At 36.7% G+C, this 72,089-nt stretch overlaps 2 protein-coding genes across 2 annotated transcripts in view; both read left to right on the top strand.

The window, feature by feature from the left end:
• LOC140338024 (mitogen-activated protein kinase 14) overlaps window positions 1-10,457 on the top strand; it is a 26,387-nt gene extending 15,930 nt beyond the window's left edge. Inside the window, exons 8-10 of the mRNA XM_072422024.1 lie at window positions 2,948-3,026; window positions 4,055-4,228; window positions 6,649-10,457. Of these exons, the coding sequence (XP_072278125.1) occupies window positions 2,948-3,026; window positions 4,055-4,228; window positions 6,649-6,716 (321 nt within the window). The 3' untranslated portion in view covers window positions 6,717-10,457. The remainder of the gene's footprint in view (window positions 1-2,947; window positions 3,027-4,054; window positions 4,229-6,648) is intronic.
• A 15,521-nt stretch (window positions 10,458-25,978) lies between these two features.
• On the top strand, window positions 25,979-61,465 carry LOC140338010 (myosin-binding protein H-like). The gene is made up of 11 exons (XM_072421965.1): window positions 25,979-26,306; window positions 39,500-39,634; window positions 41,912-42,079; window positions 52,495-52,583; window positions 53,510-53,705; window positions 54,213-54,352; window positions 58,458-58,617; window positions 59,106-59,242; window positions 59,873-60,059; window positions 60,517-60,548; window positions 61,299-61,465. Exons 1-10 carry the CDS (start codon window positions 26,018-26,020, stop codon window positions 60,525-60,527), a joined length of 1,512 nt encoding a protein of 503 aa, XP_072278066.1. The 5' UTR covers window positions 25,979-26,017; the 3' UTR covers window positions 60,528-60,548; window positions 61,299-61,465.
• Window positions 61,466-72,089: the final 10,624 nt, after the last annotated feature.

The following is a 72,089-nucleotide window of genomic DNA, read 5'->3' as shown; positions in this document are numbered from 1 at the left end:
ATTTTTAGCAGGTCTTTGGAATCTGGAAGCCCCCTTTAATAAGGAGACTCCCAGATCTCCACCGCCCCACCCTGGGGAATGAGTACAGGGGTACATAAATCCTCTTACTCATTCCCTGAAAGGGTTAAAATATAAGTAAAAAATAGGACAAGGCTTTAATTTAAAATTATTTTATTAATGTGTGTTTGTGTAATTTAACTTTTTACAGGTTATCCCAATGACAGGAGTATTTCCAGGGTTGCAATGAACCTGGAAATGCTCCTGACAGTGAGGGATTGCAGGGCACTAGGGGTTAAATGAGGACAAGCCGCTCCATTCACCCCTAGTGCTCTGGCTGAGGTTTTATATCTCTCAGCCATTCAGCACTAGAGATAAATGGGGAGACTTGTGCCCATTCATCCCTAGTGCTCTGTGATTGGCTGAGAAATAGGAAATCCTGATGACAGCTCAAGCATCATCAGGGTTCCCCTTTCCTCAGCTAATCACAGAGCAGTAGATGTATGAATGGAGATAGTATCTCCATTCAACCTCTATTGCCCTCGTATTGCCTCCAGGATCAGGGGAGCAGAGCTGTCAGCATAGTAAAGCTCCGCTGATTGCTCTGCTCCCTGAGGAAAGGGAAACCCTGATGACAGCAAAGGCATCATCAGGATTTCTCAGCAACTCAGGGAGCAGAGCAAAATTTAAAAAAAAAAATTTTTTTTTTTTTTCCTCCCGAATTTTTGCTGTCGAATGCAGCAAAATTCGGTTCAGGTCTACCCGAATTCGAACAGCCATATTCAAGTCGAATATAGGGACAACCCGAATTCAAACATCAACACTAGTAACGACTAATTTAAACAATGGTATACATTATTTCTCTCTAAAGGTATGTGAGAATCATAACGATGTTCAATTGACATTGTAGAACTGTGATATAGTAATACTTAATAATGATTTTTAATCAATATTTTGGAAATAATAAATGGGGTCAAAACTTAGATTCCTTGTTAGAGAAAGCTTATGTACTTTTAAGGACATATGTGAGAGGCAGGAGCTTGAGATGACTTTTATGGAGGGGAAATCCCAATCATACAAGTAAAATATATGGGCACTTCATCCATTGAAAGCGAACTATTTTCCACTATATCATTATAATCTCACATTAATCAACTGTGCATCAATATTGACGATTATGATTTACTTATGATATACACTTATCCTACTACAGGCCATCCCATTGGATGAACTCCCCATATACTTTACTTGAATGATTGAGATTTCCCCTCCATAAAAATTGACTCAAGCCTCTTACGCATGTCTTTAAAAGTACATAAGCTTTCTCTACCAAGGAATCTGTAAGTTTTTACCCCATTTATTATTTCCAAAATATTGATATAAAATATTAATAAGTATTACTATATCACAGTTCTACAATGTCAATTGAACATCATTATGATTCTCACATACCGTTGGAGAGAAATAATGTATACCATTGTTTGAATTATTCGTTACCATTATTTTGATTCAGTCTTGCTATTGCCCATTTTTATATACGAAAGAAGTTATTTCATTGTTTATTATTTCTGTATGTACTTTATGCTTTGTACTCTTGCCATGTATTTATGCACCTAGATACTGTTAAATTAATATGTGTAACTTTGCTATACTTTCAATACGCCTGAAGAAACCCAAGGGAAGCAAAACAAGTCGGGTCATCGACATACGTATGCGACACAATTTATTTTTGTTATACGATATATATTCCGGTTAGAAGTCTCATGTCTAGTGCCCCCTATAGGGCCAAGTTACAGATTGACTGATATATTGTCCAGTCATTCGGTTTAAAAAACATTGACATTATTGTTTGTATCACTTGAAATAATTTTTAATATATCTTCACGTTTGCTTCAAAAACCCTCCTCTCTTGTGTTTCTTTAATATTTATTACCCAGGGTTAGCAAACAAGCCCATAGTAGTGCTAATACGTATACCTTTATCCCACTGAAAAGAACCTTCTCATTGTTATATAGTGAGTAGGCCATTCAAATTTGGTTTTGTCTTGGATAGAATAATCCACTGTAGTTCTAATTCAGAAACATGGACTATAGCAAATCTGCCCTAAAGGCAAGTTTTTTTTTTTTTTTTTTTTTTTTTTAAAGCTTGGAACACATGTTTACACTACCACTGCATACCACAGAACTGCTACATTCCTACTAAATATGCCCCTAACTGTTTAGAAATCGCATACACCTAAAATTCCCATTGGCATTGCAGTCACCCACCCAGCGAAGACTGTGAATATATGTACACACGTCAGAGAGTAGTTGCCCAAGATAAACAGTCCTGTTTGTTTTAGGAAAAAATCACTCCTCCTATAGACTAGCACAGCATGATGCCGCTCACTCATTCTCCCAACTTGATTGAGCAGTACGACTTTGTGTGAACAGCACTCATTCGTCCGTCTGTTCTTACATTGGGGTGGGAGAAGACAAGCTAGTGGCACTCTGCTAGCAGTCCAGTCCTCCTTAGAAGTGCTCAATGGTCATTTCCAATCAAATATTCATTAGTAGATTGATTAGCCACAACGGGGGACATGCAAATAGCAGAGCACAACTGTTCTTCTTAAGGCGAGAATTATCTGAAATGTGTACATAGCTTAATTTAAACCCCTGCTCATGACTCGGTTATGCAAAATTTAAGGTTATAAAAAACAAAAAAGTTTACTTTGATGATACTTTCTAAACTATAATCTGGTTTTTACAATCATCTATTAATCCACTTACAATGCATGCTTTCTTGCTGTGGTTGCAATACTTTTGTAATGGCTTTTCACAAAAATGTACTGAAGCGGAGGCAAAAGAAGCAAAGTATCAGAACTTTCTAAGTTTTTAAACTAATTGTATGTGTATATCTTCACCCGTGGTGCAATCTTTAATTGATCCTTTTCTCTATCTGCCATTGGTAGGCACGGAACTATATCCAGTCACTGTCATACATGCCGAAAATGAATTTTGAAGATGTCTTCCTTGGAGCCAACCCTCAAGGTTTTTAAACCCATTTATTAGCTTTTATGTCCTTTATTACCAACTGAAATGTGCTTTGCTTTTTGAGTAATTGTTACCTTTTCTGATATATTTGTTAAACAGACAAGCAATTGACGTTCTAGCTATAATGTGAGATTTATTAGCAGTGCACAATTTATCTATTTAATGACCCTTTTTGTGCTCTGTGGCTAACAAAGTTACCTACCTGCTGATATAACAGAGAGGAACAGAGGAAGTTGCTAATAGAGAAGTAATACAGGGAAGCTACTTTGCTAAATCAGAAAATGTTGCTTACCTGACTGCAATGTGGTAGATGTGTGCAACAGAAAAAATGACTGAAATTTACTACATGCAATACGGTAAACAAAAATATATTTTTACTTTTTATATATTTTATTTTTTTTCTTGAACTCCGCTTTAGCAACACTTTAATCACTTAATCACTTTAACCTCCTCAAATTCTGTGAGGTGTTATTTCAGATTCTAGACTTAGTGTTAGACTTGTTATTGTTACTAAGAGCTAATGGTTCTTCCACAAAAAGTTACTAAAACCATAGAAAATGAATATGTAAATGGCACAGAAAAAAAATCATATCTCCTTTTTTTAAATATCTGTTTTATTTAAAAAAATAAAAAACATACCTAAAACCTCCTTTCCTTGACACAGAATAATGTATTTTCAAATCATGGGCAGAGCAATTATTTTGAACACTGAGCTGTGCATGTGTGGCAAAAGATGTAGGCAACATTACTCTTTTTCTTGTCTGCAAAAAGAAACAAGGTCACCTACACTAGACTGGTGTGGTGGCTGATGAGGTAACCGTATTCATGCACTGTCATAAGGTTTAAGTGGTTATTTTTATGTGACTTTTTATTGTCAATTGCTTATTTCAATTTTTTTTCTTTTAAAGTGACGAATGGTATTGATTTTGCCTTTTTTTTTATTCTATATCTAATAATGCTTTTGACTACGAGGAATGACAGATTTTTCTTTTTCTTCCCATTTTCTTCCAATCCTGTTACCTCAGCTGTAGACCTTTTGGAGAAGATGCTTGTTTTAGATACAGACAAGAGGATTACTGCAGCAGAAGCTTTAGCTCATCCATATTTTGCTCAGTACCACGACCCAGATGATGAACCTATAGCTGAGCCATATGACCAAAGCTTTGAAAGTCGGGAGCTTGACATAGAAGAATGGAAGAGTAAGTTTACAAAATAACTTTTTAAATCTGTAGCCTTTCTTAGGAATTTTAGGAATACAGTCTGCAATGTATTTCAAAGACTGCCCAGATTTGACATCCCTCTGCAGCAAATTTGTGAGTAGATCTGTTTAGGAGAGCTGTAAAATAAGGTTTAGAGTGCAGATGAATACAAACAGTGACACAGGAGGAGAGGACCCTGCCCCGAAGAGCTTACAATCTAGGAGGTGGGGGAAGTAACTCACAATAGGAACAGTACAGTCATGAAGAATGCTTGAAATCCAACATGTTGATCTGATCCGTAAAGATTTCGTAGCCATACTGGATGCATCTGCCAAGCTAAAAATGGGATTGTTTTTAATTATTTATGTCCTTGGACATAGACCATATTTTTAAATGAAGCAGAAGAAGAAATAGGTGGACCTGACTTTCCAAAAAGAACTTTCTAATTCAGTAAATGCTGTTTGCTGATTACAGTGTGTATGAACAGGTCTACTCATAAAAAAGTTAGTTGCTAACATCTCTATTAAGTATCCGCAACTTGGGTGAGAATAGTGAGACTTAGCTTTGAGTTTGAATAGCATTGCCATTGAGCATAGCTTTATTATAACAGGCTTCACATTTATTTTGATATTATAATGGGTTTTTGTATGTGTATTATTTATTTATTTTTTGTGTCCAGCTTTTCATTTTTTGAAGTGAATCTTAGAAGTCTAATAATTCAGCTGTCAAAACACTGCAGTGCCTTGGCAGGGAAACTGATCTAGTGTGACAGTGGATTCACTTCAGTGCATGTCATTTCTGTGGAATAATCTATGGATAACACTTAATGCTAGAGAAAAAGAAGAAAATGGGAAAAGAAACGGCATATCAAGCATTACTAGAAATATTTTCCTGGTTTATGCTTTATTAGTAAATTAAATAGCACTTGGTTACTCTTGCATTTTATCTTTCAAGGTGTAAGCCATAGATGTGGACAGTGATCTATTACAAGTACAAACTTTTGACCAGTAGTTGGTATTTTTAAGACCGTAAGGCTTACTTTATAGCAAAACATTTTTTTTCTAGCACAGCTTATTTAGTCTGTCTGGGGATCATTTCCTGCTTGGAGCACTCTGTGATCAGTCATCATTTGCATCATGATCCCATGCAGACATATTGGGGTTCTTTAACAAAATAAGCCTCTTAACAGATAAGATGCAATAGATAAGACACAGGCAAAGGTCATCATCTTTAATAAAATTATTATATTCCAGTATATAGCATGTACATGGTGACCTGAACTTATGGGCTCACATATGGCAAACAATTATCTTTATATATTTTGGTGCCTAGAAAAAGAATCTATCTCGGAATTTTGCCATACCGTAGTGGCAGTCCTAGCAGGTAGATCAGGATTGGCAAACTGCTCCTGGACAACATACGTGATCCTGTGTGGTGTGGTGTATGTATGTAAGGTAGATTAAATGATGTTCATATCATTTAATCTACTTCATATAATTTAATCATATGTCTTGATGACACATGATTCAGTTTTTCTTGTAGTTGCCCTTGTATATCAGAATATATCTTTCTCTTGAGTTTGCAAAATTCTATCAATGGAAACACCTGCTCTGGTGAGAATTGTCTAAAAGCATTTACCCTCAAATTGAGGCTTTTTTTCTTGCCTAAGTTTGTTCCGCAGGAAGTAAAGAAAAAACTCCCTGATAGGGCACAGACAGCTGGAAAAAAAAACACCAACAAGCACACAAGATTAATTTTCTTTTGATTTTGTTTTTTTTTTTGTTTTTTTATTAAACTTTTGACACTATCAATAGGGCTGTAAGTGGAAAGACTTGCACTGTGAGTCAGCAATCAATAGTTATATCAGGTAGCCTTCATCAATCATGCAGCTGTATCTCAAGAAACAAAGAAAACATTTTTTTTTTAAAGCAATAATTTTTTAACATTTTAACACCTAATGTTATCTTATGCAGCAGATCATTTTAGAATTTATTTTTTTGTGTCAACATAAACAGCTTTCTTTCCACAATCATTAGATCAATGTTTCCTGCATGATGTCCTGTGTTGTGGCATTGTTGCTCCACCTTCATACATTCACATGCTCTTCCCAATATTAAATAGAAGTCTTGGAGTGTACCTGATAATATGAGCACTGTCTTAGCTATAGTGCTTACATGCAGGCAGAAGGCTTCTTTCAGAAATCATAGACTCTTGGCTTGCAGATTTCACTATAGCATATGATGGCATCATGTCTGATCAATCTTGTGAGTCTTGGGGTGGGGTATTGAATTGCTTCTGCTTTATTTTCTGAAGTTGAGAGGTGTCAGTCTACTAGTGGGTGCCATAAAAACGGCCCAAAAAGAAGTTCCTGATGATTAGTAATTCTACACTTATCCGTACCCTTTTGTTTTCACATCCAGGTTTAACCTATGATGAAGTACTTTGCTTTGTTCCTCCGCCACTGGACCCTGATGAAATGGAGTCTTGAAAAAAAGCTGTTCCAAAGGTGTTTTTGCCGCTGTGAAGACGTTGGTGGAGGGGGTCTGTTTTCCACCTCCAGCTGTCATAAAAGTGCCTATCAGACTGTGGATCTGAGTGACTTGCATACATACATCTCTATATATCTTTTTTCTTTACTGGGGAGAGTTATTTATATGGAATCTTAACTGTTGTTGCATGTTCCCCTACCCCTCCAGCTGCCTCTTACCTTTCACAAGTATAATACTCCATCTCCTGCAGTATGACCTGTGCCACAGACTATTTTGGAAATACCTGTTAAACAGTTTTGTTCAGTGCTCCTTATGTCTTAATATTTGTGATTTGAAAGAGGGATAAAATGAACCAGATATAGGATATATACCAGATGCGTGTATTTGTGAGCAATGGTTTATTAGTTGTTAAGACTTGGATGTTTCACTAGAAGAAATTTATTTTTGAAATGTTTGGGAAATAACATTGTTTCGTCAGTGCTTAATTTGTAAATACAAAGCCATTTTAACAAAACTCCTCTCTTTTGAAATGTTTGGCCTACAAAAAATTGTAATGGAATATACAGTTCTATAAATAATAATGTTCTTTGTAAGGTAGTAATTGACAAATTGATGCAGTATTTGGGAGTCAATCAGTCAGGTCTATGAATTGCCCACTGCCTTTACCAGGCCAGAGATTGGACAACAACACTAATGTTAAGTGCCACCTTCTGTGTTTTTTGTTTTTCCCCACATCGGCTGCTTGCAAACAGGGCAAAGCAATTCTTGTGTACTCAGTTGTGACACTATTAGGCTGTTTTATTAGGTAAATTGGCAACATTCTTGGGTACTCGGCTGTGACAGTATTAGGCTATTTTATATGCAGTCCTAAAAATACAATGCTACAGTAACCAGTAGCAATCAGATGTAACCTTTTTATTAGTAATAGGAACAGGAGAAATGACAGCCAACTGTCTGCTATGAGATACTCTTGTGCACATAGCTTAGCAGCATCTTAGTAACAAAATGTTTTTAGTTTGATGTTTCCACAGTATTCTGTCCTTTACTGGAGCTAACCTGAACTTTTGTGTCTAAAGTGGTTTTAAATCCTCAAAAACTCTAGGCTTCTGAAAAAGTCAGTGGATACAGGGAAATAAAATGTAAAATACATTATGCTCCAGATTCAAATATAATTTTTTTGTAAAACTTAAAAGACTATATCATTGAAAGTTTATAGATATATTTATGTTTACTATATAATAGTACTGTTAAATGGTATTATTCATATAAAGTTGTTTACTGTTTCATTCTTTTGAAGTTATCTCTATATGATAGAATTTTTTTTTTGTGTGTTTATCAGTTACACCCTATTTCTTCATGAAACTTCTATATGCTGGTTTAATATACCAAATGCTAAAGTCAGTTGCAAAATTGGCAGTTATTAGCTGTCATTTTCCTTTTCAATTGCAGCCAAATATTTTTATTCAATTCATAAACATGGCAGTAGTTTAATAAATAAATAAATAAAAAAAAAGTAATAAGTGCCTGTGGGAAGCATTTTTAACCCAATTTTGTGTTGTAGGCCTCTATCCTTGCTATACATAAAGGACCACTAACCCCTTGAGCTTAATTTACTTGAGCTCTTCTGTGACATTTCTCCAGGATATGTATGCTGCTGGGGATTGGCACCCCCCAAGCATCTGCAAGCATTCTTGGTGCATACCATTTTTTGGTGCACATGCTAATGGTTACTGGTCTGCAGACCAAACTTTGTGTCCTGGGGCTCCAAACCTTTTTTTGTTTATCAGCCAAATGATGAAAAAGAAGAACTGCTACTCTCCAAAACCCAAGCAGCTCTCTTTTCTCCTCTCCACAGTCTGCTATGTATGAACACATCCAAGCCCCTTAGGCTGGTGGTACACCAAGGATATAGTTATTTTTAAGGCTTTAATTGGTGTTTGTCCATGTTTTGACACTATTGAAAGAGAGCAGTTAAGCGAAGCTCCAGGTTTGTATTTGTCATCTGGATTATCCATTTATTCTGTGTAAGCCTAACTATGCTGTTGCTTTAAAGTGTTCCCATGTGTATTATCCTTAATCTTATATGTGTATGTAAAAATAAGAACATGCTGAATATGTTTAACCAAATTGCAAGGCAAGCGGTTTTTAAATATGAAAGAGAACTATGCCAGGGTTTTTTTTTTTTTTCTTTTCAGGACCAGACAAAGATGACCTTCACATGGCTGTATACTTACTAGATAATTAAACCATTAAATAAAAAGCACTAAAATGTGTTAGGATCAGAGCTGCAAAGCTCAGCTCCTCACATTTATTTTGCTTAGTAAGTTTTAGTAGCATTGTTTTGTTGTAAAGTGTGTGAGAACAGCAAATATGGAGGTCTGATGTTGTGTAGTCTTAACATAGATGTTGAACACTAAAAGCTACTATGTGCTTCTAGAGGTAACCCCCAAATGACCCTTTTTTAAAGGTCTTCTATAATATATTCAAGCAAATGGGTTACTGTGGCTTTACAGACCTAACAGCTGGCTTGTTCACCAACATTCATGCTCACTCTGTAAGTTCTTTCTGGATCACTTTATTACAAGGTGGAACTCTAGAGATTATGGGTTCTAAACATTAATACATTTGACTGTAATTATATCCTGGTACAACACCAATGGTGTTATAGGAAATTCAGATAAAACATGAATTGTTACTTAAACGCAACATGCAGTATTTATATCTGTGTGAAATCATTATAATGTCAAACATGGGTATATATCTATATAATTAGCTACCAAGTATTCCATAAAAGATTAAAGCTGAAAAACATATAATATGCAGTACCGTACAAAATTAATAACCCACAGTAGACTTTTCATCACGTTTGTAACCTGTGCTTAAATACTTGCAGCCAAGACTTGCATTTTTTTTTTAAAAATAGTTCAGAGAGCAATTAATTGTTTTCTGCTTCATCAATATGGACTTAAGTAAAGACAAAAAATCATGATAAACATTTTATTTCCAGGGTGAGACCATTAAATTTAGAAAAGGCCAAGAGGTTAAATACTTGTATGTAAGGCACTGTACACGTTCAAAATGAGTGTTTAGAAATTTTTTGTGAATTCTTAAAGCAATTCTACATGACTTAAGTGTTTAAAACTATTGTTCCTGTCATTCTAATTACATTGATGACGTTTTTCTATGCATTGTATTATTTTTGGTATCATTGGGTGAATCTATGGCATCGTTTATCAGTATGAAGATATTTAGCAAATGTAAATTCATATATCTAGCATTAAATTTGTGTATGATTCTACAGATGTTTGTCAATATTTCCTAAATCATTTTTAGTGAAAGGGGCATTTTGTATTTTAATTTTAACTTGGTAATCTGTATGGTACTGATGCTTTGCCTTTGAAAGAAAGTTTTGTCTTGCTGAACTGATGTTTTCCTTCATTGTTTCCTAAATAACAAGCGACATACCTGTGTGTTTTGCATGGGCAAGGTAAAGACATGTCAGAGCAAAACTGCAGGTATGCCATTTGTGTGCAGATACCATCATTTTCACAAATCTTGGGTGTCCTTGTTGTAAAGTGGGATTAAGATGTTTACATTGAACAGAACTGCTGCACTTATACAGAAGAAACATGGAGCTACACAAATGTTCACATACATTTTGCTATTTTCTTGGTTTCCTCTGTGATGGATTTGCCATACATAAGCACTGGTCAAATAAATCTTATTTTTAAAATCTGGAATTTGTTATTGTGTATTTACATATACATTTTTTTCAAACCTTCTTTATATACCCAAAAAGTTTCCTTACTTCATTTTTCTTTGAAAAGAAAAACATATTGATAACCGGGGGAATATTGATTCTTCAGTTCTTACATACAGTAGGCGGTGCTATTTCCATAGTTAGACTAGTTGCCTCTAAATGCTACACATTTTCTGGCTAGGGTTATATTCCCTGTAAATGTACATGTATTTCGAGGGATGCCAGGCTCAAATTAATGATTCAAAATTTAGCTTGAAGAAAATATATTAAATAGGAGAACTAAAATGTATATAGTAGAATTACATTTTTTTTTTTAATGGCCATGTGAGATTTGCAGTTTTGTTTGGTCTAAGCAATGCAGCTTTAGGTTAATAAGTTTAACCGGTTTTTGAGACTTCATTAGGTAGCTGTTTTTTCTACCTATAGAGCATAAGGTATTTTATAAAGAATGTCAGTAGTATTGAATGGCAATATTACACGTGAGTGAGCGAGTGAGGACTATGCAGTTGTATGTATAGCTGTAACTATAACTATATAATGGTATGAAATGACCAACTTTTTAAAGAGAGGGAAAAAACCAAGGCTGGTGCACTGGTTGAGGAAAACCATGGAGTGGGAGGGGATTCCACCTAAAGAAGAACACTACTTTAAAACCCACTGTCAGATTATATGTGTATTATTTTATATTTAAACCTGGTTGTAAAATTAAGTCTTGAAGACTATTTCCGTTCCTGGCTATTACAGTGACCCACAGAATTCTTTGTCAATATACAATCTTATATGTACTATTTTTGTTACATAGCATGTAGCCTGATTACATCCCCTGAGTCTTGGAAAATTCTTTTCACCGGAACAAGTTTAGGGCAAAGAAATTTATAATGCCTCCTTCCTTGCAAAATGTTGCTGCCTTCTTACATAGTTACATAGTATGTTAGGTTGAAAAAAAGACACAATTTGCTTCAACAGGGAAAAAAAATACCTTCCTGATTCCCTGAGGCAATCGGATGTTCCCTGGATCAACAGTCACTGTTATTTTTACTTTAAATCCTTACTGCCCATTTATGTGGGTATAAAGCATCCAGCTTTTTCCTAAAGCAATCTATAGTGGTTGTTGAAACTACTTCCCGAGGGAGCTGATTCCACATTTTCACAGACCTTACAGTGAAGAATCCCTTCCTTATCCAGAGCTTAAACTTCTTCAGACGAAAAGAGTGCCTTCTTGTTCTGTGTAATGATCTCAAAGTGAAAAATTGGGAAGCCAGTTCTCTATATGTTTATATATTTATACAGGGTGATCATATTCCCCCTTAAACGTCTCTTTTTCAAGGGAGAATAGATTCAGTTCAACTAATCTCTCCTCATAGCTGAGCTCCTCCATTCCTTTTATTAGTATGGGCAGCATGGTGGTACAGTGGTTTGCACTCTTGCCTTTGCAGCACTACTAAGTCCCAGGTTCAAATACTGGCCAGGGCACTTTCTGCATGGAGTTTGCAGGTTCTCCCCGTGTCTGTGTGGGTTTCCTCTGGGTACTCCGGTTTCCACCCACATCCTAAAAATATGCAGTTAGGTTATTTGCCCCCCTTCCCCCCCCAAAAAAAAGACCTTTTGCTGCATTATTGGCATATGACTATGGTAGGGACATTAGATTGTGAGCCCCTTTGAGGGACAGTTAGTGTCATGATTAGGGACTTTGTATAGCGCTGCGTAATATGATGGTGCTATATAAATACTGTGTAATAATATTAATAGTTTAGTTGCCCCTCTCTGCACTCTCCAATTCCACAATGTCCTTTTTGTGAACTGGTGCCCAAACCTGGCCTGCATAATCCAGATGTGGTCTGACCAATGCTTTGTACAGGGGCAGGCATATGTCTCCATCTCTGCAGTCTATTCCTCTTTTAATACAAGAAAGTACTTTACTAGCTTTGGATATTGCAGCTTGACATTGCATGCTGTTAAGTCTGATCTACCAGAACCCCCAGATCCTTTTCCATTTCTGATTTCCCAAATGTATTCCCCCTAGACAGTATGAAGCATGGCCCCCAAGTCCATAACTTTACATTTTGCTATATTAAATGCCATTTGCCACTTGGCTGCCAATCAAACATCCATGTCTGCTTGTAGATTATAGACATCCTGTATGGACCTAATTCCATTACATGGCGTCCCAACATTGAACCCTAGGGTACACCGCTAATACCCTTAGACCATTCAGAGTATGAATCATTTATTACAACTCTCTGGATGCGATCTTTAAGCCAGTTCTCTAAACCTATTGACCCTAACTTGCATATTACCCGTCTGCGGGGTACGGTGTCAAATGCTTTAGCGAAGTCCAAGTATCGCTATGAGCTGTTATTCCACTGTCTACCTGTTAACTTCGTCAAAAAAAGGGAGTAGATTTGTTTGACAACTTTGGTCTTTCTTGAAGCCATGCTGACTATCACTTATAATATTATTTTCCAGCAGAAACTTCTCTAAGTGGTTCATTATCAAACTCTCTAGGACCTTTCCAACTTTGGACGTTAAACTAACCAGTCTGTAGTTACCTGGTAACGACTTTGCCAAGATGGGAACCACATTGGTGTTATGCCAATTCATCGGTACCATGCAAGTTACTAAATAGTCACTAAAAATCAGAAATATTGGCTTTGAAATAACCATGCTCAGCTCTATGAGGACATGTGGATATAATCCATCAGGTCCTGGTGCTTTGTCAACCTTAATTTTGCCCAACTGTTTCTCAATCATATCAATTTTTAGTCAATGTAACTCATTTAAGGCAGTGACATTGCAATGGACTTGAGCACTGCCATTTTCCTTTGTGTACACAGAGCTAAAAAAAACTGTCTTGTCTTTATCCCCAGTTACCAACCCAGAGATATCCTTTAAGGGGCCTACATGCTCAGATCTGATCTCTTTGCTATGAATATGTTTTAAATAAATTCATCCTTCATTTTTATATTTTTGTAATGCCTTTTTCTTGTTCCTTATGGTTTTTTTAACATCAGCTGTCAGCCACATTTTAGCCTCCTAAACTTTTTACCCATTGGAATATATTTTTCAGTGTGCTTTCGTAAATATAATTTATTGTAAATAATTTTGAAACGTTCCCATTTCTGTTCTCTGTTCTTTGAGGACAATGTTGTCTCCCAGTCCAAGTCACAGGGAGTTGCCCTTAATAATGGAAAATTTGTTCTCTTAAAATGAAATGTTTTATCTTTCCTGTTTTTGCTTCCTGTTTACAACTTACATCCCTTCTAGCGGTATTCCCGAGTCTGACTCGGGGTGGATTTTACGTGCAAAAAATGGTATTTCCAAGTCAGACTCGGGGTACCTAAAAACAGAATAAAATCCCACTTACCTTGCTCCGTCGCTGTCCCCTGGCATCCTGCTGGTCCCCGCAGGTCCTGAGGACACGTCTGCCGCCTCCTGTCTCCAGCTGTGATATGCAGAGACGTCCTACAGTGTTTTCCCGGTGACGTCGGTGTGGCTGGGACTTAGGGGCAGGAAATCCAAATCATTTTGTGTTGGATTCAATACAATAAAGCTGTATTAAGTCCAATACTAAGATTTTTTTTTTTGAGCCACAGCCATTGAAAGATAGCATCCCCTACAGACAATATTTGAGGCTGCATAGGAACTGTTCCACTGACATGGAGTTCAAGAAGGAAGCAAAGGCTCTCCAACTCAGACTCATTGAAATAGGTTATTCTAAAAGGCTTCTTAAGAAATCATATTACAGAGCATTTAAAAGATCAAGAAATACTTAACACTCAGAAAGTGATACATCGCAACAAACATGGATTTACCTAAAACACACATTATTACTAAAATTAATCAGCAACATAAAGTAATCTGCAAATTTGCCAGAAACACTGGCACTTTCTAAGTACTGACAATCAGCTTAAGAAGTTCCTTAATGAACGATTCCAGATAATATACAGAAAGCCACCACCTTGTACACAGTCATTGCTCTACTACAAGAACTCACATGGCTGACACCAAAGGAACATTTAAATGCGGAAAGTGTTTCAAATCCACCTGGATCAAAAAATCACTATACATAACGCTCCCTAACGGAAAAACACGTCATTCCAATCATTACATTGTACTACAGAAAGTGTTTTTATGTTCATTCTATGCCAGTGCTGATCTTTTTTCAACCATCAGACAGAGACAAAAAAGAACATATGAACACATATACTCTATAACTTCTGGCAAAATTACAACACAGTTAGTTTTCATGTTTGCATGAAACATAAACATAACCACTGTGTTCTAAGCTTTTTTGCTTTAGAACAAGTCTCACCAAACCCTGGAGGCAAAAACACAGACACCAGACTTCTCTTACATAGTTACATGGTAGGTTAGGTTGAAAAAAAAAGTCCATCAAGTTCAACCACAAAGGAAATAAACATATCCCAGATATAAAAACCTATAAGACTTAGTTGGTCCAGAGGAAGGCAAAAAAACCATGGTACAATTTGCTTCAACAGGGGAAAAAAATTCCTTCCTGATTCCATGAGGCAATCGGATGTTCCCTGGATCAACAGTCAATGTTATTTTTACTTTAAAGCCTTAATACCCAGGTATATTCTGTGCTTCTGTGTATATTCTGGGGAAAAGCATCCCCCCTAGTAGTATTCCCGAGTGTGACTTGGGGTAAATTTTACCTGCAAAAATCGTTATTCCCAGGTCACACTCAGGGTAACTTTAACTCCCCTAGCGGTAATCATGAGTGTGACTCGGGGTGGGTTTTGCTTGCAAAAGTCACACTCTGGGTAAGTTTAGAAGCCCCCTTACCTTTGCCCCACGATCCAGCGGCGCTCTAATTTTTCCACTGTGATGCCGTGACGTTTCTGAATTAGGGGGCATTGCCAGGTGAGAAATTTAAAAGCAGATTACCGAGTAAATCGGTAATACCACCCGGGGTACCGGCCACGCTGCTGCTCGCATCAGCAGTTAGATGCGAAGCACAATGCAGGACTTCTGCATTGTGCATCACATCTAACTGCAGATGTGAGCAGCGGGAAATCACCTCTGGCACCACCCCCACAATTTACTATTGCTGCTCGCATCACCCAGAAGATCCCACCCCTGGTCCTCCTCCTCCTTTCCCTCTGTGTCCGTCCTTATGGACTAGCGGGGGACCCAGAGTCTTGCTCAACAGGACATCCAATTGCCCTTGTCACACGCCACGATGGTACATGGCGAGTGATTGGCATTTTCTCCCCTGTTAACCCACATTATTTTACTGTGGGTTGTTGAGCCGCCTAGATCCCCCTTTTGGGCCAGGTAAATTAGCGAGTGTTACTAGTATGGAATTGGAGGAATTGACTTCAGTTTGGACTGGCAGGTCTGAGCCTGCGATGGGAGAGAAGGCGGGTTCTGTCCTGAGACACAACCTGCCCACTTCCCTCATCCTGGGACCCGTAAAGGGGACATGGTCCGCGGCTCTGGGCCAGGGCCAAGGACCACCAAAATTTACCACCGATTGGAGACCACTGCTTTATCGGTTGCCACGTGTATTCTGCTGCTCGGTATCACTATTTTTTATCTTGTAAAATCTTATTGCATGGATATACTACTACCTGACTGGGATTTCTAGTCTCAGCCGTGGTTTATTGGCTAATACCCATATAACATTATGTTGACACTTGATTATTGATACTGATGGGTATTTTATACTCTTCGCCCCACCCCTACCATGCACTTTATATGAATGTTGATGATTACTCTCATTTGACTTTTGCTTAAAAGTAATCCCCATCCTAACCTTCAGACAAACAAATATGCATATATTTTTTCTAGAATAGTGCTGCAGTTCTTTTAGTCCTAACAATGTGCATCCACACTATGTGAGACTGCCAAGACCATCCAGTAAGTTTTCATTAAGTCTGAATTTTTAACTCATACAGTCTCCCTTTACCCTCACTGAATCAATTACTTATTATGATTTCATCACTTGCTAATATTTTGAGAGATTTATGTGTGATTTTTTTCCCCTCATCCCTCTACATATAATCTTTGGCTTAACATTGCTTTAACAGTTAGCCCTTTTATACTCCATTGTCTAAAAATGACAAATTCTATTGTGATACTCCATTGTCAATTGTGATTTTCCTTGCTCTTGGTTAATTGTTATTTACCCAATTTGTTTGTTTATATACAAACCTAAATGTATTCTTATATTTTGCTAAACGGTCTCTGCATGTCCCCTGATGAAGTGTTGATTGAGACGTTGATCATTCTTACCTTGTACTATCTAGTTAGGCAATCTTTGTCTAGTGATAAAGGCATGTCTCTGTGTTAATTCACATAGGGCAGCCTGATCCTAATTTTACTATTTGTTTGATGCACAATTTATGTATTGGTACACTTGAAACAGGATCGGGGCCAGAGAGCACAGCAGGTAGCAGGCCAAATAACATTGAGGGTCTGGCCAGGAAGGAAGGGAAGGGCAGAACCTTAAATAGGGAGCTCCTAGCTGTTTGCATAATGAGTTCTTTCTGGATGTGGCCACCTGCTGGTGGCCAGTGGAAGTTCATCGTAACCAGGTATGGAATAGAATGTGCAGCGTTCCCAAATAATTTGCATGTATGGAAATAAAAGCTATTATTGTATAGGGATTTTAAGCTTTCATTTTTTTAAACATGTTGCTGTTATTTTGAACACAACTGTGTGTTTTATTTATTTATATATGATGATCTATCATGTGATATATGATCACGCTAACAGGTCAAGGTATAATAAAATGGTAACAGAGCTGTTATTATGAATAGCGGCTTTATACCTGGCAGAAAGGCTTAACTGTCCCTGTTAACAGAGTCACACTGTCTCTAGTAACATGTGTTAACTGACTCATCTGGCTCTGGCAGCTGGCATCATTTTGGGTCTTGTAACATGAAACATTACATATAACACTATATCTGATAGTTTCTTTCATATACATTCTGTACCATGGCAGCTGTGTGGTTATGGTGAAATGGCTCTTTTAATTCATTAAATGTCAGGCAAACCCCAAATCACAAAGAGGGCAGGATATACTACAATATTTGACTAGGTGGAGGAAAGTTGTATTCACTTTAAACATCCAAATATTTGCAGGAGAATAAAAAAAATAAATAAAAATAAACGCTTTCCATTCCAGTAATTAGATATTTGAAGCGAACACGTCTGTGCTTTACTTCCCAGCACGTCACATAGCTTTATACTTTAGACTAGTAATTCAGCCCCCTAATGTACCTAAACAATAGCCAAGGTTTACATGTTCAATGGAAACATGTATTTGTAGAAGTTGCTGCCCTGTTTTCAAAGAAGATTCTGAATTTAAAGATCCACTAATGGCACTGTATTTTACGTATAACAGACACAGTTTACAATACATCATTAACAATTACTTTGACTAATGTCACTGTATGCTTTCTGATTATATACAATGTTTACAGGGCCTGTTCATCCCAGTGCAAATTTTTCAAGCAAATTTCCCCTAGACATTTAGAGGTATTTAAGGTAGGCCCCTACTAGAAGTATATTTTTCTTTTTGATTCTCTTTCATCGCTTTTATTACTATTACTTGTATTTATAAAGCCTACATATTAAACAGTGCTTTACAAAGTCAATAGTCACGTCACTAACTGTACTGAAGAGAGGCTCATAATGTTGTGGAGGCGCTGATTATACTGCCTTTAATATAACATAAAAAATAAAAGATATGGAGAATGGAACCGAGATGCAGAGAACTCACTATGAGACCTGAAGTGGTATAGACAAATTTTCCTTATGTATAACACCCATAATTTTTTTGTGAAAATAATTTTAAATGGGCCTAATTTAAGTCTTCTTGAATTTGCTATCCCAGAACTTTCAACTTTCTTAAATCTAAACCTGCTTCCTCTATCAATTATCTTAGTGAAGAAAGTTTTGTTTTCCCCTGGGAAAGATTGAGTCTGCTAATCCTTAAGGATTTATACTACTTAGAGAGGAACTCACATGAATTCTGGGGTTGTTGATTAATTTGCACAAGGCAAAATTGAGAGACCTGCACCTGTCATGTCTTGATGTAACCATTCAAATAAACAAGATATACATAGCGTAAAATTATACAGCACTCCTAACTGCAACACACTTAAGTGCATATCCATGTGGCATAGTTGAATGACAAGTTATTTGGCTGACATTTAGGATGCCATCAAGACTTGTGAGCCATAATATTAAAGTGAAAATAATTACACATGAACTAACAGGGATCTTCATGATTGTTAAATTCTACTCCTTTGTCATTTGCGGCTCAAGAAATGTGCATTGTGCTGTCTAGGTTAGTGAGAATCAAATTGCATCACTAGAGCACAGGTAAAAGGTGGATATAGGTAACATTTTCCACATCATAAACTATTCCTCCTATAAATTTGAATTGTTAACAGCAAGAAGAATATATTTATGATAACAGTAGCTGCGCAATATAATTTTTTATTTTATATACCATAAATTAACACATACATTAAAGTGCAAAGTCAATTTGGATCATAAAATTGAAGCAATACAACATATTTTTTTATTTTTAAATTTTTAGTAGAGTGGGCAAATTATAGCACCCTTGTTGGGTTTTTGTTATTTTGTTGAGGCAGATTCACTCTCACTTTCAGTTGTGGTGTCCTTTGTCACATATAGTGACCATAAATAAAAGTTTTTCACAGAAACAGGTGTAGAAGGGAGAACTCCAAATGTAGATACATGATCTTGTAACATATATCAAAAGTAGAATTGTATTATCCTGTCATTATATATGAAAAATCAGAAACATAGATATTGTGAGTTTGCCATGTGTAGCTAAGTAGTTTAAAGTAAATTACTCCCTCTTTGATTTATATCTGCCACAGTGATTACTGGCTGCCTATTTTATAGCTCAGCCTTATTACATGCTGTATGCTGAGGGTGATCCTGGAAATGTCAACAAATCCCTCTTTGTTATTTCTAAAATGTAAGGAAGGAGGACTGCTACTGATGTTGTTGCCTTGATTAACCTGAGGTTAAAAATGGAGTTTGTAGGTTCTCCCCGCATTCCAAAAACATGCAGTTAAATTAATTGACTTGACATTAGATTGTGAGTCTCTTTGAGGAACAGCTAAAGACACCACTATGGACATTGTAGAGAGCTGCGTAATATGTTGGCGCTATATAAATACTGTGTAACAATACATATATATACTTATTTATTTATACAGGTATAACCATATGATATGAATTGTTTCTATAGTAGTTTATACAATTATTTTAGTTTATAATTATATAAATATATGTAGTTGGGGGAGACCTATTTTCTTCTTTTGCCTTCTGCTGCTACTCTTTTATTATTAAAAATGTCGGTCTGTGCTGCATTACAGATGGTAGCCAACCCAGGAGAGAAATTCTGGTTCTTAGAAATAAATTCTGTATCATTTCAGTGTCATGAAAAGTAATCCTAAATGGCTTGTAACACAGTTCTGGTTTGACACCTTGTCTATTCCTTTTAATGCCTCTGCAGCCCCATCTTCCATGAGCCACACCAAGTAGACCCAATCTGTCACAAGTACTGGTGTTCAAAATGAAAAAGAAAATGATTATGTACACTTATGTTATTAGTTTGGTGATTTCTGCAGTCCGGTAGAAGGTCAAATGTTCCAACACAAAAAAATCATTTAAAAATGGCCTTACTAAAATCCTAGTCTACTCAGTTTGCTCAGTATTAAGTTGAGTACAAATTGCTTATACTAGAAGATCTGCCTTACAAACTTTTCCACCTTTTCCCTGTGGTTGATTACACACATGCCTTTTGTGACCCATCTCTTTAACTTAGTCGTTCAACACTTCCTAAACAAGCACCAAGAACAGGAGGTTTGTGGACGTTGACGTTTCCTGCTCCTTCCCCAACCTGACCTGTGGCAGAACTGAAGTGAAAAATGCAGCACGTTGTCCTTGCATAGAAACAGCAAGCCTTAAACAACTACCTGGAGGACTTTGAGACAGGGGCAGTCTTTAAAGCTGCGTACACACGTGCAATAATTATCGTTGGAAACAAATAATAACCGTCACTGGAAACGGAACGACTGTCCCAGCTGATCTGATTGGGCGACGATCATTCGCTATCTATTGTGTGTATGATCTTTCAGTGATCGTGGATGGTTCTGCAGTACACTTTCTCCTTGTCTACATGTCCATTCCTGCATCGTTCAAACGATCGTATCTAGCGTGTGTACATTATTGCTGGATTATATTTGAACGACCGTATCGTTACAGCATGCACAATACCATCGTTCAAAATAATCGTGCATAATCATTAGTCATTCGTTTTCTAACAATTATTGCACGTGTGTACGTGTGTACGTGAGCAGGTGACATTAATCTCTTTTTCATCTTGCAAAAACACTGAAGGCAGAGCTGTAAGGGGACTTCAAGATGTATGGGACTTAGCCATTGGCTGTCCACCATTAGGTAAGGAAAGGAACAGGCAGAAGTAAATGGAGAAGGATCAATCGGGCAAGCTGATCTATGTTCACTACAATGAGCATCTGAAATAGTCCTCAGAGCAAAATATGTAGTCACTGACAAGTGCAGCCGCCCGTTCGAAAAAAGAGCGGACTGGATCACTTTTAAAATACAAACCAGGGTTTCAAAAAGCTTTATAGATTAGATGCTAGATTATTGCCCAAAACAAAGGATGGTTATCATCTCATGTGAAAATCTAGTGTGTGTAAAGTGGTCTACCAAAGAGTGGCTGGAAACAACCACTGTAGTTTCCTATGGTTTATAGCACTTTATATTTTACTCTAACTGAAAAATGATCAAAAAGCATTGTTTGCCGTTACACAAATGTATTTATATCGAAACATTGCAAACAGGCAGTTCTTTTATTGGAGAAGGGACAGAGGATGTATCTTCTGTAATAAAATAAACATACCCAACTGATTTAAATTTTTTTAACTGAGCAGATAGAGGACTTCTTAAATGGTCTTCAGAGCAACAAATGTAGTTGTCCTTGACAAGTGCAGCTGCCGGTCCCAAGTATGGACCATTGTAAAAAAAAATGGGGATTATAAAAAAAAAAATACTAATTTACAACTAGATAAAAATACCTCTCCCTACTGTGCCAAATTTAAATTTTTGCATTAGCAATGTTTCCTAACATCTATGAGTTTCTATGCCATTTCAGTGACATTAGCAGTCCTTCAAAGAATCAACCAAAACCATAAACATAAGTGCCATTGACACTATCAATAATTGTGATAAAGTATATTAAAACAAAATTTCAGTGATGAGGATATGATTAGACATTCTCCTTTTTTTTCTATTTTTATTTCTCTGGGTTATAATTAGACATTATTGTAAAAAGGAAAACCTTTTTCCTGAGGCATGTCATTTGAATACTTCCAAGTAAACATTGCTGAATAGGTATTTACTAATGAGACAAGTAGAATTCCATATACCAGGCACATTAGGTACTAATTAGCCTTTTCATGTTGGAGAACTCTGCACATCAAGTATAGGAGTAATTGTTTGAAGAAACACTGTGACATCCAATTAACAAAGTATACAGTCAACCAATTTCCTCAAAATGACGTTTGTAATATGTACTACATCAGCCACAAGATCTGGCTTGAATTTCACAAACTAAAATGGCCCTGAATAAGCCCTGGTACCTACAAACGAATTTAGAAAAAATAGTATAATGTTGCAATAGTAACTAAATTCTAAAAAATCTGTTTAGATTAGTTAAGGTGTTATAGTGCAACTAGCCCAAAATTGGTAAATTCTTATAAAAGTGTTTTTAATGTATTGAAGCACTGGTGGTGGTAAAGTGGTGGAGAGAATATCTGTTTATTGGGACAGATGTGGTTGAACACAGCATTACAACTATTTTTCTCATCTCCTGATTCAGAAATCAGATGTAAATCCCAAAGTTGGAAAAGCAATAGATTACCAGACTATATTTTCCGATATTTCTGTATTAGAGTGGAAACCATGTGTTCACATAAAGAGGGGAAAGTTTTGTAGTCACGGGCTGGTGGTTAGCAGATGTAGGACCTCAGGCTGTTAACTGAAAACTTAAAGGCACAAGAGGCCCTTGTTCTGTGGATAGATGCCAAACTACAATATCTACACAACTACTTTGAATTTGTAAAGTTCAGTTCTAAAGGTAATACTTTAGATGGACTTTAAAGATAACTGATTTTTATAATTTACTGTAATTTGCACACTGCTTTGCCTTATCAAATAAGCCTACATATAGCAAACAAAAATTTATATTTTGAACACTCTTTGTTTAGTACCCAGACATTTGTTTTGAAAGAACATGCATGTGACATCACTTAGCAGACATCCAGTATTTCAAAAGGGTATCAAGCTGGCTCTCCTCTGGCTGGCTGCAGTGTCTATTGCAACAAAGATTCTTCTTTATCAGGTTGGTAGGGGTTTGTTGAGCAATATCAAGGAATTTTTCCACTTACAATGACCACCAATAAAAGGGAGCACTTAGACATTGGCTACTAATATACAATTATTACTGTCTATTTTCTATGACAATGATATTTGTTGTTATTAATATCAGTTCAAGATTGTTACTAAATATAATGTTGTATAAAGCAGAACGTGTGAAAATGGCCTAGTTGTCAAATATGGTAGATAAACCACATTATTCTTCAATATAAATTGTTTCATGACTTGTGATCTGTTTAATTAGCTATAGCAGGGGGAAGCGATCCCCAAGGCCCCAATAATATATCAACGGTTCCATTTTTAAAAACGGGTTGGAAAGGCTGCAGTAAGAGTGCGTCTGGACTCTAGAAAGTCTAGGGGCTTTATTGAGAAAACAGCAACTGGTTCATGTGGTTAGGCTCTAGCCTTCTTTCTCCCACCAGCTTTACTTCGTAATTGGCTCACTAATATGAATGTCAGCCTTACTAATTAATAGCAAGGTGCAGAAACTGGGAGTTAGTATCTGTTTGCTTATTAAAGCTCCCCACTTTCCAATGGTTCAGGGGTGCAAAATATTATTAGCCGCATACAGCCATCTGAAGATGCCAATTAGAGTGTGTTAGTGTCTTCTACATTTGTTGTTTAACAGAACAGATTTCATTTAAATGCTCCCTTTTATTTGGTGTGCAATATGACTGCCAGAAGATAAAGAACACCCACAATACCATGATCATGTGACCAAAGCGCCCTTGCCTGACTATTCCTCCTTATTGCCCAACACTACACAAGTGTTTTTTTGATATGTACTAACAATACATGGTGTATAGTGTCCACTGCAAGCTTTAAATTGAGATTCACTAATATTTATGTCCACATTGGATAGTGTGTATAAGATTTAGAAATACAAGTGCTTCTTTTTAAGTGTGAATAAAGATGAACAAACATACTTCAAAGGTATTAGGTAGATAAGGAGGAATTTACAGAGAAGTGCACTACTTGTTAATTCTCTGTAAATATGGAAGTTGTATGGAAACGCACACAACAAACAATACAAGGAGGAACAGGTAGAATTCAGTTCAACCAGCGCTAATCTATTCATTGCTATATATGATCCTTTGAAAGAACTCTTCATTTTTTACATTTAGGGACTGCACTTTACAGAGGGGCTGTGATGTAGCAGCGGGGTTTACACATATATTTGTAAATATATGCAACTGAAACCTCTGTTTTTAACATAAACAGGTAAAAGAGTGATTTATACAGCCTGGCTTGTACAGGTGCAGTGAAATACTGAATTCTGTGTCATATACATTAGTTACTTTGTGTTTGTGTATGTGTTCTCCACATACAGTGAATACAATAAATGTACACAACCCTGGTAAAATTCCAGGTTTTTGTGATTTAAAAAATGAGACCACAACAAATCATTTCAAAACTTTTCCCACCATTAATGTGACATATAACCAGTACAAAATTGAAAAACAACCAAATCTGTTTGGGGAAAAATATGAAAAACGTACAATTAGCTGGTGCAAATGTGCACACCCTCAAACTAATACTTTGTTGAAGCACCTTTATATTTAATTACAGTATTTCATTTTTTTGGGGTAGGAGTCTATTAGCATGGCAAATATTGACACAATATTTGAAAAATTATTACAATTATCTTGTGGAACCTTCTAGCTAGCTGCTTAACATCATCTAGAGAAAGAACTATGAAGAAATTCTCAACATAGTGTTGGTGACAATGTCACTGAATCCCATGCATTGTCAATGCATCCAGCTTAGTTTTTTTAGCTTTGGTGACAGCTTTTGAGATTATTTTTGAGCTGCAAACCAAGCTGCAGAGGGTGCACAGATAGGGACATTATACTGTGAGCCCATTGGAGAGAAAATGGAGTCACATATATGTCTTTACTCATTGCAATCAAATGTAAAACAATCAAATTGAAATATTTTTATTAAATGTATTTTACTTCTACTGTTTGCACATACAGGGTCATTTGTTTAAAAGTTGAGGCTTAGAAACAGATTTCTTTCATGCCTTTAGCCAGGGGTCACGGGATATATTGAAACAAATATGGCATTATATATATATATATCTTTCCGCTTGAAAATTTTTTTTTTAATTTCCTGCTGTGTCACCAAGGCAAAAAGTTGAAGGAAGTTTCTCCAACAGGACTGCAATAGAAAAAACAGATTGATCTGTTAGGAATAGGTGTGTACACTAAACAAGTATTCATGTTTGTGTCCTCTGTCACGTTTTAGTGATCTGTTCTGCCACATCAATACATTTGTGAAACCAATGAACACTGCTGATTTCTATTAAGAAGAGTGCAGTAGAGGGTGTCCTGCTAACCCCCGCCCCCGCCGTTCTTTAGAACAGAAATGCACTCTCTGTACATTACCAGTTCAGCCACACACTTTTCATCAACTATTATTGCTCTATAGGGCTTTACATTTGAAAAAATGTAGGCCACCAATAGATTTTAGGCTGTTGTAAATAATTGTGAAATACCAAAAAAGTAGTGCTAAAAAAACACAAAGTAAAAAAAAACAGTTGAAAAAAAACCCTTGAAAGTAAATTAAAATAATGTATCTTTACTGTTATATTTGCCATAAGGTGAATTATTCTGTTTTGCTTAGTTTACATATATATATAGCTACAGATACCCTTTAAGAAGGAAATTATGACCTCTAAGTAATTTTTAATTACTATCTCTTCTTATGTAGCTATATGGTTAAAATATATGTCCCATCCACAAATATTCCTGTACTATTAAATAACCATGCATCCACTTTATTTGCACGGGTTAATATTTATCTTCATTCGAACACCACAAAATGTAAAGCAACACATGTCAGACATTTGCACAGCAGATAAGAGGTAAGAGCTGTCCACTCTTAAAACTTGTCAGGTTTAGAGTACAGTTATTTTTGTCCCAAGAAGCTGAGTGCCCCAATGCTTTAAATATACAGAGGCAGTCCCTAAAAAACAGATGGTATAATGCCTGACAGGAGGCTATATAAATCAGAACGACAGAACAATTTTACTGCTTTAGTGAAGTAAAAGAACAGGGTGCAGCCATGCCAGCAAAGGCTCCGATTAAAAAAGCCCCAGCTAAGGCTGCAGCAGCTAAGGCACCTGAAGAACCAAAGCCAGCTGAACCAGTTGTGGAATCTAAACCCCCAGCTCCTGAAAACCCCCCAGCTACTGAGGCTTCAGCACCTGAAACCCCTGCATCAGAAACTGTAGCTCCTGAGGCCCCTGCGCCAGCTGCTGAAGCCCCCGCACCAGCTCCCGAAACCCCTGCACCAGAACCAGAGGCTAAACCAGTAGAGGAAAAAGCTCCAGAGCCACCAAAGCCAAAAGATGGTAGGAGACATACAAAAATAAATCATGAAAATCATTCAAGGGAAAAAAGTAACAAATGCTATAATTCTCAAGATGGAATTTTCATGGAATGTTCTGCTATTAGATATAATCTGTATACATACATATATATATATATATATATATATATATATATATATTAGGTCAGTATTGTATTTTTGGATAGTAGGCTCTATCAGTAAACGGGAGTTGTGATCACTGCCAGTAATATATTTTTATTATCGTGTAATATAAATTCACCTACTAACTGCTTTTAAACTACCGATCAATTTATTGTCAAACTAAAAAAAAACTGTCTATAGCAGTATTTGAGACGTGACAATGTTCGACACAAGAATGTAAAAATCATTACTTGCAGCATCCAAGCACACACCAGTGCTAAAAGATCATAATTAATGACACTATACATTGTGTTTTGCACTTCTATTGGGATGTTTGGTAATTTTAATCAAAGCTACCAATAATTTTTTGATTGTTTTTGCTGGTATCTCAATGATAACATATATTTAAAAGGTAAATTTAGTTGCAGTTTCTCAGGCTAATCTACAGAACAGATGTCTTGCTCCACATGTAATAGAATTAGTTTATAAATATCTACACTGATTTATTAAGACAGTACCGAGAGCTTTGATAATATGTAAAGTACAGTAAGTAGAGTTTACAGTAAGTAGTTACTAAAATTTGCACCAGATTGTAGTTGAATATTGCTTTATGTGCGGCTATGCAGCAAGTGTTCTTAGAATTTGCCCTGGCAATTAAAGTGACAGGTGGAGGGTGACCTTGCCATGGCATCAGTGGAACATTTTTTTGGAAAGAACAGAAGTTTACAAGTGAGGCCGTATTAAGTAGGAAGACCTTTGTACAGTTTGTATAAGAGAAACACATTGTATATTTGTATTAGGAGAAATGTTTTACCTTTCTGTGATGTAAAATCATATGGGTTTATTCAACATACTAAACTATGTAATGAATAAAAAGAAATACAAACCCTGTAACTACAAAACAAAATGCACAGGATAATATTATTATTGTAATATTTCCATAAAATGTTAGATGTCTTTGGAATAAATATAAATTAATATGATATATTTTTTAAAAAAGAAAAAAAGGGAAAAAGTTTTAACTTAAATGATCATATCAAACAACAATAATGAATATGTGTGCTATCATTCCGATATAAGTCATTTATTAAAGTTAATTTTATCACCGCATTTTATATAAAAAAAATGATTAATGCTTTTATATAATTAAAAATATGGTCTTTAGAATGTAGGTTTAGTTTTTAATTTTTTTTTGAATAAGTAATTTAAATTTTTGGGGGAGTATCCCTCCCCCTCTGTCTTTACTGCCACAGTGATCTCAGGCATGCACAGAAAGGGCTTTCCTGGAATGTAAAAAAAGTGCCAATCTGACAGATGTGCAGTGAAATGGCACTTTTTTTTACATTTGCAGTAGAATGCTCGAACTGTGCAGATGCAAGATTGGCTGACATAAAAATAAGGACGTAGATGGCAGTGCCTGGTGTGCAGACTGTGCTGGACCTACTGGACTCTGTTTGCGGTGCGTGGGATTGACGGCTTTACACCTATAAGTAGTATTTTTTTTTAAGCCCTCTACAGACATCAGATGATTGCTGCTGGGCAGATGAATGAATGAAAGCTCTACACACCACCATTCTGTTCTATGGAGAGGGGAGGTCTAGCTAGATGTTCTCCAAGAACAATATTCTAATGTGTGTACAAACCCGCAGACAGGAATGTAGCTGTCTAAAGCTACGTACACACGTCAGATTTTTATCGCCCGATAATCGGCATCGGCCAATTATCGGGCGAAAATCTGCCGTGTGTACAGTCGGTGTCGTCCATCGTCCGGACGACCGACCTGCCGGATCCACGGACGATGGACGACAGCCAATGAAAATGGTCGTAATGAAAGTGAAGGGGAGAGCGTGCAGCAGGGTGCCGCTCCGTCGCTCTCCCCCTCCCCTCTCCATAGAGCATGAACGGTGCTGTATGTACAGCACCGTTCATGCATCGTGCACTCCCTTGTCGTTGGAAAGGATCGTGAAAGATCCTTTCCAACGACAAAAATTGGCAGTGTGTACGCAGCTTAACTGTGTCTCTACCATAAGCCCAGGGTGGAGTACAATTGTCACCCCTAGGTTTCTGTCATTAGTTGGATCACAAACATCTCTCCCTCTTCTCATCTTTATAACATTGGAAGAATGGTGATAACAATGTTTGAGATTTTAAAGCATAATTAAACTTAAAAAATAAAAATATGGGTCAGGCAGTTTCTTTATTCCAGAAGGGACAGGCGATATTCTTTCTGCAATAACATAAACTTACCTGTCCCTTTTGCAATAAACAACCTGCCCTCCCACAATGTTGTATTTTTAAAGTATAGCTCCACTTTTATTCCGTGTAAGGAAGTAACAAAGGCACTGTATTTCATTCAGAATAAACCAATGCTGTAAATTTGGAAAACTGGAATCTGCTTTGTAAGCATGTGACAATTAATGACATCTATGGGATGCAAAACATAATTACTATATAACAAAGCATTGTTGCTGTCTCCAGAACTGAAGGACCACTGGTAAAAATATAATCCATATAATAAATTTTCCTTTACACCACCTGGCCAGCAAAATTGACAAAGGTTAGGACAAATTATAATACTGCCAGCAGTTCTTACAATGGTCACCTTTCTTTTCCTGTGATTGCATTATTTTTATTAACTGCTGACACAATTGTTCAAATATCCAGCTGGCACCGGTATACTGTATACTATAGTTTGTCCAAGTTGTTTCTTTTCCTGGTAGAATTTAATTTGTATATAAATGAATGTGATAATGAATATAAGTAAAAAACAATCCTAGTGAAATCAAAAAGAAATTCATACCCTTATTGCTGTCATACCTCATACAGTTATCAGAATATTTTCTTTGTGATAGTGGTCAAGAGTAAGCCCAATAACCACCAAGAACGAAATGGTAAGTACTGTCCTATGTAATAAAGTAGAAGTAAACCCTTGTTTTCCCAAAAATTGCAATCAGGCATGTCCCTTATTGCACAAGGTATGCCATCATCTTGTATTTTTGTCTTCCTGATTTCAATCTTTGATTCATCTGCCAGGGTAGGATGACATAACTCCAGCGCAAGTGTGAGCAAGTTCATTCACTCCCTGATGTTTTTTGACAGACTAAGCTAGCAATCACCCAGATAGGTATGTCTAATTGCAGAAGGGTTATCAACTGTCCCTTTCTGCATCCAAGATCTCCCAAATTTTCAGAGTGGAACTTTACTTCCACTTTAAGCCACATACCTGTGTCGTAGTTCCCTGTCAGTGCCAAGACCTGTCAGCTGGTATTCCCTTTCTGTACTCAGCCCATAACTATTCATTTTGGATTTGGCATAAAGTTACAACAAAGGGCAGTGGAAAGCTGGGCAAGGCTGCACAACAAATTCTGTGAAGCAAGGCAAAAGGTATTTGCTGGGTACAATCAGGGAGTGGAGAGGGGGAATATAAAGACAGCTTTACTAAAAACAAACTGATATTCTCTTGTATATTGTGCTACACCTATTTATTTATGTACAAATATTTTACTTTTAGTTATTTTACAAGTATGTGCTTTGCATACTGTTGCATATAATTGCACTGAGGGGAAATTTTTTTAATGATCATTAACCTTTTAATTATCACCATCATTACTTTTATTTGCTCTTAATTTGTGATTTGCAACATGCAAATAAATAATTATGCTCACGAGAAGCTGAAAAAACTCAACTTAGTAATAAACCTTGATCACTATTTTTTACTGTGTGTAAACAGTGACAAGTTGACTTGATCATTTAATCTTTTTTTGCTTAAAATATAAACAAAGAACTCAACAGCAACATATGAAAATAGCACAGCCCACTTGCAGTGGTATGAAAGAATGGCTGTGCATTGGTTGAACAGATGTTGCTGTATAATGAAATAATGATTTTTTTTTCAATATTTATCTTCAATGCTTTCATTTTTTAAAAATACCATTCTTCATTTTCAATTTTGTAGAAATCAAAAACAATAAATACAAATATTGGAAACAATGGCTTAAGAAGGGTTGTAGCTACTTAAAGGAAATAGGCAGCACCATTATTACAGAGTGGACAAATACATATAATTCACAGTATATGGCAGGGTATAGTACAGGATCAACTGAGTAAAACAGTGAGGAAAGTATTTGTTAGATTCAATGCTTTCATTTTTGCATCTTTTAAATACATAATGATCCAAATTGAAGGGTAATTTTATTTGCATTTTGTTGCTTATGGCCAATTGTTGCTCATGCATTGTCATGACTATCCATTTCTTGCCCATGTATTGTTACTATTGCTTATTTATGCATGTATTGTCACATTTGCCCAGGTATTGTAAGAAATACCTGTTGTTGGTGTATTGTCAGGTCTGCCAATTTGTTGCCTATTAAATATTATGATTGTCAGTAGTTACTAACATACTACAACAATTATTAGTGTGCAATGGTTTCCAGTATGTTTCCAGTATTTTTTTTTTTTTAAACTTAACTGCAACAAAGGCTTTTTGTTAAGGAATGGATAGAGTAGGTTAGAATTTTCGCCAATTTGTTTTTCTGGTGCCCCTATTTGGGAGATTTCGCCTTATTGCCTATTTTTGTGACACCCAAGACATTATGGATAATATGTCCTCACCTTTATTTATCCCCAGAGTTTGCAACGTGTACTCTTCCTATACAATAATAAATATTCATTTTTGACTGAACTTGACATTTAAATACACTACACAAGTTGTCCATATGAAAGACATGAAATATAGCTTCTATACTGATTCATCGTTCCCTTAAATGCCAATATCCTAGATCAAGTTGAAAGCTACACATTTGTCCTTTATGCAAGGAATGGACTGACTAGTAAGTGAAAATCAAGCAACCCACTAACTGATTTTGTTGCTATTTAAACATTGTGCCAGTATGCAAAATTTATCTTATCAACACAGGCTATTTTAACACATGGTAGATAAACAAATTCCAGTATGCACTAGTACTATGGCTAAGCCCTAGTAATCTATTAGATAAAGTATACCATGAATTCTCCACACATATACTGTATACTTTTTATTCTTAGAGATATACTGTTCTTACTATAAATAGTTTACATATATTTTTTCCCCTAAATCTTAATGACAGAGTTAGCGGTGGTCTGCAGTAGAAGAGAGTACAAATGCAGGGGTAGCTAAGAAATGATGTCTGCAGGGTTCCCAGGAAAAACCCACAGTCCATGATTTACAATTTCAGGGACAGCTATTTTTAAAGGTATCTACTGAGCATTCCCCTCACTTATCAACATACCAGGCCTGAACAGATAACAGTTGCATTACCAGGGTATACGTTTGCTAAAGGTGGCCATAGATATCCAAGAGGGTACTGATATGCAAGCACAATCCAAGCACCCGTATTCACCATCAGCTGCAGTTTGGCTGGGACAAATGTTACTTTAGAAGGGAAGAGGTATGTAATGAGAGGCAGCTGTGAGTATTGCTTATCACTAGGAGGGTCATAAGAAATAAGGACAGGTTTTCCAGCATGCATTATCAATTAAAGCCCAGGAGTCATATGAGTGAATTAGCATAATAAGGGAATGACTGTTTATGATTAATTAAAGGCTGACAAGAATTTATGTGCTGTAAACTTCAGACAGCTCATGTAATTCTGTTTGTACTGAAGTCACTATCTGCATCAGCATTGTAGTAATTGTGGCTGATTGATCTTCCTTTGATGATGTCTGCATAGTTCTGGGGCCAATACTACTCAGTAAAGTCAGCTTTATGACCTCAATAATGTTTTCATTTCTTCACAAAGCTGGTATTCCAGACACCACTGTAGGGACAGCATCCTTTCCACTGGCAACCAATTTTGGAAGCTGTTTTTCCACTGATCCTCAATAAATTGGTGTTCCCAGGGACCTTAAATTGTTTTATGGGTTCCTGAGAGGTAACAACAATCGAGACCAGGTTGGTTTAATGTTTAAAACTGCTTTTAGACTCTATTTGATCCTTGTATATTAGCACTACTAATGCACTGCTGACCCAATCTGATTTGTGGCTCATCATGTGTAGAGAGGTGTCAGAATGTACAAGAATTTGAAACTCATTACCGAAGCTGTGCCACTCCCATCCGGTTATGGCATATTCTTGGCAGATAGGTAGAACTATCAAACAAAATTAATCAAATTAACTCATTACATTTGTAAATTTCAGGTTCCTGGATTAGCCATGAGAATTAGTCATTCATTACTTTATTTATTACAATAATGGAAAACACATAGTGATACTAATGGGAACTCATGTTATACTGCTGTAAATAAAGTAACCTCTATAAGACCATAGATGGCAAACCATTTGGAGTCTAGTTAATCTTCATAATAAGTCTCTATGAGCACCATATTATTATTAATTAGTGGCCACTGCCTTGTGGGTGATTTCATTGTTAGATATCTAGGGTATTTCATATTGTTACAACAATAATGGTAAGATTAACAAAACCCATATATATATGGGTTTTTGGTATTTATATATATATATATATATATTTATTTATGATATTTGATGTATTCAACAACATGGAAGCTGGTAAAATAGCTTGTGCAATTGACTTAGAATCTTGTATGTAAAAATGCAGGAGCTCCTTTAGGTCATTGGTAAAGTTGCTTCTAGTGTTACCTTTCAAAGATACATCCAAAGCAAAGAGGATGGAAAAACCATACCATATTAAAAATAGAAAAGACATTTATATTTCAAGTACACCCATGTACGAGCTATAGCTATATATCAAAAGTTACAACAGTAACAGTAAATTTCCAGTGCATTGCATTGTCACCTTATTTAGCAGCTATAAAAAAGCTTAGAATGCTGGGTGCTAAAATGCCAAGCACTCTTAACTGGAAAATGCAACATTTTAAAATGTACATGTTTTATAATTATCTTCTGATTTTGGGAAATGCGTCTATTCCAACACACATGGTTTACTGATTATATCTAAAATCAATTACATGATTTTAACAGATTTTCTTGAGTCATTTCTAGTATAAATTGATATAGTTCTAGCAGGTGTACCAGCACCCTGGAACACACATGTCAATTAGGGTCAGGAAGCCCGCAAGGTCTCTGCTTCACATACAACTATTTTTGCCTTAGCAGCAAATGCAGTTCAGTAATTTGATCACGGCATTGTACATTTACAAACGCATGCATAGCAGCTGTTTGAAGCCATTTGTAACCAGGGATAAGTATAGAAAGGGAAGTAACATTTACCTTCCCAGTAAAGATATTTCCCTTATAAAGACATCTAAGCTAAACTGGAGAGATTAAATGAGAGTGGTATAGTTGTACTTTTTTTTTAACTTAATTAAAAAAAGTTTAAAACTAAAAAATGATTGTTAAGTATGTTTTTTTTCTTTTATTTACTTATAGCGCCAACATATTACACAGTGCTGTACATTAAATAGGGGTTGCAAGTGACGGGCAGATACAAACAATGGCACGGGAGGAGGGGACCCTGCTCAGAAGAGCTTACCATCTAAGAAGAGGATACATTTTCAAGACAAACTTTCATGGGTCTTCACCCTCTTCTTTTTTGGTCCAAGCAGTACTCAAAATATGTATAATATTGTTCCAAATAACATATTCCATTGTTATGCAAAGTCCGAATATGAATGTGAGAGATGCAATTATTGTGTGTTTTTGGAATTTGCAAAATCACAACAGTTAGCAATACCAAAAATCATTCTGGAAGCATTTTAGCAGAATTTGGCACAATACGGCACATTGCTTTAAATAGAAAACATAATGCTTGAAACATGAGGTTTCAGGAATTGGAGCACACAGGGACTAGCCAGGGGTTCTAAAATGTTTACATGAGTCAATAAATTCACTGCAAACTCCCATTAGCCATTAATATTCCTGCTTCTTTGCAAATCTGAGATCCAAAACAATTCCCTCAGCCCTGTTAAAAATGCTCAGAATATATGAAAGAATGTAAAACAGTTGTCCAGTTATTGAGATGTACTTTTGCTTCCTCTCCTTGTGCAAGATACATCAGCATTATTTTCCTTTTACTTTAGAAGTCTAGCTCTTCTGTTAGCTTTTCCTTGCTGTTTCGGGCCCTGATACCACCACCAGGGAGATTACATTCACTTTTTGCCCCAGTAACAACAGAAAATGAGAGGAAATCTTCCTAGTGATACTACAAAAAAGTTGGAATTATTTTTTTACTAAAAGTGCCTTGCTCCATTGCAGTAAAGGACACTACTTTATTGCTTCTAGGTATGGGCAGAATATGACTTTCTTTTGACAGTTCTTGGGCCTAGCATCCGATCAGGGAGCCTGTCACTGTCACATGACAAAAGGAATGACCTCACTGCTTTCCCTGATTGTTAACACTGATATTAATGCCTGTTGTGACAGAAGTTTAATAAAGTACTGGTAAAGTGGTCATGGACGTGTCTGTATAAGGCTAGTGGTGGTCCTCCATAATTAAATTATTCCAACTCAAAGATAAGTCTCCTTCAGTATGCAGAGTACATTCAGTAATCAGCCAACAGATGAGCAAAAAGAAAAAGGTTTCCTGTAGAAAATGTTTGCGACATATTTTTGCACTGCACCTGAAATGACTACCAAATCCCACTGGAATACAGAAGATATGTTTTTTCCAGTATTGTTTATAGCCCAGCTTCCATCAAATACACACAACACAATTTATGCAGGTTCTATATTTTGGGGGAAAAAAATCAAACAATTTTTACATTCAAGCAGTGCAGGCACCCAAATCTGTCCAAAAAAGAAATCTCTTATAATGCCTTGCACTGACTGAACGGCAGAGTGGCAGCTATCTAAACTATTCAAGGCAGTTATGCACTTAAATATTGCCATTGATGTGTTGACAGTCCTTCATTGTTCCATGGGGAATTAAAGGGAGGTGTAACTCATCACACATTATAATCTGTCTAATACTGGGGAAAACATTTTGAATGAGGACCACATTAACATTTCTAAAGTTTTTGTAAAATGAAATTTGAAAGTTTATCGGTACCCTGAAATTAGGAAAGTATGTAAAGAAAAAAAAGTAGGTTGGACTTTTACTTTACTTTGGAATGTTGCTCTTGTACTGTCTAAAGTGAAACATGGGAACATCTTACTAGCAACAATAGATACAACATTGAATTATTTAAAGTTTGTTTTTAAGAGAGACTACTTATCTCTACAGAAGGACCGTAATGCACACAGAATGTGTCCATTTGAACGCTTTAGTGCCCAGTCATTCCATGTTCTGTGCTGTCATTGTATTGAACGCCTTGCCTCATTTTGCCATGGAATGGGCCTGATTTATTAAAGCTCTCCAATGCTGGAGAGGATACACTTTCATCAGTGAAGCTGGGTGATCCAGCAAACCTGGAATGGATCTGGTCCAAGATTACAAACATTTGCTAGCAAATAGCAAATTACTTTGAAGAAATCCATTCTAGGTTTGCTGGGTCACCCAGCTTTACTGATGGAAGTGTTTTCTCTCCAGCCTTGGAGAGCTTTAACCTCCCTAGCGGTTCATTTTTTTCCAGTTTTATATGTCTAAAAGTGGTACATTGTTTTTCATGAAAATTTATTTTACAGTAAAGTATAATAGTATCAGTATAATAAAGTTTGAAACAAAAAATCATGTAAAAAAACTAAATTGAATACATTTTAAAAAATCTGTATATTTATAAATACATATTATACTCATACTATTATATATACTGTAAAATTAATGTTCTTGAAAACAATGTACTGCTTTTACACATATAATTCCCATGTATTGCGTGCAATACAGTTATTTACGTACACACGCACCGACGTCACCGGGAACTCCCCCGGTGACTCATCGGGTGCAGAAGCCGGCCGGAGGAAGAAGAAAGAACACAGAAATTGTGTCGATGGACGGCGCAGGACGCTGGCAGATCAGGTAAGCGCTGTATTTACTATTACCTCCCATAGGTTTACCTACCCCGAGTGTGACTCGTGGTTACCGCTTTCAGCAACTTTTTTCTACCCCGAGTCACACACGGGGTTACCACTAGTGAGGTTAATAAATCAGGTACAATGTGTTCATATGAAAGGGCTGTCTAATGTATGGCCATGCATCAAAAAGATTTGGCCACAATTTGTCTAAATTGTGTTTGAGATAATTAGAATTTTTCACCTGGAAATATAATTCAACTGTATAAAACTTGTCCCTATCATTTTCTTATAAATACATCTGTCTATAGTAGAAAAAAATAGCAAGTATACAGAAAATTGGGTACATTTTATTATGTTGCAGTTTGCTCTTCAAATTTCCAGACACAAAGGTCAAAACTTTGCAAAACCTTTGATGTAAACAAACTATATATTAAATAGGCTGCTGATTCTGTCAAGGTCTTGCTTGAAAAATTCTTTTTACAATGTTAACACAACAATATAATTCATTCTAATGAATAGACTACACTTGTAGAACAACTTACTATTGAGTTGCTTAACCTTTGCCTAAACAGAGAACAACTATTCAGCATACAGAGTACTCTCAAGGCACTTAAAAGAAAGCTAACCCAGAGCAGAAAGAATTAGGGGTCACTTCAAAAATTTATGGGGAAGTATGAAGATTAAATTCTTCCCCGAAATAAATTGTGTACCCATGAACATATATGCAACTTTTTCTACAATTATTTCCATGGTAAAGTTGCCCCATTTAATTTTACAATGACCTTCCCTCTTTCTTGGGGCTCTGTTTATAACACACTCCCAAATATTCCTTTGTGGAAATTCTCCAGGTCCATGTTAAAGTAAATTGTAAGTACATTTCAATATCAAAATTAAAACATGTTAAAGGACTATTAAGGAATATGGAGCAGTAGGGAGAAAACCTAAATATATGCTGTGTACGTGCATTAGTTTTATTATTCAATTTGCTTTAAATACTTTCCACTGAAACATTTGTGAGAGTTCTCCAACAATGTTAGAAGTTATTATAACAATGCAGAGCATGCACATGAGGTGAGAGGTCAATTGTAACCCTGTTTTGTTTTGGCTGTGCTAATAATTTTCACCTAGATGTATGCCTGTAATGAAGGTTACCGAGGCACCACATTGCACAGTACCTTTCATCAGCTTGACAGATCAGTATGCGCTTGGTCGTCACTCCCGAAAAATGGAACACACATGTTATATATATTCCCCTTTTGATCATTGTGGGTTGGTATGGAGTGAACCATGCTGAGGGTGCTCTAAAAGATGGGAGCTTGATCATTCTTCCATATAACCTGGCTTGTTAACTTTTAATCAATATTTACCAACACATACAATTATTCATTTTTTGCTACTTTGTACATTGTTTGAGCTGTGCTGCTATTGTTTACCATGTGGGGGGGGGGGAGTCATTGAAATTATTATCTAGTAGGCTTGTACCTTGCATGCACTTCTTGGATCGTTATGGGAGAACTTAATGCCCAAAACTTTAGTGTATACTGAGTTTTTTATTGTAAAATAAGCAACTGATGTATGTGTATATCAGCCATATTTGCTAATTACATTTATAGCTTTTGTCTTCTAGTTTTGCATTGCTATTCTCACAAGTCTACCAGATTGGTATATATTATTATATTTATTAGAGGGTCTCTAATGGCATTAGTTTCCCACAATGTTTTTGAAAGCCAGTCATCTTTTGCGTTGGCTTTAGGTCATATAAGATTGCTCAAGACAGAAGTCTTGAACAGCATTTAATGGCAGAAGAGATGTACTTTTATACTCACAAAATACAATTTGTTAATGTGCTCTAATGATTCAAATAAACTGTGAATTATGATTGAAGATTCAGTTCTGGACATCAACAAAACTCATCTTTTCTTGTAGGTCACCTAAAATATATTTTATTATACAACTGACACCTAGCTATATACAATTTCACTTAATATGCATGAGTGTGAGTTTAGTTATATTTGCCATATGTACTGTGAAAGGTCCCGGCACATTGGTCACACATTTTTCTTAATTTTGGTACATAATGTAAAACATACAAAACTCCAACTAGATGCATGTTCCTCTAAATCGCTCTTCTAGTCTCCATTATTTCTGTTATTTAACTTCTCGCCTAGATTTTCAAAAAAATATTGTACTTTTTACCTACCACTGCTTTCTGTACTATACCAAATATGTAATCCAGCCAGTAGAATATTGCATTTGTTATTTTAAAGTGTCTTCATATAGATAAAATGTGCCCCGTTTCTTGTCAAAGAAAGTTGGGTATTATGAACACATTGATTTGGACACTTCTGTCTCTATTTCTCTTCTCAAAGAAATTAGTTTGGCTATTTTTAGGCTACAGTCGCACAATTGGCAACATACGGTAAGAATTCTTGGGGGTAGAAGTAAGTTCATGGCTTGCTGAATTTCATCCAACAGGCAGCTCCTGAGCAAAATAAACATCACTACTGTCTACCATGAACACAGCCATTTGATGAATTCAGGAAACAAATCCCAGACATTGCACAAAGAATCTGGCATGTAGACTAAGGCATGACTACTAGTTCATGCAGCTTAAGGTGATATTAGTAAAGCTTAGGTGTCACTAAAGCTAGCAGATGGCCTGATTTAGCACATGCCGCCCCCTTTCCTATACAGAGACAGTTGTGCTTGCCACACACAGTGTGTAGAGGACCTTATGTACATTACCCCTTACTTGAGAAATTCCAGGCATGTCAATACGGAAAGAAGCTATGGGTGAGAAATAACATTCTGGGGGGATTATATAGCAATTAGTCTGTATAGGCTTTCAAGAGGGACTTTCAGACTTGATTCACCAAGATAAGGGACTTTGTGCTTTAACCTGCCCTGCTGATGCATAACACCTCCTACAATTGGCAGGCAGGGTATTAATGGTATGTAGTTTTTCAGTTCCACAACAACCTTATGCCTGCATAATACATTAATGCAAAGGTGATAGTAAAAAAGCACCCAAAAATATGATGCACGATATGAGTGTACACATAGTCAACAAATACTCATACTACATATTTATGTACAGTATTCAGCCACTAGTAATATGCAATCAAATTACCTGCGTATATATTAATAAAAATTTTTTTTTGTTTTAGAACCACCCAGCAGCCCAGAAAATGTTTCAGTGGATGATGTTGATAATACCTCTCTATCCCTGAGATGGAAAGTTCCAGAGAAAAAAGGAACATTTACCATTGATGGCTACCTGCTTGAGTACCAAAAAGAAGGAAGTAAGTTAATTGAGGGCCCAAAAATCAATTGATAATTGAAATATGAATACTTGAATTGAGTAAATACACTTTCCTGTTTTAATATTATCACTCACTACATCCTTTATATAGCTAATTGCTAATAATTTTTGATGGTCCTTTGCCAAAAACTTTTTATTATTTCTTTATTGCCAGTTTTGAATTAAATTTAAACTCCATAACATTACAATATTACAGATTAAAAAATGAAGAATGAATTAGGAATGGATGAGAATGGGTAAAACAGGAGGTTGGGGGGGGGGGGGTAATCAGGTGTATCATGGTTTGTATGTTACAAATGACCCGGGTATCTCTTATGTCACCAGTCCATCTCATATCCAGCCCAACCAACTACCATCACCCCTCTCCCCCAACCCCTTTAAAAAATACAAACAACTGTGTTTGGAACAAATGGGCTGGGGTCAGCCATTTATTATGAACATTTTCTATAAACATTACAAACATAAATATTATACTAAAGTGCAAGTTACAAATTACACCCTTCTAGGTTGTTGGAAATTGTGCCACCCCTAAATATGAACAAATTGTATAAACAAAATAAAATACGAAGAACAGGGATTTAGGCTAAATATCAATACGTGTATTTACAAATCACAAATGATATAAATCAACAATACAAGCTGAAATATATAAAAGTGTTCTCCTGCCTATTTTAGGACAGCATGGGATCAGGGTAATAGGTCTAGACAAATTCTAACTGACCACAGATTATTGGAGTTGAGAATTAGGCGTGAAACATCTTAAAACCCGACGCGTTTCGCCTTACGGCTTACTCAGGGGTGTGTAAAGACTCAGCTAAAATAAAAAACTTTGGTTGAATTTAAATAGTAATGGAGAGTCCCTGGAAATTGGCAAATGGACTAGGGCATAGTTTCTTTTACCTGGAAGACTGGAGAAAAAAGAGGTATCCCACAGAGCAGGATACAGCAAGACTGGGTGCTGGGGAAAGAGAACTGCTACAACCCAGCTCACGCTTAATTCTATGGTCCATTCTAATTCTATGCTACATTCTGTCGTATTGATATTTAGCCAAAACTCCTGTTCTTCCTATTTTGTTCTGTTTTTTTACATAAAAAACATATATATATATATATATATATATATATATATATGTATATATATAAAACACTTAGTTACAATTTAAACTATATCATAGATTGCAGATCCGGGAAGGCACCTCCCAACAAAAACCAACACACCAGGAAGTCCAAAGAATTGATATTTTTGGCACGCAGGCGTACCCCCTTGCCTCAGGTTCCGATATAAATCCTACACCAAGCTCCACAATGTCCAACAGTTGCCACAAAACCTGCCTTCATCGTGGACACCATCCCACTGATGAGTCATTTTACCAACATTCCATTATCAATCAGGCCCTGCCTTCCCTGGACCCCAACCTCCCCAACCCAATCAAACTTACTAACAGACAAACTACTCAAAGCTCACTCTAGCTATGCCAACTACCAATACCCCCATCTTTCTGCCCAGCCCTTTTTAACCCCTCTGCCATCCCCCCACACATATGTACATTAGTTTTTTTGCAGCATCTAGGGTATTATAAGGTTTCAAACTTAATTTTTCTTGCCCCATAAACAGTTCTAGCATTCAATAAACTATATTTTGTGGATAAAGTAAATATGGCATGCCAGGCCATATCCTCCAGAAGGAGACCATATTCATTTTATAGTATATATGAAATAAATTTTACACCTTAGCATCCTGGCTGAAATATGTTCTTGCCTAGTGCACTTGACTAGGAAAAAGTGGCCTGCATGATGGAGGGGTTTGCTTGGACAAAAGTCCCCTAATGTATTTATTCATAAGGTAATCAGAAAATTACACAAAAAATCTGTGTGTCGTAGGATTTAAAGGTAAAAGACGCACAAGTCTATAAGGTATTAATACCAACATATCAGACCAACTTGTCCCCTTCTTATGTAAGCATTTAGAAGTGTCCTTGTTTATTCTGATTCATATTTATCCTGAAATAAATAGCAATATACACAGTTTAGTAAATGACAATATAAAAATGTGTTATCTTCAATATATATAGATCCTTTTTGTTTACATCTATTGTTGACATTTTCTTGGCTGATGTTTCAAGATTAGTGTGTGAATTTATAATGTGCCTGCATCAATTCCATCAATGTAAAAAATGATGTTATCATTTATCTTATATTTATAAGCTAAATCTGTTGAAAGAGGTGTGTTAATAACATATGTCTTATTTTTTTGCAGGTTCAGACTGGATAGCTGTGAACAAGGAACCCAGTATTTCCACACATTACAAGATTTTTGATCTGACTACTAATGAAAAGATCTTGGTTCGTGTTTCAGCAGTCAGCAAAGCTGGATCCAGTGCTCCAGCAACACTTGACCACCCAGTTCAGATCCGGGAAGTTGTTGGTAAGATATTCCTTAATTTTTGTTATACAGAATACAACAGAAGCAAGTAGAAAGATGCAGTAGGAAGTGTGAGATTTCATGATAGGGGTTGCAAGGGTTGTGAACTTTAATGGAAAGTTGTCTATTGGGGTTCAGAAAGGTATAAGAAGCCAATGAGTGCCAACATATACGTGTAGCAGAAATTTTGGTTTTGGCTGAATTGAGAAAGTGATAAAATTGCAGTGTATATTTTCATGGCTTTACCAACCATTAGATATGTGTGACAGTGTGTGAAGTCTGATTGAAGTTGCTTTAAATAGAGGCAGCTTTAGTTAGATAGTGGCTTATAGTGTTTTCAGGTATTTTACTTTTTTAAATATACTGTACGTGCAAAATAGAGTGGTTTCATGTAAATAACATTTTCCATGTAAGATTATGTTATGAATGCCTGTTACTTCTTTAAATATATCAGAACAAAATGTACATGGGGAAGTCAAAAAACAACCAGCCATAGAAAAATCTTATCTATCCAAAAATCTTCTATCTCAAAGAACCACCTTGGAAATTGTTATGACACACCACTAAATGCTGTAGTTCAACCCACCAACCCCTTTGTCGCTATTGATTTTTGGGTGGATAAGTGGAGCTAACCACAGAGTGCAAAAAGCTACAAGGCATTCAACACTGCCAGTCTATCATGCAAATGTTTATTTAGAGGCTGTATCTTTTAGATGGAGACACATTAGGGGGTAACCTTTGTTAAAAAAGTATTACCTAATGATTTTTAGGGAATTCATTCCAGGTTTGCTGTGTTACCCAGGTTCCTTCATAATCGCCTATCTTCTCCAATCTTGAAGCACTTTATTAAATAAGGCCCAATGTATGAATATCATAGTAGGTAACCTACCCTGGCTCTAGTGGTTGATCTAATTAGTTGTTATATAAAAAATAATATTAAAAAAAAGAAAAATGTGAAGATGATTTTCACCCCAAGTTGATTACTATAATTACTCAAAATATATACTCACTCTAAGTACACTATATTTTCCCTTTAAATCCGTCCTAGGAAAGCACCCCCCTTTTAGGAGAGTTTACCTTGAAGACCCAGATTACACCAGTAAAAATTAATTTGCATCAGTAATCATTATATGCTGTCTCACAAGCTGTATACCATAGTTGAGGGTGAAAAGTCAATATACAGTCAAATTCTGCAAATTTACAGTTCATGTTTGTTAGGTGTTTGTAGTTTAAATGGGTTTAATATCTAAACTCTTGTATGCTGTGGCATAGGCATACTGGCTTTGAAGTTCATCCATTACTGCTGAGCCCTGAAGGAGGATTGTTCTTCTGGCCCCTAAAACCTGTTGGTTGTATTTAATACTGTGAATTGTGAATTCTTTCACTATGTATTTTAGCGCTCTTTTCTATATCTGTTTGTTTTAATCTAGTTAGGGTGCCCAAGTTAGGTTTAAATCAAGTTAGGGTGCCCATGATATAAGCAGCCTCACCAGAACCATTGTGCTGTGAAGATTTACATACCACTTTTGAAATTTTAGACTCAAGTATGATGTTCTGGCACCCCTGAACTTTCTATGCTACTTTAGTTTGAAAGACATTAAATGATACACATAACATGAGGTCTGTGAATTGAGCAACTATGCCTGGTAACAAGAGGATGGAAAAAGAAGTACAGTATTAGCACCTGTATGCTTGGCTTGCAAGCTTTTGGACCTTAGCCTGCAAAAGGCTACCAGGCAAAAACCTGAAGTGAGAGAGGATCCTATGAGCAACCCCTGAGGAGGAAACTATGGCAGCTGAAGAGGCTGTAAAAGAACCTAAATATAGATAGAAAGAAAATTATGAAAATCTAAAAAAAATAAAATTATTGTAAAGTATACATTTTTTGCTGTCACCCTTATTTTTTGGTCTTGGGTACCAGTGACTCCTGTAATTGATGGAAGATCCAAATTTTTTGATTCATCTCAGGACCAGAAGGTGAGGGGAAACATTCAAATAGGCCATATGTTCTATTAACAACTGTGTAAGGGAATACTTTACTACTGTTATCCTTACTTTACTTCTACTTTCTGCTGTGTTTCTGAGACTTGAAGTGAAGGGAGTTCTCTCCAATGAGATACAAAAAATATTTCGGCTTAAATACTTTATGTGAGAGATAGCAGGGCAGCTCTGCCAATAAAGAATTTGACACTGTACCCAACAGACGGGTAATATGCAAGTTAGGGTCGATAGGTTTAGAAAAGTCAATCTGTAAATGGATAGAGAACTGGCTTAAGGATTGCATCCAGAGAGTTGTAATTAATGATTCATACTCTGAATGGTCTGGGGTTATTAATGGTGCACCCCAGGGTTCAGTGTTGGGACCTTTACTGTTTACCATCTTCATAAAGGATATAGAGTTTGGGATTAAAATTACCATTTCTGTGTTTGCAGATGACACCAAACTATGTAATGCAAATAAGTCCATACAGGATGTCTATATTCTACAGGCAGACCTGGATGTATTGTTTATTTGTGCAGCCAAGTGGCAAATGACATTTATTATAGATAAATGTAAAGTTATGCACTTGGGAGCTAACAACATGCATGGTTCATACTGTCTAGGGGGAATACATTTGGGGGAGTCAGAAATGGAAAAGGATCTGGGGGTTCTGGTAGATCATATACCTAATACCAGCATGCAATGCCAAGCTGCATTATCTAAAGCTAGCAAAGTACATTCTTGTAATAAAAGAGGAAGGGTCTTTAGAGATAGAGACATAGAGCCTGATTTACTAAAGCTCTTCAAGGCTAGAGAAGATACAGTTTCATCAGTAAACCTGGGTGATCTAGCAAACCTGGAACAGATTTCCTAAAGTTATTTGCTATTTGTTAGCAAATGTTGTCACTCCTGAACTGTATCCATTACAGATTTTTAGGATCACCCAGCTTCTCTGATAAAAGTGTATCTTCTCCAGCCTTGGAGAGGTTTAATAAATCAGGCACATAATCCTGTCCCTGTACAAAGCATTGGTCAGACCACATCTGGAATATGCAGTCCAGTATTGGGCACCAGTTCACAAAAAGGACCTTGTGTAATTGAAATGGAATCAAGAATATTTTTTTTCCCCTGTTGAAGCAAATTGTACCGGGGTTTTTTTGCCTTCCTCTGGACCACCTATGTCTTATAGGGTTTTATATCTGGGATATGTTTATTTCCCTAGTGGTTTATTTTTTTTTTTCAACCTAACTTACTATGTAACTATGTAATAAGACAAAACACTTGTAAACCAATATATACTGCTAATCAAACTGAAGAAGAATTTTAGTGGCTCTTTGCCATTTAACCCCCCTAGTGGCTCTTAGGTAACTCAATCAGGCCATTTGTCATGCCGGCTACCACTATATCCTATTTCTCCAGTCTCAAATATAACAAAAAGTTAAAGCTGTCTACAGTACATAAATGTATCCAATTTTTGCTTGAATATAGTTTTTTTTAACATTTTTCATTTATTTTAATATTAAAGTACAAGCAAAATCATTTTAGAATGTAGAAAGCATTAGGAAAACTGAAGGCAACATCTTGAAAAGACAATGTCACCATACAAGTAAACAAAACAAAGGGGGATGGGGACAAACAGGTAGGTCAGTCTAGGAAAATATGGGGGTACGGGATAAAGTTGTGGGGATGTGAACCAATCTAGTGCAGGAGTACTCCATATGGCAAGTGAAAACAGTAGGGGTGAGTGTTATCAAGGGTTTTATGACTCAACATGGGGCATCTAAGGTAATCTAATCTAATATCGTTTTTTATAGCTGTGAAAGCTCCGCTTATGTAGTACACAGGGTAACATCAGGATCCTTTAGCAATTATACTTGGAAATGCCAAATAGCATCTGATCCTATTGCAAGATTTAGACTGCTCCACATATGCAAGAATGTGGGGGGTAAAGTAAATAAAAATGAATTTTATTTTTTAACTCCACAGGTGTTGTTTTTATTTTTTATGCATTATTTTTGAGACAGGTGACAAAATCAGTTTTTCTTAAGTATTGGTAACCTGTGCTAACCAGTTTTCTAAGGACCCAGAATAAACATTGACACCAGGTATATATAACAGACTGAGACAAATAATGTTCCCTTTACTCGCTACCAAGGGTATTGTAAGTGTATAGTATATCCAATCCTTCATTTATAAATAAGTATTAGTCATCAGGGATTAACATTTTAAATAATGTTATAGTTTTAATAGCTATTTTTCACAGTATGTTTAATAAAATATGCTAACATGGAGGGTTAAAAAATTTTACATCTCGGGCATACTATATACTTTTAAGGGATTCAAACCTGGCAACTGTTAATCCTGCAGTAAGCATTTGTAATGTGCACCCTATTGTAAGAATGCCATACATGCCTTCAACATAAACAGCAACATAAAATTTAGTCAGACATTGAACTGAAATGATAGATATCCCCAACAACAGAACTAGTAGCTAAATTGTATGCAACTTTGCAAAAAGCAAAGTATAATAATTTTCCATACCTTCTGAAATACCATTTTTTTAGAACACTTCAAAAAGCAACAGGGATTTACTACATAGATTAATGTGAATAATTGTTTAGGGCTCTTTCACACATTTCCATTGTTCTATTACTGTTTTATATTAAGATGTTTGTGCTCTGCTTGCAAGATGGTAATAATATACTGTGAAGCATATAGGGATTGTAAGCAAGAATAGACAGCAGCATTTGTAATGTGAGATAATTTTAATTTAAAGCATAAGTATACTTTTATCTAGCTATCCCTTTTTTTCCCACCCCATAACCTACAAATGACCTTCCCCTTTATAGTCCAGTACTAAATCCAAACTCTGGGTACATTTTTTACTTTCCCCCAACACTCATCTGCCCATACCTGTGCAGTACAGCACACTGACTTCTATTGGGTTCAATCTATTCTTGTCAACCTTGTTGGAAAACAACCCATAAGAGTCAGTACATAAGAGTACATTTGTCCCTTAAAGTGTCATTAAATCCTCATACATCTCAACAAGAAGTCATCTAAGGTGACCTGCCTATAACCAATTATTATTTATTATAATTATTTTTTATTTCAAACACATTTATATTTCAAACAAATTAGTTACAATTCAAACACACTCAATGCAATTAAAACTTTAAGGAAAAAATTACCAGCACCAGTTGGTAGCGTTTAGAATCTGCAAAATGCAAGCTCTGGCCATAGACAGAAGAGGTTACTTATGTAGGCATCATACCATCAATCAAATTTTTTGTTCCCTCAGTGATACCCATGCTGGGAGGAGGGGTAGAATAGCAAAATAAGTGCTGCATTTTCTTGGATAATAACAATAGAATTTTTCTACATTCTTCAACTAGATTATAAGGAAATATACCTGTGGTTCCTATTGACATAAGATAAAACACAGAACCAACCAGAAAAATGTATTCGTAATTATCTGAAACAAGTGTCTTCAAAGTCATTTGCACCTTTATTTAAAAAAAAATCAATATTGTAACAAGCCTAGAACACTATTAAGTTGGCAACATTACCTAAGATTTTGCTATGGTGTGCCTAATTTTCCCTGTTGCTAAAACCATTTAAATTAGTGGATGCTTACATTATAACTAATTACCCATTTAGTCTCCTGTGTAGGAACATTATACACAAGAATCTTTCTCCTGTCCTCTACATGCCCTGGCATTAAATACAGCAGCTGCCACAGCTGATTTGTGTTTAAATGTGCATGACCTGATCTTCAATGCTGCCATCTTGATTTTCCTGGAGGAGTAGAGTAGTCCAAAAGGTTTCAAAGGTCTGAACTCCTATCCCACATGCTAGTTTCAAGTCAGTAACACTTTATCATTGAGAGAGAACTAAATTATAGGTTACTAAATTACAAGACAAATCACTTTGCTTGACTTTCATTCAATAATTTATCAAATAAAAATATACCGTATATAGAAACATACAAAACTTAAATGAATCCATAGAATACAATAGTAGGTAATATGCTAAAATGCAAACAGGCAAGAAACGTATCAAATTTAATTTTAATTCTTTACAAATATATAAAAAAAAAAATAATGAACATATTGTAATATTGAAAGTAATAATTTTTTACAATGACCTGGCTTTCAGGATGCACAGATTAATTAATTAATGCCATAGGAAAATTACCATAAACTACATAAATATTAGCTATTCACATCCTAGCCGACGCACAGTTGTGGCATTCTCTTTACAAGGAGAAATGTGAGAAAGTAAAACCTCTAATTTTAGAAGTCCCCACGGTCAGCAGGATGGACACAAGCATACCAAGCGGACAGCTTGAGTTTAATAGCAGGCTGACAGATGCACCCAATTACATACCTTTCTGCAGCTTGTACTTTCAGAACTTGCCATACATCACATGAAGTCACACTTGTCACAGCATGCAGCTAGTATAGAAAGCAGCATGCATATGTAGGTTAATGTGGATTTCTTTTTGGATACAATTGTTCATCATAATGCAAATACACAAAAAAAAAATAATATACAAAATGTATTAGTACTGTAGATATCCTATTTTTCATGTGTAGTCCTTGCATTTGACACAGTGTTATGGATGCTGGTGTTGACTAATAATATTACTAATATGTAAAAAATACCTTCATTTTTGTGTTTGTGATTTAAATGAGAAAATAGGACACCTTCTGTATTTACAAGGTTCCGCTACTGGTTTTAGTGCTTTAAATTGTAAATGTGCTTTTCTAATGCCTGGAGTTAGAGTTAATAGCAGCCTCACCAGTAATTTATACATGACTTCTTGTTGACCCCCACAGCCCTGTCTTCTTGCAGAAAAAAATGAAATATATATATATATATATATATATATATATGCACATGGTAAGGGGTTCTTTGATGTGTGGTCATGGCTGCTCAGGCACTCAACACTGTCAGGGAAGTCAAGGAGTACACCCTATGTAAACTTTTTGACCCAGTAGCTGAATTGAGAAGCAGGGGGTAAAAAGAAGGTAAGGTGAATTGCTGAAGGTGGGAAGCAAAGGTAAAAGTTGTTTGCCAATAGGAGGCTGCCTATAAAGTGACCCAGTTGCCCTGCACAGGTTTACTTTGAAGGAGAATATATAAAAAATTTAGTAATCCTTCATTTTGTGTTATAACAGCTGTGTTTACCTTAAATCCTAAAGTCAGACAGCTAATAGAGTTATCTGCCTAAACAAAAAATAAAATGCATGAACGGCAGTTGTTACCCAAATTTGACTAGTATGTGCCTCTTTTATCCCAATTTATTTAAGGTGTGCTGGTAACCAATCAGCTGTTCTGCATGTGTTGACAATGATCAGACAGAACATATTTACAGAAGGGCAAAGCAAAGTGAGCAGTTGAATAATCTTATCAGTATACTGCTTTTTAATAGCTGTCCAATCAAAGCCCAGGCATATGAGGGTGGCTTAGCTGTAGGGCTTAACTTTAATAGCGAAGACTAAAGCTACATACACACTTCCAATTATTATCGTCGGAAAACGAACGACGAACGTTCCTGCACGATATACACGACCGATCGTATAGCACCGATCTTGCACATAGAGGTAACGACACGATCGTTCGTAGATATTGTACCCACAACAGATACGATCGTTTAAGCGATAGAGGAACTATGTGCACGACAGGAAAGTGAACGGACGTTCGTTCATCACGCATGCTCTGAACATGGACGATCAACGAACGACTGTACACACGAACGATGTTCAACGATCGTCGTCCAATCCGATCCGTCGGTCCGGTCGTTCGTTTCCAGCGACTTTCCTCGTTCGTCGGCGTCGTTGGTTACTTTTTTACAAACGATTTTTTGCCCAATCGATCGTTCGTCGTTCGATTGGAACGATAAAAATTGGAAGTGTGTACGCACCTTTAGGTTACCAACTTTGCTTGCCATTTTGCTAAGAAGCGTATATTGTTTGACTATGTATGACTGTTATGTATGACAGGACAATGCAAATCCTGGAGTTAGTTTTATGGTTAAATCTTTTTTGTATTGAGAAATATATAGAGAATAAATTTAATAGCTTTGAGTACTAGTCCATTTCAAGCATGGAAAACAGGAAAGTAAAAAACACTTCTATATATTTGTTCTGTGTATTATGTTTCCTGTGATAAAGGTGTACCTATGTTGCATCACGAATTGAGTGTTATAATGCTTTTCATGTAAATGTTGGTTTTGTAGGTTTTATTTATTTGACTTTTTTGGAGTTGTTTCTTCATCTTTATTTACATTTGGATCTGTGGTGCCATTGCCGTTGTTCTGTTTGTGAGGTAAAGAACTATTTGTACAAAGCTAAAGATATTCAGACCCAAATTACCTAGTGACAAGTACAGCAGTGTGAAAAATAGCCGGGCCCTCACAGGACATACCACACAGAGAAAGCGTCGGTTATGGCAGGATCTTGTTTCCAACAGTTTATTTAAATGACTAGCACTGACTAGTAATGAGAATTACTTACCAGGTATGTATGTATGTACATTACATATACCCATTGATGTTTGTGCAATTTAAATTTTTTCTATGAAATGAGAGGCTATTGACCATGCTTCTACATCATCTATGAAACAGCTTCTACATCATGTATGAAACAATACCAGATTATTACAGCATGCTACCCAGGTTTAGTAGCTCCAACAGTCTTGAAAAGTTAAGACTTACTTGCTAGATTATTTTTCCCTTGCTCATACTATTGGCATGTTAGTTTGAATTGACTACCTTCTGTGAATGGGTACTTTGCTTTTATAAAGTATAGCTCCATGTGTACTTGTCATCAACAAACCCCTTTTGGTTATGCATTACTTGGACATTTTTAAGTCTTTACAAGGCTCAACATAGACAACCAGAAGCCAAACTTCTACTACTACAACCTCCATGGAGCTTAGAAGCCACTTTTAACAAATTATATGAGGGGGTTTGAAGGTGGGTTTGGCACAGCCAATTGGCAATACTGTCAAACTGCAGAGGTTACTAAAGTTACATGTTACAATTATTCTGTCTTGCAGTCTGTACATACATAAGTTTTAGCTGATATGAATAACTAACATATAGGGACCTGTTTCATGTGATGTTTACTTTTGACAGCAATGTTGAAAAATAAAGCATACAACTTATGGTGATGCCACATGGTATACAAAAAAAGGAATTTCTTTGTGCAGTATCTATACCATTATTAAAGTTAGCAATTTTTATTCATGAATCTAATATAGTCTGCTTCTTAAAAATTGGTACCAGCACGTGTACAGTAAAGCTACGTACACACTTCCAATTATTATCGTTTGTAAACGAACGACGAACAATATCTGCGAACGATCGTATAGCACCGATCCTGTACATACAGATAACGACACAATTTCCAACGACTATCCTCGTTCTTCGGCGTCGTTGGTTACTTTTTTTTTACAGACGATTTTTGGCCAATCGGTCGTTCGTCGTTCGTTCGTCGTTCATTTCCAACGATAAAAATTGGACGTGTGTACGCAGCTTAAGAAGCCTTACAATTTATCACTATGATAGGGTGCAAAGAATAATTCTATCTGACCCCTATGCAGTATTTTCTCAATAACTTCTAAGACCTTTTTTATTTCTTCATCACAAAAGACTGTAAGTATGTTTGTCTTCTCGGTGGTACTTCTGCTTGGAAAATATTCTGCTCTTGGTGCTGTTTTAAGAATCAAACATCATTTCATTGTGAGTTCCTCATTTACCAAGATGACGATACTCTGTAAAACACTGCACAATATATAATGGCACTATATAAACACAAGATGATAATCATCTCTCAGTAATGTTTTAATGCCATGTTTTACATCAGTGATCTATAACACAATATATATTATATATTAAAAATAAATATATACTCTATATGTTATTTCAGTACAAAAAAAGTGTCTAATTTTACCATTGTATAGCACATAACTTCAAACAGAATCCTTATGTAAATGACAGCTGCATGTTGCACACCTTGCTAAATTTATTTTTACCATCACACTGTAAAAAAAAAAAAAGGTTGGCAGTTCTGCTTATACTGCAAATAATTCACACGCTTACTCTCCTCTATTTTAAGGGCTGTGGGTATAAATCAACATCATACATACAAATTATATTTACATTTCTACAGACATTAATAACATATACTAGGAAAAAAAGGGAAAATGTGTAATGTAAAATGTAAAAAACTAATAAAACATTTCATGTGTGAGAAAGCAGGCCTTGAAAAAGTTGGAAAATGTTTTAAAATATAAATGAGAATACTAATTGTATCTGTTGTTATTCCTCAATAAGAGCATTCATTTGTTAAATCACAGTATATGTATTGTAATAGAACTCTTTGGTTTGATTAACTGTATTGAGTAATAACAACTGTTTGTGTTATAGATCGCCCCAAAATTCGCCTTCCAAGAAACCTGCGTCAAACATTTGTGAAACATGTTGGTGAGGCTGTAAATCTGGTTATCCCCTTCCAGGTATATTTTATAAAATTGCTCTACATAATGAGCTGAAGTTACTAAAAAAAAATCTATGTGCTTTTAGGTGCATCAATTCAATTGATAATGTAAATACAGATACTTTTGTAATAAATGTTTTCTATGCCTAAGCAACACACACTTTAGAATCCAATAGTGTGCCAGCTACATAGCGGTGCATCTACCATCAAATAGGATCTAAGTGTGCACTAGTATGAGGTATCACTTAAAAAAAAAAAAAAAAAGGATTTTGTGCGTTGTGTGATTAAACCATGAGACATCACAGAATACCATAACCATCAAACAAAATGTAGCAATAAGTAAAATGATGAGATACTTATGCGTATGGGGATGCGTACCATTCCCAATAGTGTACAATACCTCTTTTAGTATCAATGATGGCATGCAGTCTTTTGTGATAGTTGTGGATGATCGTTTGATTTTCTTAGGTCAAGCTGCTTATTCTTCTTGAAAAAATCATCCAGGTCCCAAAAATTCGTGAGCAGTCTTGCAGGCACTGTTCATTTGAGATCTCCCCAAATTAGTTAAATGAAATTGATGCCAGGGAGCTGTGATGGCCACTCCAGAACCCTAATTTTTTCCTTTTGTTGCCACTGAAGGGTTGCTTGGTCTTATGTTTTGGATCATTGTCATGTTGAAAGATTCAATTTCGTCCCATGCACAGGTCCATTGACCGTTGTTTTGCTTTTTCCATGCCTCAGTATTCAGCAAAGTCAGTGTAGCTGTGATTGGGTAAAAATAGACTATTTCAGGTGAAATTAACTCAACTGGGATAAAAAGGTCACAACCAATATATAACCTAATAATTCCTTCGTCCTATAAAAATGTTTTGGTGGACCTTTTTTTTTTTAGTTTTGTTTATTATATTCAGATTGTTAATAATATAATGTGTGTCATTCCTAAAGGGTAAGCCAAAGCCTCAAGTTAACTGGACTAAAAACGGACAGCCCCTGGACCCCAAACAAGCAAGTGTCAGGAATGGTGATTGCGATACTATTCTTTTTATTCGTAATGCAGATCGAAAAGACACTGGAACATATGAAGTCACAGTAAAAATTGATGATCTGGAGGATAAAGCCAAGATTGACATACAAATTGCAGGTAAATATTGTTGATATAATCTTATTTTGTGGGTGAGCAAACAAGAATTTAAAGTAATGGTATAACCAAACTTTCTGTGTGACAACAAATTAGAGAAACTGAATATTTATAAAGGAATGATTTGTTAGAGCTACAAAAGCCAGAGCAATTCTGCACATTGTGATAGCTTATAAAACAACTGGCTTAAAAATTGCATATAGTCAAACATGATGCCAAACTATAATCCACATGATGCCAATACTGAAAAATATATTTTTCCCTTATGTAAGATATACAACAGTGTTTTCAGAATAATATTGTGGTTGGCATTATAGGCTTCAAGTTTAAAGTAAGTCATTGTACAGTAGCTTCAAATCTGCAGTCTGTGACTGTATCCAAAACTACATGACTTTTCATAAAAGACTGTCTCTAATTTTATGGACATAGTGCGGTGATTTTTAATGACTCTTGTAAACTGTACAAAAAAATGATTCCAGTCTTAAATATATTGCCTTTCCTTCCCATTAGAACGACCTGGACCCCCCAAGAGTATTAAGTTGGTGGATGTATGGGGCTTTAATGCAGCTCTTGAATGGACCCCTCCAGAAGACAATGGAAATGCAGAAATTACAGGGTATACTGTGCAGAAATCAGACAAAAAAACTGGGGTAAGCATTTTGTTATTTTACAGCTGTCTTAATATATTTTTGAAGCCATTTGAAATGTAACTGTAATGTAAAATGTAATTGTTGTTAGCATGACTTTTTACAGCACTATAATCAATTAAAATAAAATAAGGACAGACTGGAACACCAGGGTCTACTGGATAAATTTAAATTTGGGGCCCACCAGTGTCATTGTATTAGGCCCACCAGAATCTTGGTATAGGGCCCAACCACAAAGGGACAAAGGAAGAATTCAAGAAATGGTAATGATTATATCTAAAGCCAGCAGATGGAGGTATTATTCCTTGTCATTTGTTGGGTGGCAATGCCTGTGATAGGTAATTCCATTAGTTAACCAGCATGTGGAGCATTCATGCCTCTTTTTCTGGCTCATGAGTTCCACTGACATTTTGAAAGGAAAAACAAACATACCTATAAGGGCAGATCAACCACCATAAATAATTATACAAGAAATAACAAGGTATAAATGTATCAGATAGGAATAATAAAAGGCACAAACTATAGTGCATGTCATTGGATTTTTTGCTACCAATACTGCTAGTTTTTAAAGACTCTATGATTGGTGGCAGTATAGTAAAGAATCATTGACATATATCTAACTTTGTTGGATGATGATAACAACAATTGCTCAACTGTGAGTGGCTGCAATATTTAGGCCCACATTGGTGTTGCTAGACAGTATTAATAAGCCAAACATTGGTTTTTGTTAAGCAGTGATTAGTGTTGTCATAATAAAGCCCAAAATTTATGTTCTTATTCAGTAAGAACCGCATTTTAGGCTGCAATAATAACACTAAACCCACACATTTTGGCTTCTTTTCATCTGTCAGTACACAGTGACCAGTCAGCTTATTAGCAACAAATAAGTTGCCTATTTTAATTTGTTTTTCTTTTTTTAACATTTTGCTGTAAATTAGTAAAATGTTAAGAACAGAAAAAGCCAAGATTGCACAGTTAGGCAGGTTGCCTAATTAACAGTTGTACATCTACTAGGTACCTTTAACTTACATGTTTGGTTTCAAGTTTTTCTTTTTTGCATGTATTTGTGTTGCCTTGGCTGCATGACTGGTGCGTGGCCATAGAAGGTTACATCCGAGCTCCCTCTGTCTATCCATCCATGTAGGAACTTCCTTAAGAGGAAGCAAGGGTGTGATTGCTAACAGGCAGAGTGCAGGAAGCAGGTGATGTAAATACAAGACATTTTGTTGCACCTGCAAACATCAAGTCTCCATGAAGTTAGTGGCACATGTGGATTTGGGACAGGGATTCCACAACAATGCTTACATTTGCAACAGTAGAGGGTTACCGGACTGCAACGTCCTCGGGTCTGATTGATGGGGCACACCACTGAGTAACAGGGCTACAACAAAACTTTCAAGCAGGCCAATCCGACACTGAAAATAAAAGTCCCTACAATAATATATTGTTCTCATGATGAGTTTAATTAGTTTGGTGCACTTTTACAATAAAATAATAAAAAGTCCAAAAATTCTGAGATGGCAAAAGACACATACTTATAATATAAGATATGTAGTAGTAAATGGTCTCAACATTCCTACACCCCAGTTATGCAGACCACGGAGAACTAATAGGATCCAAAGGAGAGACCGAGATAAGATTAAATATAATTTAGATATTTAATATAATCTTTAATACATTTCTGGAATTTGGGTGACATGAAACCACCAAGTACATTGAACACCTTTTCCTAGTTGTATCTAAGAAACTGCAAAAATTTGCAGCTATTCTGTTCACAGCTGGAAAACGTATATGAACCATCTTTAATGGGTACCTGAGGTAGGAATATTTGTTGAATTTTGTTCTATATTAAGAGTGCACAATGAAAACAGTAATGTTACAGAGGTGGCTAATGTAAGTAGTAAGCAAAGCTTCATACAATTAGGTTAATTGTTGAAAAAGAGATTTGTTTTTAAATATTGGAAGATCTATTTGGGTAGGAACAAATGCATCTGTAGGTCAGATGTACTTGCCTTGGCTTCTTTATGGCCAACATTATGGTTAAAATTGCATGCTAACTAGGTTGTCTGTACAGTGCAGCATACGGTACCTTTTCCTTCTCTCTCTATCAGTAACTGATGTAAACCCCTGCCCCCTAAATCCCAAACATTGTCCCCCCGATTCAGCATTGAATAATTGTAATACTTAATTCACTGAAAAATATATTCCAATGGGTAATAATTTTAAGAGGCTACAATTAAAACCAATGTGGCCCACAGCTGATGTTAAAAAAAGCCATAAGGAACAAGAAAAGGACATTCCAAAAATATAAAAATGAAAGATTACCTTCATCATTTGAAAACTTTAGAGAATATAACAAAAGATGAAAAAAAGAAAATAAAATGTGCAATAAACTTCAAAAAAAAAGAGAGATTGCAAAGGAAAGTAAGGCAAACCCCCCAAAAAATTTAAAAATATTAATAGCAAAAAGATCACGTCTGAGCATGTAGGCCCCTTAAAGGATGTCGCTGGGTTGGTAACTAGGGATAAAGACATGGCAGATTTACTAAACACTTCCTTTTAGCTCTGTGTACACAAAGGAAAATGGCAGAGCTCAAGTTCAAATTCATATTAGCAATGTCACTGCCTTAAATGAGTCACAATGGCTCAGAAATGATATGATTGAGAAACAGCTGGGATAAATTAAGGTTGACAAAGCACCAGGACCTGATGGATTACATCCACGTGTCCTCAAAGACTTGAGCTCATGGTTTTTTCAAAGCCATTATTTCTAATTTTTAGAGACTTTTTAGTCACTGGCAAGGTACCAATGGATTGGCATAAGGCCAATGTGGTTCCTATCTTTAAAAAGGGAGCAAAGTTATCCATAGTTGGAAAGGTCCTAGAGAGTTTGATAAAGAACCACATAGAGGAGTTTTTGCTAGAAAATAGTGCTAGTCAGCATGACTTCAAGTAACACCGAAGTTGTCAAACAAATTTACTCTCTTTTTATGAGGAAGTAAGTAAACAGGTAGAAAAGTCAATCTGTAAATGGATAGAGAACTGGCTTAAAGACGGCATCCAGAGAGTTGTAATTAAGGATTCATACTGTCTAGGGGGAATACATTTGGGGGAGTCAGAAATGGAAAAGGATCTGGGGGTTCTGGTAGATCATAGACTTAATAACAGCATGCAATGCCAAGCTGCAATATCTAAACCTAGCAAAGTACTTCCTTGTATTAAAAGAGGAAAAGACTGCAAAGTCGGAGACATAATCCTGCCCTGTACAAGGCATTGGTCAGACCACATCTAGAATTTGAAGTCAAAATTTGGTCACCAGTTCACAAAAAGGACATTGTGCAATTGGAGAGAGTGCAGAGAAGGGCAACTAAACTAATAAAGGGAATGGAGGAGCTCAGCAAGAGGAGAAATTAGCTGAACTGAATCTACTCTCCCTTGGGAAGAGACATTTAAGGGGGGATATGATCACCCAGTATAAATATATAAACGGTTCATATAGAAAACTCACTTCCCAATTACTCACTTTGAGATCATTACAAAGAACAAGAGGGCACTCTTTGCGTCTGGAGGAAAAGAAGTTTAAGCTCCGGAGAAGGAAGGGATTCTTCACTGTAAGGTCTGTGAAAATGTGGAATCGGCTCCCTCAGGAAGTAGTTTCAGCAACTACTATAGATTCCTTTAAGGAAAAGCTGGATGTTTTTCTAGAAGCACAGAATATATCTGGGTATTAAGGCTTTAAAGTAAAAATAACAGTGACTGTTGATCCAGGAAACATCTGTTTTCCCCCTGTTGAAGCAAATTGTACCAGGGTTTTTTTTGCCTTCCTCTGAACCAACAATGTTTTATAGGGTTTTTTTTTTTTTATCTGGGATATGTTTATTTTAGTGAGAAATCCTTTCCTTACACATCACATTTAGTGCATGTAGGTAGGTATCTATATCTGGACTGAAAAAGACATATAATGGGTAAATATTTAAATAATTGTCCAGAGTGTGAGTGTTAACATTGTATATATATTTTTACTGTTGCTATTAAAGATATAAAAACTGATCTTACAATTTATTTTCTCACAATGCATATTTTCTAATGAGCAAATATTATCTTTCAGGCATGGTTTACTGTCCTTGAAAATTATCGCCAAACTAACTGTACTGTTTCCGACTTGATCATCGGAAATTCCTACTACTTTAGAGTGTTCTCTGAGAATCTGTGTGGGCTTAGTGAGAAAGCTGCCACAACTAAAGCAGCCGCCTTAATAAAGAAACCAGGTAAATAACAGTGCATTGCTTTTCCTTTGCTTGTTTATAGTGCTGGGCACAGAAAACTAGTAAAACATTTAAACACAGCATTTTCTTGGTCTATACACTATCTATAAACTTAAAGCTAGTCTTCAAGAAAACAGCAAAACAAACATAAGAAATATGGGAGGTGTTTTACCTATCAAAGGATTTGTATTTCTGTTATCTGTCCATGCAATACTGCAGCCAGGCAAATTACACAATTTCTCTGCTTCAAAGAATGCAGTGTTGTTCCTTTTCCATGGCTACCTAGTGACTGGAAGGAGTTTGGTAGACCCTTATACCCTAACCTCCCCCTTAATACAAGATGTCTGAATATAAATATGACAGCTACTTGTATGATATTTGACTTGTATGTATCTTGTCTTTGTGTGCATTTAAAAGCATAGATGCCAGACAATCTTATACTTAGAGCAATATTTATACAATCTTTTACTTTCCTTATTCTGCATTTTTAGAAAATACATACAAGCCCCCTGAGTTTAAGGAGTGTGCTTTGTCAGAAGCACCAAAGTTTACGCAACCTCTTACTGACCGAACAACAACAAATGGATACACTACTAAACTGGTGTGCTGTGTTCGTGGCAGCCCCAAGGTAGGAAAAAGATTTTTTTTTTTATTTATCTATAACTATATAGGTATAAATAAGTAATTACATTAGTTAATGTGCAAATTATATACAAGTGTATCAGTGTGAATCCTTTTGGTCTGCTTTATTTATTTTCCATGCAGTTAGCGACCATGCATCTATTTTGTCCAATTAAGTTTTACCCTCAGAAATGTTCAAAACTTTAAATATTAAGGAGCTCTTACATTTTGAAACTTGTGTAGAGAAAATAAATATGCTCCTTATTTGCACTAGAAACAAGACAGACAAACAATTGTAAATAACAAAGGTTGAATCCCAGCATGTTTCTCTTCCATGTCAAGGTGCATTTAGGAAGTTGCTGATGATCAGCAGCTGGCAGTTGTTCAGTCCTTTAGCCATTCTTTACCCTCTCACACAACAACTACTTTGTGTACTGTATGATTCAGACCCAAACATTTTCCATAAAACTGTGTTCTTGTTCTCCAATAGAATGCAAAAATAATCCTTCACCAGCAGAAAAATGATACTGCTAACAATGATATATTTGTATTTCTCACTCTTATTCGATCTAAGTTAAAAATTGTACTAAATGGCTAAAGTATGTGCCTGAATATTGTTACAATATTTGCTTTTAAGCCTAAAATTGTCTGGATGAAAAATCAAATGGAAATTCGAGAAGATCCCAAGTATCGATCACTTGTCAACCAAGGTGTTTGCTCCCTTGAAATCCGCAAACCTTGCCCATTTGATGGTGGTGTGTATACCTGCAGAGCCATCAACTCTCTAGGAGAAGCATCTGTAGACTGCAAACTTAATGTTAAAAGTAAGTATAAGCTGCATACTGTGAGATTTTGTCTAAAAAGTCATTGCTAGTGTAGCTTATCCTCTATAATGTAGACACCAGGCTATAATCTAGGTCAAACAGAATCAAAGCAATTTTTTACATAATAAAATTGAATATATTTATTTCATTTGAAGTGTTAATTTAAGGAGGAAATTTACTGGTTGGCAAAGTAATCATTCCAGTTAGAGAATAATGTTTTTTAATAAATAAGAAGGCACTCTAAAGAAGATAACAAGTTTCTTAAATTGCAATATTTTCTGTCATATAGTCGTATATAGCATATTTGTACATTTTTCCATTATAAGTGAACCCACAGCTTTTAATGGGTAGCCAAGAGCCTTTAACACAGACCTACACTTTACATTTTTTTTTTTTATCAACAAAGTTTTATATGGAAGCATTATGGCTTAAACTATTGTCCTCTTTTTTTTTTCAGTTGCACAATAAACGATGACATGTGAAGCTAGTGTAAGTATTGGTAAAACTCTCTCTAAACAGTACTGTTTGAAGAATAGTAGTAATTTTAACAGTACAGATCATTTCTAGAGTTTCTTTTTTAATTAAGTGATTGAAATATTGTATCTGTTTTTATCTAATATTTAAAATAGAAACCAATGGCCACCTACCAGAATTCTCTGAGATGCTGAGATGCATTTTATTTAAAGTGAGTGGTTCTAAATGTATTTCCGAGGCGCACAACTTCAACTTCTAGAATCAATATGGCTGTAGATGGCTTTAGGGGACGTTTTTCTGTTATGACAAGCCAATCGTTGTCATTTCATTATCTTGTTCAATCTCAAGTTGCTATGCCATCAAATTCTATCACCATCCACATCCTCCTCTTTCGGCACCAATGTCATCATCCTTGGCAGTAGTTTCTATTGGTATTTGCAGTGATTGGTTCTTTAATTGGAGAGACCTGGAATAGTCATAAATCATTCTTAGTGGTGGGTGTGTTTTGGACCTCCTCAAAGAGCACAATCTATACTATGCCTAGATAGTTAATGTACTGGATAACCTATGTATGCTCCTGTTAAGACTTTTTAAAAATGTGCTTCTAGGTAGGAGGTCTTTGGTCTAATCTTTGGTGTTTGGTCTAATCTAATCTCTTGTGTCAATAGCCCAGACTAAACAGATATTTATGTACCACAACGTTTGTTGTATGAGTAACATGGCTGTAAAATCTTTTTTGACTTTTCCCTTTTCTCTTTATTTCAGGTTGGATAATGAAGCAAGAGGGTTGTTCTATTTAAAGTATATAAATATATTTTGTTAGCCCTTTTATTTACAATATATTAGTGATTTGTCATCCTATGTGGTACATGCATGTGTTCATAACAATGTAGATATTTAGGCTGGCTAATAAAATGTATTTGGCAAAATGATTGTATATTTTGTTTTTAACTAAATATATAAAATAGTTTAAAATTGATATAATAGCATTGTGGTTTATACTCCAACAAATGTTTATTCACTTATTACTATAGTGTGTGGGACTGCAATAAATTTAAAATGTAAATTTTACCTGAAAAAATCAGACTTTCAGCTTTAAATTCAATATCCTTTTCATCGACAATTACACTGTGGAACAATTTTGACCAAATTTTTGGTTGAATTCAAATTTTAAGCTTTTTTACACTAAAATAGGAATGCTGATTTTGCAATTATTTTTCTTCAATAACGTCAGTTTGTTCTCTACATTAATGCGATTACTGTAACATGGATTTGTATAGGCTATTCATTTACACGCAAGACAGTGTGGTCAGAGGTTGTGCGCCACTCTACGTAGTGAAAAAGCAAAATTTATATAAGTTTTTCCTTTCATGCAGACCATGTCTGGCTCTGCTGGTTCTCGTTGTAAGTGCCTAAAAAACCCTGATTAATTTTGTTATATCTGTGGCAGTTTCACCATTCCTAGTCAAAGAGCGAACATCAACACATTTTTAGAGTAGGCCCGTTTGGCATATTTCAAAGTTAAACTTGGTGTTCAAGATACGTCTTGGGCCCCTCATAAGGTGCGCAAACAGTGTGTCAAAGGTTTACGGATGTGGACAAAGGGAACACGTGATAAGATGCCATTTGGTATACCTATGGTTTGGTGAGAGCCAGGTGATCATTTCGGTGACTGTTACATTTGTATAGTGAAAACTTCAGGATATAACAAGAAAAATAAATGTAAGATAGATTATCCTAGTCTACCATCGGCTATACGCCCAGTGGCTCATTCAGATGAAATCCCAGTGCCGGTTTTCGTTACACTACCCTATCTTGAAGAACATGAATATGGTGCTGAACTAGGTGACAACAATGATGAAGAGTTTGAAACTTAAAAAAGACTCTGTTCGTAAGGTATATGATCAGCATAAGTAGAGTGATTTGGCACATGATTTGGGACTATCGAAGAAGGCTTCAGAACTCCTAGCATGAAGACTGTGTGAGAAAAACTTACTTGTAAAAGTAACAAAAGTATCGTACTTTCGAACCAGAGAAATTGCATTTCTGCAGTACTTTAGAACTGAAAGTGGCTTTGTGTATTGCCATAACATACCTGATTTATTGATAACTCAAAGTGGAGCTTAAAGTGTGTCCTCCTTTACAGTGGCAATATATTTGGGTCAGTCCCAACTGGCTATTCAGTTTCTCTTTGTGAAGACATATATGCAGACAAAAGAGACTCATTGAGTTGTTGCAATCTCACCAACACAATTGGGTCATCTGTGTTGACCTTAAAATGGTATGCTTCCTTCTTGGTCAGCAACGCGGATACACCAAGTATCTCTGTTATCTGTGCATGTGGGGCAGCAGAGCTCGTGAGAGGCAATGGGTGGAAAGGAATTGGCCTCCAATATCTGCCCTAAAACCAGGTGATCCAAACATTCTACATGAACCCCTTGTTGATAGAAAGAATATTATATTCCCACCTCTGCACATGAAACTGGGTCTGATGAAGAAGTTNGTTAAAGCTTTGCCAACTGAGAAGATTGTTTCAAGTACCTCATTTTGGCATTTCCTAGCCTGTCATTTGAAAAAATAAAGGCCGATGTGTTTAATGGTCCACAGATTCAGCAGCTCATCAAAGATGAACATTTCATCAGAACAATGTAAGAAGTCGAAAAGAATGCTTGGTTTTAATTTAAAGTCATTCTCAAGAACTTTCTTGGAAACCAACGAGCAAATAATTACACAGAAATTGTCCAGAAACTTTTGGAGAGCTACAAAATGCTTGGTTGCAATATGGGCATTAAGGTGCATTTTCTGCATAGCCATCTTTCTAACTTCCCGGAAAACTTTGGTGCAGTCAGTGAACGATACCACCAAGATTTGTATCTCAATATTTTTATTAGGATTTTGAAGAAAGTATTATTAACAACAGAGAAAATCTGCAGGAGCAATTGTAAAACAAAAAAAAATTGTACAGGCATTTTACAGAAAAAGGAAATGCGTAAATGTGAGCAGGCTATGAGGTGAGCCATACATAAGAGAGATAAAAAACATGAAAAATTTTTGTATGTGTATCGTTGAAAAAAACAAACCAACAAAGACTGTGGACTGAACAAGGAATAGGAGAGATGAAAGAGAAAATAAAGGAAGAAAGGGAGGACCAGGGGAGGAGATGAGGAAGATTGGTGGTGGAAGAAAGGGGGGGGGAGTCTAAGCGTGCAAGGAACAGAGAATTCAAAGGAAAAGAAAATTGACAGACAAGGGAGAAGGAGGGGAAGACTTCTTGTTCTGGATAAATACATTTTCAAGAGATCACCTAATAAACATCAGTGAAGGAGATTCAAGGTTCCCAGATGTCATCAAATTTAACCAAAATTAACCAAATTACCAAATATAACATTAATGAATGGGTGAGTCTGTCATTAGTCATAACCCAGTTCAGTTTGGTGACAATGGGGTCCATAGGTATCGTGTTCGTTTTCCAAGCTTTGGCTAGTAAGATTCTACCTGCCAAGAAGATTAGCTTAGTCTATTTTTTTGCTGGTTTGGGGAGAGACAGGCTTAATTTACCAAATAAAGCTGCCTCCGGAGAGCTCTGTATCTCACGGCGCAAGACCCCGGAGATCAAGTTAAACACCTACTTTCAAAAAGGCTGGGCAATCGGACATGACCACTAAATGTGCAACATAGAACCTCTTGAGTCACAACCCCGGAAACATAATGGAGAGACAGACAGGAAAAAATGTAGCCAGCCTATCGGGAACCAGATACCATCTGAATATTACTTTGTAAGTGGCCTCAACCAAAGCAGAGTTTAAGGATATTTTGGATAGGGAGTAGGTAAGGTCAAACCAATCATCTAAATCCCAGGATATTTTCAAGTCAGGTTCCTAGTCTGTCATATGTTTACCCATTGGAGACCCCAAGGCTGAGTAAATGACCGAGATTTGCCCTTTTGTGGTCTCTATGGATGAGCATGTGCTGTCAAACAGGGAGGACTGCATAGGTTTTGGGTCCGGTTTGATATTAGAACTAATAAAAGAATGTAATTGGCTGTAGCGGAAGTGTTGTTTAGGTGGAATTTCTCATTTGCTAGAGAGATATTCCCAAGAGAGCATTGACCGTACATCCGTCAGATCTTTCCGCCTCATGAAACCCTTGGAGATCAAGTCAAATTGCTCTGGGTGTAATCCCGGAGGAAATTCTGGATTATGCCAAATTTGTGTCAAGGGTACCGGGACAGAAGAGAACTTTGGATGATAGCAGTATTTATCCCATATCCAGACTGAATGCAAAAGGGAGGGGCAAAAAATGCTGCCCCTCGATATTTTCCGGAATAAGTAGAGCAACCGGGGTGATAATTTCATTTTAGCAATAGCAATCCATTCTAACCAGGACAGGGGAGATCTGCATAGATTTTTTTGAACAGCGGGATGTAATTGAATCTGTAGAGAGTGTTGTATGAGGGCGTCAATTTAATGCCCAAATATTGAAGTGAGTTGTCATCCCAGGTAATGTTGAATGAACTTTTAAGAGTGTCTATTTTTGGGGCCTGAAGATTAATATTGAGAGCTTGAGACTTCTATTCAGAGATCTATTCACCTGCAGCCCCAAGCATAGGGCAAAGCCGTCTAAAAAATTGAAAAAATTAGGCAACGTGGTGATCGGGGATGTAATATACATCAATATATTGTCTGCAAATAACACACATTTGTGTTCTACCTGACCACTGTAATGCGCCCGGGCACACAAACCACAACCAACTCCAGATACCCCTAAATCAGGCTTTATTCAAAATCATACAGCACAGCAAGGGTTAAGTCCAATAAAGCGAAGTACAGGAGGATAAGGCAAATGCAGGTCAAGAACAATCCGAGGTCAGGGCAGGCAGCAGGCAGAATGGTCAGTAACAATCCGAGGTCAGGGCTGGCAGAGTTCAAGCAAGGTGAGTTTCAGACCAGGTCACTAAGGTAATGACAAACAGATAAACTTTAAACCACATAAAGACACACCCAAGCACACTGTGTTAACAGAGGCATATCGGGCAATGGTGTACAGGACAGGCTCTCCTTAAATTGCCAGGATGACCAATGACCTTGCGCCACCTGGCACCGTCTGATAGGAGACTAAGTAAATCCCCTGCGGGTGATTGGCCGCAGGGAATTCAAACTAACTATGTCCCGCCCCGGGGCAAGGCAGCCGAGTGCCACGCCCTCGGGGGGTATAAGAGGGATGCATAGTAACACGCGCACCTCTTCCCACAGCACCCCTAGGACGTGCACTACTTTGCACTTGCAAAGGAGTGCTGACAGCAGGAATATCATTAACCACATCTAAAGGGATGCAAGGGCTGCTGCCTGGCTGAACAGTAGTTTGGCCAGGACGGATCCCTCCACCTGCAGAGACAGACAAGCTGCGAGCAGAGCAGCAGCCTCGGCCATGCTGCCTGCTACAGCGGCGTCTCCCTCTGTGGCTGGGAACCCCAGGGACACCGCGGGCTCGCAGGACGGGTAAGTTCCTTACAACCACATTTTATCCCTTTAATATTTTGGCTAGCACGCATAGTAATAGCTAGCAGTTCAATCACCAATGCAAACAGGAGAGGAGACAGAGGGCAACCCTGTCTGGTTCCCTTTCTAACCAGGCAAGCAGCAGAAAAAAAGCCCCCTATAGCGATCTTGACCTTCGGGCCTTCATAGAGAGATAATAACAGGTTGGTAAAGTGGGGACCAAAACCCATAGTTGATTGGACCCAAAATAGATAAGGCTAAGAAAGGCTATCAAAGGCTTTCTGGAGATCAGTTGACAATAACATTGTCCGTCGTAGAGGACCCCCATCCCAATTTGAGTTCACAAGGGAAATGAGGTCTATTGCTCAACTCGTTTGGTCAGGGGCTTGTCTATGTTGCATAAAACCCACCTGGTCTGGATGGATATAGGCCCCTAAGAAAGGAATTTAATAACACTGACCAGTTCCCCTGGCGTAAAGGGCTTCTCCAAAATTGGGAGGTTGACCTTTTGGAAAAAGTGGCCAAATCATTCTGGGCACCTAGGTCTGAGGAATTATAGAGGCTCTGGTGGTTAATAGTAGATTAAGCTCTGTGCATTTAGATTCCTGTTGTGACTTCAAACCTGAATGGGGGTCCCTTTTATGTTGTAACTGTAAATTATGGTATTCTTTGAGTTTGTCCTCATTAACTTTGTTTTGGGTTTTCATGCTCAAGAAATCTATTCGTATGAGCTCGCCCCTAATGTATGCTGTGTGGGCATCCCAATTATTAACTGACGACGTGTCGTCAGGGTTATTAAGTTGGAAGAAACCTCGTAAAAGACTTTCAATCTCCCCCTGAACAATAGGGTCAGAAATTAGGCTTTTGTTAAGTCTCCATGTGAACCCGGCTTGTTCCTGGCTTAGGCCCAAAAGGTGTATAATAATAAGTGAGACTGGACAAATATGTGGTCAATATGAGAGTATTGGTTATGTGCGGCTGAATAGTAAGTGTAGTCCTTGGCTGAGGGATTAATTTTCCTCCAAGTATCAATAAGATGGAATTGTCTTAATACCAGGGAAAGGTCATGGGTCTTTCTTGGGGGGGTCTCTATATCTGTGTGTGCTTGTTTTATCTAAAGTGTGGTCCAATGCCAGGTTAGAATCACCAAGCAGGGGATTGGAATCACCAAGCAGCGAACCTTTACCTTGGACCATATTGCGTCCAACAAAACGTGGAAGAAAGCAAGTTGTCCCTCATTAGGGGCATAGTAGGAGACCACCAAAATTAACTGATTCCCAATGGAGCCAATGACCATTAAAAATCTGCCTACATGGTCTCTAATGACCTCTTGAGGCGAGAAATTCAAACTTTTTATGACGCATAAGCAAAACCCCACATTTTTTTTTGTCAGTTAGTGTTAAAGAATACAGGGTAGTTCTTGTGAAAATATCTCGGGATAGAGTTGTTAGAAAAATGTGTTTCCTGTAAGGCAAAAATATCGACCTTCAGAGTGGTATATTAGTGAAAGGCTTTGGACCTTTTGGTCGGGGAATTAGGTCGCTGAACATTATGTGAGAGAACTTGAGTCTTGAGTTGGGTTAGCCATCTTCAAACCCTGAGTGAGGATGCATCATTTCAGATAGATGATTGAGGTGAAAGGAGACAGACAGGGTGGGGGGGGGACAGGTAGATACAATAGTGGACAAAACATAGCAAACAATAAACTAACAAAAGTAGCGTGAGGTGAACATGAACTAGGAAGGGAAGGAATGGGTCTGTCCCCGGCTGTCGGGGGGGAAAAAAGTCTTGACCACCGGGGAAGAGCCGCACCACCCGCGCTACCAGGAGTCTCTAGGAACTCCATCTTTTCAGGAAGACAGCACCTGGGTCAGAACTATAAATAGGACCTGAATGATATTTCCTGTTAGCTGAAGGCATGTGTACCCTCTCCAGGTCCAGCGGCCCTAAAATTCAATTAGAGATAAAAAAAAACAACCTAAGAATACAGATTGGAGCCAAAAGCCGAGATATGTCCCATGAGGACTGCTAACAGGTTGTGGGCTCGGCAGCTACTAGGAAATACAACTGAGCAGTAAGGCATCAACATATAGACTATCAGTAAGAATATTTAGGCAAACATTAGGCAAGCTGACAAAATTGTCTGGGAGTCAGATGTCTGGAAAACAATCAAGTACAATAAAGCAGACAGGACATAGATAATAACAAAACTAAGTCACAACCCCCACAACAGAGGTGCTAAAAGCAGCATAAAAAAACCTGATATTACAACCACAAGGAGACAAGCTTGATTGAAGACCCATCCACAAAATGAACAAAGACAGGTTTGGAAGACAATTGCCAGCACATAAAAATCAAAAACCCCACCATCAGGTGAAAAAAACAAACCAGAAAGTAAATTCAGGGTGTCTTCTGTTGGTGCTTTCCCCCCGCTCTCACTTTATGCCAAAGTGGTTATAGTGTGGTTGGGCCTTCTGCCTCTGAGGTGGACGAATTGTCCTCTTTCGGCATGAGATCCAAATCTTTAAGGAGTTGTGCACCTTCAGTAAAGGAAGAAAAAGAAAAACTTTTCCCTTGTAGTTGGAAAATTAATCTGAGAGGAAATGCCCATCTGTACTTGATCTTGTGGTTAATGAGGACCTGTAGAGGAGGCTTTAGAGCCCTCCTGCATTGAATTGTAAGCGGTGTTAAATCAGCAAATATTTGAATCTGGTGACCTTCCATCTCAATATTCTCAATCCCTCTTGTAACTTTACTTGGTCATATAATAATGGGGTTTAACAATCACATCTCTGGGGGGGCCATCTAGTCTAGGTGCTACCAAGGCCCTGTGTGCTCTGTCTAATTGATGTGATTCAGGTAGGTCTGATAGTAGGGCATGAAGGAATTTCTGAGTGGTCCCTGTGATATCTTTCACGGATTCAGGGTAACCCCTGATCCTAAAGCTATTCCTGCGGGATCTATTCTCTAAATCGTCAATTGTAAGTTGCAGTTCCTCTATTTGATTATTTAGCAAAGATATCTCTTTGGAGTTCTGAGAGACCCCTTGTAATGGTTTCATCAACCTTTTTCTGGAAAATATCAATTCTAGTGCCTAAGTTCTGCAAATCTTGCTGCAGTTCAGAGTAATAGTAATAGTAACTGTCGCTTTGGCCAATTCGATTTGTAAGAACCGCCATATGTGAAAATAACCCTCCTTCCTCCAGAGAGAGAGGGTAAGAATAAAGAGCAGTAAAGAGCAGGGTCCTGAGAGAGAATGCCCAATCTGTCAGTGGCCTGGGAGTGTGATGCAGGACTAATGGTCTCAGCAACCCCCCTGTGGCTATTTGGGGAGCTGGGATCTAGTGGAGCTTGAGAGGGACCTGAAGGGGCCCATGTTCTGGAGAGGATTGCCCCGCTGGAATGCTGGTTGGGGAAGATTGGGGGGAGACATCTTCCCACCCTTTAGCTGTGGAGCCTATGATCCTACTTTGAAGGATGGCTCCTTTGTCTTGAGATGCAGCGTGTCCAGGAACGTGCTCTTCCCTGGCAGCGGCCATCTTAGAAGCGTGAGTTGAGACCACAGGCGGCTGTCTTTTGCCTTGTTTCCTGACTTCCACACCATTCTCAGATCGTGCAGGGCTGGAAATCAGGTGTTTCTGGTGCTCGAACAAAGCATGGCTGCCGTTATGTCTAAGGAGCTGCTTCCATGGACGCCGGCGCATGTGCACTCACCTCCACCAAGATTTGAAGGTCATGGAAGGATAGTATCAGGGTAGATGGGATGTACATATGATAGCTGACTATTGTTGGAGCATCCATCGGGATTATCCTAACATACTCCTGAATACTCCAGGAAAAGCTATAAGCGTACATTTTTACCTTAACCACTTACCTGATAAATTTTCAAATGTTTTACTGTAAAAAAAAGTCATAGAGTAATAATAAATCCTTTGTATGAACAAACGAAATTTAAATAAACAGTACATTCAAGTTAATATTTCATTATTTTTTCATTGTATGTAAAATTTGTATGTTTTGTGTCAAAAATGGAGGGAACCCTGTATCGTAAAAAAACTTGATGTGATAGCAAAAAACTGGGGTCATTTCTGGATTCACTACTCAAAAATCAGTAAAAATCAAGTGTAACATCTAATTCAACAAAAAATGTGTTCCCCGGTGTTATTGCACGTGTGTAAATAGGCTTAGTAATGTAAATGAATGAATGTAAAGATTGCAGCATGATTTGTTTTGACACCTAAGGTATACCTGGGCATACTCCCCCAAATTTAGCCGCCATTTTCTAAGAGTTTAGCTGCATACTCACTGCTAAAATCCTTCTCTGTTTGACACTTATTAGGTGTGGTAAAAGAAAATTTATGATTATGGCAAGTGTTTCAAGGAAACAATGACAACCCACTGACGAAAAGATGATTCACTATCTGCAAATAGAAATACCTAAATTGTTATAACTGTTTTGCTAATAGTTTCTCTTACAGTTCATGTATGTAAAAATAGATATTTTAATTCCCAACATGTTCTGAATGATAAAAGATAAACAATGCTATAGCCTGCAAAAAAGCGTATCAGTTAAAAAAAATGAAGAGTAAAACACCAATAAAAGGAGTAAATGGAGCATACAGCGAACCATGGCAAGAGAGGACATGACCATAACAGAGTATAAGCAAAGTCAAAAAGTGGATGTGCCAATATGTATAAGTAAATCTAACACACATGCTCCAAATTCCACTGACTGGGCCTGATTTATTAAAGCTCTCCAAGCCCGGAGAGAATACAGTTTCATCAATAAACCTGAATGATCCAGAAAGCCTTGAATAGATTTAATGAGTCATTTGCTATTTTTTAGCAAATATTTTTAACCGTGGACCAGATCCATTCCAGGTTTCCTGGAATACTCGGGTTCACTGATCAAAGTGTATCCTCTTCAGCCTTGGAGAGCTTTTATAAACCAGGCCCACTGTCTCTAACTAACTCCCAGAGTCAGGGCTTGATTTAAAAAGCTCTCCAAGGCTGGAGATGCTTCATCAGTGAAGCTGGGTGATCCAGCAAACCTGGAATAGATTTCTTCAAAGTCCTTTGCTATTTGCTAGCAAATGTTTTGAATCTTGGACCAGATCAATTCCAGGTTTGCTGGATCACTTCATAATCATATTCATATACATTGTATGTATGTTACTGCTCCCAGCCCACTTGTTGGCACTAAATATACTGATTGGCTTCATCTTGTCGAAAGGAGAGTAGTTTCTCTTTGTCCTACCTGCAGCCTATTGGTGGAAGAAGGTGGAATGTAACCAGGGGGCGGGTAGGACGGAAGACAAACTTGCAGCATGACTGAATGAGGAAGATTGGATCATAGAAACATAATTACAATTTTGTAATCAGGACTATCCACTGTAATGCAAAACAGGGAATAACTGCACAGCATAAATCTGAACTTCTTGTTGTATCATATGTGCTTAGCCAGGTACTGTAAAATACAAATAGCAGTAACTAATTTTATGAAGGTAATTCATTTAAAAGCGGAACTTTAGTTCTGCAATAAAAATGTGCAGGTGATGTCCTTTCTGCAATAAAACATAAATACCAGCCTGTTCACTATCTTTTAGGTACGCTGAGCTTTGCATGTGAGCCTATTTAAAAAGTTGTAATCAGGTAAGTAGGGTTATTTTTATTGCAGAAAAAGCATCGTCTGTCCCTTCTGGTCACAAATTTTCATTGTTAGGGCTTAGTCCTGCTTTAGGTAGAACTTCCAATTTATAATCTCCCCTTTCAAAGTAATAGTCATATTTTCAAAATTCCTTGCGATAATAGGGTAAGAATTGACATATGTAGGGCATCCCTAGGGGACTAAGGGACCATCCAAAGTACTAGTTTTACAACTTGCTTTAAAATCTCTCTGCATTCAGGCACCAGCTGTCTCTTTTTGGAGTCATCAAAGTTTTTCATAAATCAACTTTTGGTTATGGTTCATTCTGTACTAACCAGTCTAGGTCCTTTTAGAAAAATGATTTATTTTATGAGATATATAGTGTATAGTAGAAGCTTATTGTATTCTTGA

The sequence above is a fragment of the Pyxicephalus adspersus genome, chromosome 1 (assembly GCF_032062135.1).
Source record: "Pyxicephalus adspersus chromosome 1, UCB_Pads_2.0, whole genome shotgun sequence".
Classification (NCBI taxonomy): domain Eukaryota; kingdom Metazoa; phylum Chordata; class Amphibia; order Anura; family Pyxicephalidae; genus Pyxicephalus; species Pyxicephalus adspersus.
The sequence above is the reverse complement of the archived record's forward strand: the minus strand, read 5'-3'. Positions and strand labels throughout refer to the sequence as shown.

What these genes read in the sequence shown, in the direction of transcription:
- LOC140338010 (XM_072421965.1), top strand. Translation starts at nt 26,018, where the DNA reads ATGCCAGCAAAGGCTCCGATTAAAAAAGCCCCAGCTAAGGCTGCAGCA. An exon ending in TGAGTACCAAAAAGAAGGAA is followed by an intron (nt 39,635 to 41,911) that starts GTAAGTTAATTG and finishes ATTTTTTTGCAG; the next exon opens with GTTCAGACTGGATAGCTGTG. An exon ending in ATCTGGTTATCCCCTTCCAG is followed by an intron (nt 52,584 to 53,509) that starts GTATATTTTATA and finishes TCATTCCTAAAG; the next exon opens with GGTAAGCCAAAGCCTCAAGT.